The sequence below is a fragment of the Eucalyptus grandis genome, chromosome 4 (assembly GCF_016545825.1).
Source record: "Eucalyptus grandis isolate ANBG69807.140 chromosome 4, ASM1654582v1, whole genome shotgun sequence".
NCBI classification, from domain to species: Eukaryota; Viridiplantae; Streptophyta; class Magnoliopsida; order Myrtales; family Myrtaceae; genus Eucalyptus; species Eucalyptus grandis.
Window position 1 is genome coordinate 10,161,996 of NC_052615.1, and position 72,089 is coordinate 10,234,084.

A 72,089-nucleotide genomic window follows, 5' to 3' on the forward strand; every position below is an offset into this window, starting at 1 on the left:
TATCATCAATAGAGTCTTCTTAAGACCTATTTTAGAGAAAACCCCTTATGAGATATTCAAAGATAAGAAGCCTATTGTTTCATATTTTCATGTATTCGATTGCAAATGTTTTATATTGAAAAATGCAAAAGATCGAGTTGGTAAGTTTGAAGAAAGATCGATGAAGGTATCTTCCTTGGATATTCTACATCAAGCAAAGCTTACGAGTCTATAACAAGAAGAGCCGATCTGTGGAGGAGTCAATGAATGTCAAATTTCAAGACTCAACGCAAGATGAATCAAGTCGACTCATCAAAAAGAGTCTGAACTGTTCCAGAACCTTTCAAAGCTTACAACTCAAGAAGCATCTCGGACTACGGAAAACCAGCATCGGGTTGTTCGTGAAGATCTAAACAAAGAGAGAGATCATCAACCAGACACAAGTAACTAACCGGAAGCATAAGTCCAGTCATCCCAAAGATCTTATTATTGGCGAAATTAATGAAGGAATTCGCACTAGATCCAAAAGGCAAGAAGAGTCTAGTCTTTGTGGCTCGTTTATGAAATTGAACCAAAGAGCATAGAAGAAGCTTTATCGATGAAAGCTGGATTGAAGCTATGCAAGAAGAGCTCGAGACAGTTTAACGTTAATGATGTCAAATTGACATCCAAACCAAAAGGTAAAACGGTTATTGGAGCTAAATGGGTGTTCGAAACAAGATGAATGAGAAAGGAAAAGTCGTACGAAACAAAGCAAGACTCGTGGCCAAGGGATATACGCAAGAAGAAGGAATAGACTATGATGAGACTTACGCTCCAAAGTAGCAAGGTTAGAAGCTATTCGACTATTACTTGTGTTTGCTTGTTATAAGAATTTCAGGTTATTCCAAATGGACGTCAAAAGCGCTTTCCTAAATGGATTTATCCATGAGGAAGTTTATGTGGATCAACCACCAGGGTTTGAAGACTCAAAGACTCAAAGAAGCCAGACTCAGTCTTCAGACTGAAAAAGGCTTTGTATGGTTTAAAGCAAGCACCTCGGGCTTGGTACGACAGATTAAGTAAGTTCTTAATACAAAATGGTTTTCTCAAAGGTAAAGTAGATACAACTTTATTTATCAAAAATGAAAACAAAAGCTTCTTACTTGTTCAAATATATGTGGATGACATTATTTTTGGTTCCTCTAATGAAAATCTGTGCAAGAAATTTTCTAAGTCTATGCAGGATGAGTTTGAAATGAGTATGATGGGAGAGTTAACATTCTTTCTTGATCTTCAAGTAAAACAATTGAAGGAAGGAACTTTTATTTATCAAGAAAAATATGTTAATGATCTTGTCAAAAGGTTTCGATTGGAAAAGTGCAAAAAGACCGACATACCAATGTCAAGTTCTTTAAAGATAAACAAAGATGAAGAAGGGAAGAAAGTTGATCAAAAGCTATACAGGGAGCATCATTGGATCACTTCTTTATCTTACGCTTCTAGACCTGACATTTTGTTGAGTGTTTGCATCTATGCTAGGTTTCAATCAGATCCTAGAGAATCTCATCTCGGTGCTGCGAAACGCATCATTAAATACGTTGCTTCATCATCAAGCATCGGTCTTTGGTATCCTAAGAAGGGAGACTTTAATCTTAAGGATATTCGAGACGCGAGATCTGGCCGGTTGCGAGTTGATAGAAAGAGCACTTCGGGAACTTGCCGGTTGCTTGGAAACGGGGATGGTGTCTTGGTTTTCAAGGAAACAAAGCACCGTGTCTCTTTCAACAACGAAGCGAGTATGTAGCTCTTGGAAGCTGCTGTTCGCAAATTCTATGGATAAAACAACAGCTAAGAGACTTTGAAATTGAAGACTCATGCACGAAGATTAATTGCGACAACACCAGCGCTATCAACCTCACCAAAAATCCAATTCTCCATTCAAGAGCAAAGCATATAGAGATTCGACATCACTTTATTAGAGACCATGTTCAAAATGGAGATGTTTCAATTCAATTTGTTGACTCAAAGAATCAATTGGCGGATATATTCACAAAGCCTTTGGAGAAAAATCAATTTGAATCTATACGTTCCAGACTCAACATTTTGAGGTATGAGGATATCAAAGTCTAAAGACTTTCAGACTCGGACTTACAAGACTTTATCTGAAAGATAGTCTTGGCACGACTGTCAGACTGTAAGTCTTTCTCTCTCTAATCTTATCTTGAAAAGGTACGATCGTCAGACTGTGTTTAAATTATTGCTATATTTAATTGACGAAAATATTGCATCATTTCATTTTCAAAAAGGAAGTTATTTTTGAAATGGTTATTTTTGCGGAAAAAGACAGTTATTTTGAAAAGGCATCTTTTTATTTCCTTTGAGACGGTTCGTTTATCTCTCTTTTAATCGATCGTGCACTGTCGATTCCTCTTCACTTTACTCTCAAAACCCTAAAAAGCATCGATCCTCCATTCCCGTTTGTCTTCTTTGTTTAATCTTCAAAAAGTTGCCATCTTTCCTGGGAAAGTCAAGCAAGGAATCTTCCAAAAACTGAGAAAGATGTCATCTTCAAGAAAGTCTTCGAGAATCACAAGCAGGGGACCACGGCGAATGAGTGAGAGGCCTACACACTTTGATCTTACTGAAGAAGAAGTGACTCTAGAATAGCAAGCGAGCCCACAACATTCTCGGCAGCGTCATTCTCCACCATCTAGTCCTCAAGGCGTTGATCATCAACAACGGGAAGAAATTATCGAGGATGCGGACCAGTAAGAGTTCAAAAGCCCGCTTTTATTTACAAGCTATATCGTGCCTTAAAAGGAATTCGTACTCCTTTGAACTATGTTGATGATTTTCTTAAAGACAAAGGATATAGGAACGAATATATCTTTCTGCGAAAAATGGAAAGTTTGGGAATTGCTCGTAAAGGGGTGGCTGAGGAAACCCTTGCGAATATCCCAAGTGATCCTCGTGATTGGGGCCGAATCACGTAGATGGAAATGATGATGACAATGCAGACAGCCTATTTCAACCGAAAATGGGTATTGCGGCTGAAATTCAAGGAAAAATGGGAGATTTGTTTAGATCAAAGGAACAAAAGGATCTGTACTCGAAATTGCTGAAGCGTGGGGTAATAAACCCTAGGAGTGTAAATTTTGATTTTCTGGATCTTTGTGAATGTGAACTTGAGGGAAAAGTTCAATCACCTTCAACTTGAAAAGTTACATTTTCGACAATACGAGGCTTATGCTTGAATTAACTGCATATTTCTATTCAAATCTTAGCTTTTTGCATGCAAATAGATTCTCCTTCAACATTAAAGACCAAGATTATGTTGTGGATATGAACATGCTGGCAGATGTGTTAGGAGTTGAAAGAGGAAGATATCAACCAATTAAAGTTTCCATTCTTTGGAGCCACACTTGAACCGGTAAGGACGGGAGAACAGATGAGAAGATCACCTATTTAAGGATGAGAGCATTCAACATCTTGCTTCACAAGATTGTGATTAATTGCCTCCGACCGAAATCAACTTCCAAGACTGATGTGTCAAGTTCAGAGGCCAAGCTGATGTATGCCATTCTCCTTGGGAAAAGGTTTTCTCTCCCTCACACTGTCATGTTTCATATGTATAGAGCAATAATGAAGGACAGAGGTCAACTCCTTACCCAAGCCTTGTTACGAAGTTATTCGGACATCTGAATATTCAGCCTCCACAAATCTTTCGTGTTCGACCATGCGATCATATGGTGGTAGGACTGAAAATGGTGACCAAAATGCGTCCGAAGGAACCGAGCAAGGAGTTGGAGAAATTCAAGGAGAAGACTCCTGCCAAATCTCATCAAATCCCTTCTGTAGCTAAGAGAAAAGGGAAGGAGCCCATGGTTGCTCCATCTAAGAGAAGAAGAGCTCTCCTCGTTGAGGATGAAGATGATGAGGATGATATCACCATCTCTGCATTGGCTTTGAAGAATTTAAGTCATCCAGTCCTGTTCCACTGAAAGAATCGGAACAAATGACGAAAGAAGCAGAGGAGAAGGAAGAAGAAGAAAGAGAAGCTGAAAAAGAAGCGAGAGGAGGAAAGACCAAGAAGAAAGAAGAGAAGAAGGAGAACCCGAGGAAATCTCTTCTCCACTGTAGGCATGGAAACGGGGGAGATCAAGAGAAAGGAGTGAAGTCTTCATATCTGATGCAAGTGAAGGAGTCGATCGCTCACCTACGGACCCGGAGGATGTTTATGCATCTCAATTTCCGAGAGGAAGGTCATGAAGTTTCATCGCCAAACCTGCGAGATTATGCTGATCTACCATCGTCGCATTTACTCCATCGAGATCGAGCCGAAGCAAGTACTCGGACCGATAATGGAGCAGATTTTCGCAGAATCATGGATATTCTCTTGGAAATGCGAGGTCAAATTTATGCCTTGGGATGTGAGGTTCAAAGCTTGAAGAATGAAGGTCAAGCTTCTTCCTGTTCATTGAATGATAAGATGCAAGCCCTCTCTATTCCGAGAATCGAGGCCAATGCCAAGAGTGAGGAGATTGCACGGCTAAAAGAAGATTTTAAAAGGCTGGAAGGCATCGTTCGATCTATGGAAGATTTCCAGGCTTGTCCGCGTTCCCAAGCAATCTTGACTTCATCTCATCCTTTTTAATGATGACAAAAAGGGGGAGAGATGCAAGATTTGAGCAAACTTTCAAACCTTCAATCATTAAACTTTTAACTGTTTGTTGGATTGTTTTGTTTAAACTCTGTTTGACTTTGACTTTGTTTTGTGTCTGGATGAGAACTAAACTAGACTTGGACTTGACTACTTCTATTAAACTAGTATTGATATCTTATGGATGGCTTTATCATTTACTAGACTAACCTATTTTCTGTGGTTGCAGATTCTAGTGTTATTCTTTTAACCATTTATCTCTATAAGATATGCATATGTGTTCGAGAAATGTTTTGCGGGTCAAAGTTATCCAAATCTGCAGAAAAGTTTTGTCACCATCAAAAAGGGGAGATTGTTGGAGAAATCTTCTTGAAGTGTTTTGAAGTTGACAAAACGTTTCTATCGTCTAGTCGAAGGCTTGCGGACTCATTATTTAAAGTCGAAGACCTCCCGGACAGCCGGACTCAAGACTCAAAGTCTATCCTCATTGACAGACTCTAATCCGTTGAAGAAAGGCTATCCAGAACTGAATGTTTCGTTAAGGATTTAACCTTATCATCTGAAGAAGACCTCGTGGCTGGAGAAGACGTAACAGAATCCTTTGATTGATCGAGATTGATTCGATGATTGTCTAAATATTATTGGAAGGTTCTACTTATGGAAACCGAGATCCTGATTGTATGGGCGAACGGGATTGATGGGCTATCAACACGTTCCTTTAATAGCTCGAACAATCTTCCTAATTGATTCCGTCCAACGGGTAGATTGGAGGAATTCCTTTGGTAAGTGCCAACGGGTATGATGGCATAAAGGAGTATATAAGGAAGACGTTCTTAGTTGTTCGAGGTGTGCGCGATAGAAGAATTCCAAAGTCTGAAGCTCTTTTGTTTAGACAATTCCTTTGAGCAAATACTTGTATACAAAAGAGAGTCTATATTTGTGAGAAACCTTGAGGAGGTGTGAAAGAACATCTACACCTTGGAATCAAGGCAAAGCTGTGCTGTAACTTCTCTTTTGATCATAGTGAAATCCAGCCGATGGGCTGTCGGTGCGAAGAGTGGACGTAGGCTTGGAATAAGCTGAACCACTATAAATCATGTGTTCATTTTTCTCTTCCTCACTCTCTTTACCTCGATCGTATTTCATTTTGTTAATCAAGAGAGAATTTCCTTTCTATCGTTTGCCAAGAATAGCTTCCGTATCTCGATAAATTGTTTGTGCACCTATTCACCCCCCTCTAGGTGTTTATACTGGCTATCTCAGAAACCCATTTCGTGGGTCGCTAGTCGGGGCTGGTCGGGGCTGGCCGGGGCTGCTCCGGTGGCCAAAACGGCAAGGGAAGGCCGGCGGAGGGTGAGGGGGACGTCGGAGAGGTCCGGCGGTGCTGGGCGGTGGCCGGAGCTGGCCGGACAAGGTGGAACGGGGGCTGGGTCGCGGCTGGATCGCGCGGGGGAGCACGCCTGGGCGCGAGGGACGAGTGGCGGGATGCGAGGGCAGCGTGTGGGCGTGCGGTGCGGCGGCAGGACGAGCGGCGACGGTTGGCGGCGATGATCCTCGGCGAGCTGCTGTCTCTGATTTATGCTTCTGGTTTCGCTTGTTCAAACGCACGGGGAGGAAGAAGGAGAAGAAGAAAGAGAGAGAGAGAGAGGATAGGTATTGACCGGTCAAAAGGGAAGAGAGAGATAGGAATCGGTGGGGGGGGGCGCTGTCCGCACAGGAGAAAAGGGAGAGGGAAGAGAAGAGAGAGAGAGAGAAAAGAGAGAAAAGAAGAGAGAGGGAGAGAGAGAAAAATCAAATAAAAATAACACTTATTCTTATTTTCTTTTCTTTTCTCTTTCCCTTTTCATTTCCTTTCGGGTTTCAATTTTTCTTCCGATAATTTCTTTATTGAAATTTCGGACTCGTCAACAATTTGACGGACAATGAGACAGGATCCTAAAAATAAGAATTATGACGCGCTTAAAATTCGATTCCCGAAATCGAGTTCAATTTCGTGGTTAAAAATCGATCAGACGTGATTTTAGCCCAATTCAACCAATTAGGTAACTTTTAGGGATTTTACAGCTGATACATCCCTTAACGGCTTTACCCAATAGGTTAGTTAACTCGTGAGTGATCAGCTCAGAGAAAAAGGGCTATAGGCACGTCGACGAAATGCCCATTTCACTTTATCGAAACGGGGTCGAATTTCAGGATGTCACAACTCTTCCCCTCTTATAAAAATTTCGTCCTCGAAATTTAAACCATTACACTTTGATCAAAAAGGCGGGGTACAACTGTCTCATCGACTCTTCAGTCTCCCAAGTCGTTCATTCAATATCGTGGTGTTACCAGACCACTTTGACCAACGGAATGGTCTTTGTACGCAGAACTTGCTCTTTATGATCGACAATCTGAACCAGGCTTTCCACGTATGACACACGGTCATCCACGTCCAATTCCTCGAAATTGAGCACGTGGGTCGGGTCAGGCTTGTACTTCCTTAACATCGACACGTGAAAGACGTTATGCACTTGCGCCAACCTTGGCGGCAACGCAAGACGATACGCTAGGTTTCCGATTCTTTCAAGAATCTCAAACGGACCTACGTACCTTGGACTTAGCTTGCCTTTCTTACTAAAGCGCAAAGTTCCCCTCATTGGTGACACTTTCAGAAAAACGTGATCACCAACTTGGAATTCCAAAGACCTTCGACGCTTATCTGCATAACTTTTATGCCTGCTCTGCGCTGTCTTTAATCTGTCTATGATCACTCCCACGGCATCTACTGATTGCTAAACCAACTCTGGGCATGTTATCTTCCTTTCTCCAACTTCATCCCAACATACTGGAGTTCTGCATGCTTTGTCATACAACGCTTCAAATGGAGCCATCTTGATGCTCTGCTGATAACTGTTATTGTAGGCGAATTCCACCAGATGAAGTTGATCCTCCCAACTTCCTTTGAAGTCTATTACACACTCTCTCAGCATGTCTTCAAGAGTCTAAATTGTCCTTTCCGACTGGCCATCCGTCTAAGGATGATATGCCGTATTGTATTGAAGCTTTGTACCTAAAGCACTCTGTAAACTCTTCCAAAAAGCAGCCGTAAATCTCGGGTCTCTATCGGATGTTATCGTAACCGGCACTCCATGCATACGAACCACCTGACGCATATACAGGTATGCGTGTCTATCCAGACTTAGGTTCTTTCGAACTGCAATGAAGTGAGCCGACTTTGTCAACCTGTCGACTACTACCCAAATCGAATCATTTCCTCTTTGACTCCTTGGTAGTCCAGTCATGAAATCCATCGTGATATGTTCCCATTTCCATTCTGGGATCGCGAGAGGTTGCAGAAATCCTCCCGGCTTGCAATGCTGGGCTTTTACTTGCTGACAAGTCAAACACTTGGCCACATATTTGGCGATGTCCGCCGTCATACCTGACCACCAGAAGTGTTGACGCAAGTTTTGATATATCTTGGTACTTCCAAGATGAATGTTGTAGCTGCTACGATGTACTTTGGATAAAATTTCTTCTCTAAGCTCGACATCGTCAGGTACAACCAAACGTCCTTGAAACTTAGAGTCCCGTCATCAGCAATCTGAAAATCAGCCTTCATTTTATTTGCGTCTTCCTGAAGAATTCTCTGTACATCTGGGTCTGTCGGTTGGAGTTGCTTGATTCTGACTTGAACATCCGGTTCAATTCTAATGGTGGCCATAAGACTCGAGAGGTGGCCTACCTCAAATTTGAATTCCGAATCTCGAGCTCTCTCGATTAAATTCCACTCATTAACTAAGATTTGCGCTATTGAAGACTTCTGACTCAATGCATCGGTGACCTTGTTCGCCTTTCCCGGGTGATATAGAATGTCGCAGTCATAGTCTTTTAGTAATTCCATCCATCGGCGCTGTCTCATGTTCAACTCCTTCTGAGAGAACAAATACTTGAGACTCTGATGGTCTGTGAAGATCTGAAACATTTCTCCGCACAAGTAGTGCCTCCAAATCTTCAACACAATATGATGGCTACAAGTTCTAAGTCATGCGTCTGATAATTCAATTCATGAGGTCTCAATTGCCGGGAATCGTATGCAACAACTCTACCATGTTGCATTAGCACGCAACCCAATCCCCTGAATGACGCATCACTATAGATCTCGAATCCTCCAGGACCAGATGGAATCGTCAGCACAGGTGCGGTAGTCAGCTTTTCTTTCAGCTCTTGGAAACTACGCTCGCACTTGTCTGACCATACAAATTTCTCTTCTTTCTTCAAGAGCTTTGTTAGAGGCGACGCTATCGATGAGAACCCTTCCACAAACTGTCTGTAATAACCTGCTAACCCCAGAAAACTTCTGATTTCTGTCATTGTTGTCGGTCTCGGCCACTTGATCACGGCTTCTATCTTGCTTGGGTCGATGGAGATTCCTTCTCCGGAAATCACATGACCTAAGAACGCAACACGAGTCAACCAAAACTCGCATTTGCTAAACTTAGCATACAGCTAATGAGTTCTTAAGGTCTGAAGCACTACTCTCAGATGATTCTCGTGCTCTTCATTACTTCTCGAATAGACCAAGATATCATCAATGAACACAATCACAAACTGATCTAGATATTCCTTGAACATTCTGTTTGTCAAATCCATGACAGGAACTGGAGTGTTTACCAGGCCAAACGATCTTACAATACTCTCGTAAAGACCATATCAAGTACGAACAGCTGTCTTTCGTACAACCTCCTTCCTGGTTCGTAACTAACGACTTCATAATCTCAAGTCGACCTTTAAAATATCGATACTCTTTATAACTAGTCACACCATTCATTGATCTTTGGCAAAGAACACTTGTCCTTGATCTTCACCTAATTGAGTTGACGATGGTCGATACACACTCGCAACAAACCATCTTTCTTCTTCTCACAAACAAAACTGATGTTTCCTCAAAGTGATGCACTGATATACACAAATTCCTCATTCATCAATCTTCACATCTGCATCTTCAATTCTACCAATTCAGACAATAATAGCTGGTAAGAAGCCTTCGAGAGTGGCTCTATCCTGGTGCTATCTCAATTGCAATTTCAATCTCTCTTTATGGCGGTAACCCTAGCAATTCCTTTGGAACCATCTTAGAAATTTTCTGTATCACGGCCATCTTCTTCTCATTCTATTTCTCAACTGACACATCCACTACAGCTGTCAAATCAATCTTGGCAATCTCCGTCTAACAAACGGATTGTCTTTAGCCATCGAGATTAATGAAATCGAAGATTCTTTTCGACTCTTAATAATCTCGACATTTTCGCAACTAATAGATTAAACTGGATAATTCCATGACCATGGTTCCTTATCACCAGAAACTTTATGAACTCACACTATTCATGTGGCGTCAAACTCACACCTCAACAACTAGTCAAGCATAACTATTGCCAGTGATTCTCCTTTCTTTCACTTATTTCAACCATTTAAGTTCTACCAATTCAGCACAAAACTATGCTGCGCTGCTCTGATAAAATCACTTTCAACACATTCTTTCTCTGATCGGTGCAAGATCCATTCTACTCTCATTCCTTTCGCCATCCTAGTTGCGTTCTAGCCGCAGTAGTGAGGTCTATGCTACCTTAGACTTCCACTGACAGTCCTTCACTTGATGGCCATGCTGGTCATCATCACAACAGGTTCTAGTCATACTCGGACACTGGATTTATCCATGCTTCCTTCTACAATTCTGACACCCATCAGGTGAGTCTTCTATCTCCTGCCAAGTGACAGCACACATCAGTCTACTAAGACCACTCCTAACCAGATATCACTACTGGCTATACTCCAAACAATTTCGCGTCCTAGGAAGGACATAAGACCAGTCTCCATTATCACGTCCGAAACAACCTGATCTATTAGACTCGGTGCTGACTTGACTATTCCACCCTTCCTCATGAGTGGAATAGAATACTTTTCTCTCAACCTCGGTCCTTTCCCTGATCGATTTCCATTTATGCCTGAACTGGATCTATACCTCGGCTCGAATGCAATGACTCGCTCCCGGATCACATCTCCACTCTGGATCTCAGCAAGTGAGGCGACAACGATGGTTGCGATACTAACGGCATCTCGATCTTAAGCCTACTAGATCTTCCAGTTCCCAAGGAACACTAGCATCAGAACGATCCTGTCGAACTTAGGATCATTCGATGCTGCTACACTAGTACCAACCGGCAGTGGTACTCTTACGCTTAAGTTGGCTAGAGTTGACACTCTGCCACAACCACCTCGGGTACCAACCTTTGTCAGTACATTATCCCGAGTCACAGAGGACATTGCCCTCTTACTAGAAGTTCTCAGCTCTTGCTGGCTCATGGTTCAGTCTTTACATTGCAACCCGTCTTCCAAACCCACACTGGATTAGAAGGTGAGCGATCCACACACAACAAATAATTCTAGCATTCAGCTAACACAGACATGCACCATCATGAATTTAAAGGCCTTTCCTACTAACTATCCCATGGTTAACGCTCCTTATCACTCCAATCTTCAACTTCGCTCTGATACCACAAAAGGGGATGTCACGTCCCGATCCTCGGGCACGCACACATCCTTCACACTTGGTCGATTTTATAATGCGATATCCTAGGACTATGTATCGCCGACCCTTTCATTTTATTAAGCACATGCCGAAGCAGTTAAAATCCCCAGACAAAAAAATGATGGGATAGAAAAGCAGAGCCATATTTTTCATATTGAAATTTATAACCAAACTTTTATACAAAACACAAACCATTTCATAACTATTCACATCAAAATGGAAATCTCAAAAGAAGATAGGATCTCAATCCATCCAGGCCGTACTCAAGACCCCTCTCGGGACTATCTTCTTCTTCCAAAATTCTTCTCCTCAGGTTTTACCTCCGAGTTCTCCTTCCTAGACTCCTCCTCCTCAGCTCCTCATCGGGGTCCTGAAATGTTTTCCCCAAACTGGGATGAGACTACGTCTCAGCGAGTTCTACCCCACTAAGCCCGATTAGTAAACCATTATACTATAAGCTGCCTAAACACACACATGTCAGAAGACGTACCTTGGCATCAGATTCCACATGCATATTAGTACATATCAAATAGGCACCCAAGCAATCACATCACAGATCGAAGCATCGATATCGACCTAGTCGATTACACGCCAACAAGACCAATCACGGTCATTCTCATTCAATTAATCAATTCACAACATCCAATCAAGGCAAAGATCAATCGACTTAGTTGATTACATCTCAGTCGGACCATTTCTAGGTCATTAACTCCATCCCATAAAACCTCCAATAATACACTTAGTCACAGAGCTCCATTAATTCTCTCGGGTGTCGCTTTCGCCAAGGTGACATAAGTAACAAACAGTCTACGTGCGTTCTTTAAGACGCCGTTTTCGCACAGTGATATTCCTCATCACCGAACCACGCCCGTCATAGGTCACAAATCACTGACAGTCTACGTGCGTTCTTTAAGGCGCCGTTTTCGCACAATGATGTCCTTCATCACCGAACCACGCCTGTCACGATTCATAGGTAGTCTACGTGCATCCTTTAAGGCACCGTTTTCGCACAGTGATATCCTTAATCACCGAACCACGCCTACCATAAGTCATAGACAGTCTACATGCGTTCTTTAAGGCGCCGTTTTCGCACAATGATGTACTTTATCACCGAACCACGCCTGTCTATACTTCGTACTTGATCGGTCTTAGCCAATAGAATTCTCAGTTAGCTCTCATCGCTCTCTCCACTTACAGCTCAACAAGGCATTACAATAGCTAACTAGCCATACTCGGCCATCTACCAATCAATAATTCAATTTCACTCAATTTCAATCAATTTAGGGTAAATCCCTAAAATATCACAATTTATTTAATTTCATACAACGTAGAGCTCAAATAAATAAACGGACTGTGCCACGACAATCAGCACGAGATTTCGGTCGTTGGCCATCAAAATCTTAATTTCCGAAAAATAATTAATTAATTAATTAATTTCGAAAATTAATTAATAATTATTAAAAATTCAATTTAGCACAAAATAAACCCAATTAAATAAACGGACTTCACCACAGTCATCATCAGCATAATATTCCGGTCATTTACCATCTCAATTGAATTTTCGGAAAATAAATAATTAATTAATTAATTTCGAAAATTAAATAATTAATATTAAAACTTCGATTCAGCTCAAAATAAATCCCGATTAAATAAACGGACTTCACCACGGTCATCAGCATAATATTCTGGTCTCGGGCCATCCCAGTTGAATTTTCGAAAAATAATTAATTAATTAATTAATTAATTAATTTAATTCCGAAAATTAATATTTAAATACCAAAAATTCCACTTAGGCCGGAAAAGCCTAATTGGAGCCCACTAAGGGTCGGGAAAAATCCCGAGACACTTCCAATAAATAGTAGACCACGTCTACTTGCTAATTACACAATCAATTTGGCTAATTCGCATCACAATTGACTAATAAATGCTAATCCATACTAATCTAACCACCTAAACCTAATTAATTAAAACTAAACCAACCTTAAGCATAATTAGCCAACTAATCAGAGATTAGTGAGATTACTCTCCAAATCGCGCGCAAATCGGATCAATCCGACGGGGATGGCGCGAGGAACGATTCTTCCCAAAGCACGGCTCGGGTTCGGTGCCCGAAAACGGCTCAAAAGTGGGCCTAAAGCCGCTAGAAACCCATTTTGTGGGTTGCTGGTCGGGGCTGGTCGGGGCTGCTCCGGCGGCCAAAACGGCGAGGGAAGGCCAGCGGAGGGTGAGGGGGACGCCGAAGAGGTCCAGCGGTGCTGGGCGGTGGCCGGAGCTGGCCGGACAGGTGGAACGGGGCGGGTCGCGGCTGGATCGCGGGGGAGCACGCCCGGCGCGAGGGACGAGTGGTGGGATGCGAGGGTAGCGTGTGGGCGTGCGGTGCGGCGGCGGGACGGGCGGCGACGGTTGGCGGCGATGATCCTCGACGAGCTGCTGTCTCTGATTTCTGCTTCTGGTTTTGGTTTCGCTTGTTCAAACGCACGGGGAGGAAGAAGGAGAAGAAGAAAGAGAGAGAGAGAGAGAGAGAGAGGATAGGTATTGACCGGTCAAAAGGGAAGAGAGAGATAGGAATCGGTAGGGGGGGCTGTCCACACAGGAGAAAAGGGAGAGGGAAGAGATGATAGAGAGAGAAAAGAGAGAAAAGAAGAGAGAGGGAGAGAGAGAGAAAATCAAATAAAAATAACACTTATTCTTATTTTCTTTTCTTTTCTCTTTCCCTTTTCATTTCCTTTCGGGCTTCAATTTTTCTTCCGATAATTTCTTTATTGAAATTTCGGACTTGTCAACAATTTGACGGACAATGAGATAGGATCCTAAAAATAAGAATTATGACGCGCTTAAAATTCGATTTCCGAAATCGAGTTCAATTTCGTGGTTAAAAATCGATCAAACGTGATTTTAGCCCAATTCAACCAATTAGGTAACTTTTAGGGATTTTACAGCTGATACATCCCTTAACGGCTTTACCCAATAGGTTAGTTAACTTGTGAGTGATCAGCTCAGAGAAAAAGGGCCATAGGCACGTCGATGAAATGCCCATTTCACTTTATCGAAACGGGGTTGAATTTCAGGATGTCACATAAATGGTGGACAATGATGCCAAAGCGATAGTGATTGGAGATGGGACGATGAAAAATCGAGAGCTATGCCGAAGGAAAAATGCAAGGGCCAAGTATGAGCAAAGGCGAGAAGAAGAAGAAAGTTAATGTGGGTAGATAATTCGTGAAATTGTTGAATCGAGGGAAGATGTCAATGGCTTGAAGAAAGAGCTAGCAAACTTTGCTGATTTACTACAAACCACTAGAAATAATTTTGGGTTTCAATAAATTAGAAACGCTTATGAGAAAGTTAATGTGGGTAGATAATTCGTGAAATTATTTTCTTTTTTTTTTGTCGAAAATAGGACTTTCATTTCATTCTGGAAAACGAGAATTACATGGAAATGACAAGTTGAAATCGGAGTATAAAATATTCCAAAGGAGTTGCGGGGGTTCACACTTCCAAGTTGAGGGGAGGGTTTTTAGGCGGAAAGCTTTTGCTATCCAATCTACAGCGTAATTTGCATTTCTCGAACAATAAACTACCCTTACATGAGGCATTTGGGCCAATATATGTCGGCATTCTTGGACCAAATCTTTCACAGTCCATGGGTCATCTATCTGTCCCAATAGTGTATCCACAACCGTGCGGCAGTCAGTTTCACGAAGTAAAGTCTTCTTCGGTTCGTGTACTTTCCCCTCGTGCGTCTCCTCCCTCTGTTTCAGCAGTCGCAAGCCATGGAGCATCGCTAGGGTTTCTACCTGCACTGGTGAAGCAGCATGGACGTCTTTGGCGAAGCCCTCGACAATTACGCCCATGGAATCGCACAAAATACCAGCAATCGAGCTCAGAGGTTCTCCTTCTGCCCACGAACAGTCAACATTCAGCTTCAAATCTCTGCCTTCCGGTGTTGTCCAGTTCGTAGGTGAGTTCGGTGTTGTTTCTTTTTTGTTTCTGTTGCACTGATTCCACCTTTTGAAGCTTCGATTTTGTGCTAGGGCAATCTCGATGATGGCCTTTGGTTGTGGCATTTTGGCTCGGAAGATGTAGTTGTTTCGGTGCTTCCAGATATGCCAGAGCACCTCCGCCACTAACCCTATGTTCGGTGAGTGTTTCTTTGCTTCAAAAAATTCCGCCAACCACTTGTCCATTCTAGTTACCGAGTGTATACTGGTGCTGAGATTTAAGTTTGATCTGACCATACACTAGCGATTTTTTTGCAGAAGAAAAATACATGCTCGACTGTCTCAGAGCATTTAGAGCAGAGCAAACATAGTGGATTAGGTAAGATACTTCTATGATAGAGTTTCTCTTTAGTTGGGGTAGCATCCTGACATAGACTCCACAAAAATACCTTTAATTTGGGGGGAATTGATAGGCGCCATAGTCTTGTCCATAGGGTTCGGGGTGGCTGGTATGATGTTGATGCTCTGTTTCTGGCTTACTGAATGGTGTTGTCATACACACTATTATAGCCACTTTTGACTGTGTAACTCCCTTTGTTGTTTCCTGTCCAAATCAACTGATCTGTTTCAGACTACACGGTGATAGGTATTGACAGGATATTATTAATAATTCTTCTTTCGAAAAGTTGTTGCAATAACGGTTCCTTTCACTCCCTTTTTTCCTCATCAATTAATTCCGTCACCATTTTAGGATCTTCTTTATTCACGGGGCCTCCTAGCACACCCTGTCATAACCAGGGATCTTGTTGGATATTAATGGATTTCTCATCGCCTACGATCCATCGTATTCCTGGTTCAATGGCATCCCGTCCCATGAGGATACTTTGCCATCCCCAAGATGGTCTTTGGCCTCTTTTTGCTTTCCATAAGTTTCCATTAGGGAAGTAGATACCTCTCCGGATATGTCCTTATAATGCTAAGGGTGATTGAGATAGTCGCTACGCTTGCTTTCCCAACAATGCTTTGTTTAAGGTGATTAAATCTTCAAAACCTAAACATCCCCTGTCTTTTCTGGACTTTAAAACCTCCCATTTCTTCCAATGCATGCTTTTCTTAACTTCGTTTTACTTCCACTAGAATGCTGCAATTCTTTGTTCAATAGCTTGACAGATCGAGATAGGTATCTTGAAGATGGACATTGCATATTGTGGCAATGCTTGCACAACAGTTTTAATCAAGATTTCTTTCCTAGCTTTAGACAGAAATTTCTCTTTCCATCCCTCTAGCTTCATGTTTACTCTTGCTAGAACCCATGCAAACATTAGTTTGACCCCAATCGGATGGTATCCTTAGGTATTTCCCAATCTTTTCAATGCTTGGCACTCACATTTCTTGGGCCATGTTCTCCTTCAAAGCTAGTGGACAGCCATTACTAAAGAAAATGTTTGACTTGTTTAGATTAATTGCTTGCCCCGTTGCATAGCAATATTGATTTAAGACAGCCGCCAAACTTTGACATTCTCTAATCATCCCATCCATGAAAAAGATGGCATCATCGGTGAATAGCAAGTGAGAAAGAGTTGGGCAATTTATGTTCAGCTTGATCCCTTAAATACTTCCATCCTCTATTGCTTTGTGCATCATCCAAGAAAGAACATTGGCTGTCAATATAAATAGATAGAATGATGATGGGTCTCCTTGTCTAATCCCCATGTTGGTGAGAAATACTCCATTAACTCTTCATTAACTTTCACATTAAACGCGACCGTTCACACATTGCATGATTAAATGTACCCACTAGTCTCAAAATCCCATCTGCAACATACTCATTTGAAGAAAGTCACATTCCACTCTATCATATGCCTTCTGCATGTCTAGTTTCAATATTGCTTGGAATTTCTTTTTCCTCTTCTTTATCCTCAGTTGATGTAACACTTCTTGAACAATTAGGATATTGTCTTGTATTTGTCGACCTTGAACAAAGGCACTTTGTTCATGTTCTATAATATGTGGAAGCCACGGCTTTAATCTGTTTGCTAAAACTTTTAATATGATTTTGTAGCTGGAGTTGCATAAACCGATTGGTCTGAATTGGCTTATGCTTTCTAGATTTTTAACTTTCGGTATAAGTGCAATGTGTGTTCTGTTGAGGATGGGGTCAAGGCTCCCTGAATCAAAAAAATTATGGACTAATAGCATCACATCCCTTTGTATATCTTCCCAGAAATGCTGGTAAAATTGTCCAATTAGGCCATTTGATCTTGGAGCCTTTAGTGTGCCTAACTGGAATACCGCTTCTTTCACTTCCTCCATTGAAATGGCAGCCATTAAACTTTCATTCATCTCCGCCGTCACTACTTTTTTGCATTGATTTAGTATGGGTTGGAAATTTCTGGAGCCCACCGAGTCATAGAGAGTTCGGTAATAGCCTACATTGTGTTGTTTGAGTACCTTGGGGTCCTTGCTCCAATTCTGGTCATCAATCTTTAGCACTATAATTTTGTTTCGTTGCCTCCTTTGGACATTTGTGGCATGGAAATATTTAGTATTTTTATCCCCCCATTGAAGCCAATTAATTCGAGATCTTAATCCCCAATACATTTCTTCCTGTCGCCATAGTTGATCGATGCTTTCTTTTATCTGCTGCATTTCTTCTTTGCTGGATTCTCTGTTTTTGCTATTTGTGATGTCCGTTAGTCACCTTTTGAGTCCCTTAATCTAATATGCTACATTAGAGAACTTCTGTTTACTCAAACTTGCTAAATCCTCCCTGACTTGGTGAATTTTCTGTGAAAAGCTACTATGGTCTGCAGCCCAATTGTCCATAATGACAATCATGCACTCTTTTTCTTTTAGCCAATATGCTTCGAATCTAAATTCTCTCTTCCTTTTGCCATGAACATGATGTAATGAGAGTAGAATGGGGCTATGATCCGATCCCACCGCTGGTAACGCCATAACTTCAACATTTGGAAAGGTAACTCACTATTCCATGTACATACAGCTCTATCTAAGCACTTTTTCACATGTTCTTCTCATTCTCTATTGTTGGTCCACGTGCACATGCATCCTTTACTATCCATGTCCATTAAAGAGCAATCATTTAGCATGTCCCGAAAGGCTGCAATGTGGTGGTAGTCTGCTTCCCTTTTGCCTTCTTTCTCCCAATTATATTGTATGTCATTAAAGTCCCCTATACATATCCATGGAAATGAATTAGATGCATGAAAGCAGCGAAGTTGTTGCCATAATTGTAATCTCTCATGGAAATTTGTTGGTGCATGTAGGAACGTTATCCTTATAAGCTGTTCACTTGCAGGATCCTCACATTCCGTATCAATAAAATGATGTGAGCTGCATTTAACTTTCATTTGAAACTCATCTCTCCACATTTGTGCTAATCCACCAACAATTCCTATTGGTTGTACCAAGAAAGAATTGTGGTAATTAAGTCTCATTCTCGCCCTTTCCATCATTGTTTCCTTGTTTTTTGTTTCCATCAAGAACACCACGCTAGGCCTTTCAAGAGCCACCAAGGCTCTAAGCTCTGGAATGTCAAGGGGTTGCCCAACCCTTGACAGTTCCAACTCAAAATCTTCATTATGTCCCCGGTGGCTTATTAGGGCTAGCCACCAAAACCCATTCTTTCCATTCTTTCACCAGCTGAACAGGTGTCTCTAGTAACTCCATCTCATAGATTAATAACATACTCATCTTCAACCTTCTTCTGTTTTTTTGCTTTTAGAAGTTTGGAACCCTTCTTGTTACTTCCTTGCATTTCAAGTAGCCTGCATCAGTAGAATCTAGCAAGTATAGTGGTTGTTTCCCTTTCCCTGTTTTAACTGATAATTCCCCTCTATCTTCTTCTCTGTGCTCAGTTGATGATGGGTTTTCTGCCCTTGTTTTACTTTGAGTAGGGCCAGCAACTGTCTCAGGTTCTCTGCTACCAACAATCTAAAGAGTAGTTAATTGGATGGGGGTTTCAGGTACATACTCCTCTTCCTCTTGAGTAGAGATAATTTTTCCATAGAAAGCTTCCCAATGAGAACTCATTTCCCGTATCTCCGCTTTGAGCCAAGGCCCATATTTCCCTACCTTGTTTTCTGTCCATTTTGTTTTCTCATAAAGAATTTCTTCACAAAATGAGGCGTTGTGCCCTAGTCTTCCATAGGAATAGCAATAATGAGGGAGGCATTCATATTTAAACTACACCCATATCTGTTTTTCTCTGATCTTCACTAGAGCCCCTGTTTTTAGGGGTATCGATAATGGAAGTTCAACTTTTGCTTTCCTTGTTTTGTTTAGCATATTTCCTCTAGCTTCTAACTGAATTTCCTTCACTTTTCCCACTTTTCTAGCACCATCAGCATATACTTCTTTTAAAATCCATCCAGGAGGCAATCCAATAATATGGACCCAAAAATCATAGTGCAAGAAGTCATAATGGTGTTCCTGTATATCAGGTGAGCATTGCTTGAGGACCAGCAAGTTGCTTGCAAAAGACCATGTGCCAAATTTTATTACCCGTTCTTTGTTCGCTTCAGTTTCAAATACAAAAGAGAAGAAGCCAGGTTCTTTTTGGGAAATTTCCATTAATTCTACTTTCCATGCCTTTTTCATTGTGTTGCAAAAAGCATGAAAGTTGACATTCGGTTTCAATAGTAATTTACCAAAGAGAGTATGTTTGCATTCAATAATTTTATTCATTGGGGCTTCCTCCCTAACGGCAACCACGTCATCATCAGACCATAAATGCCCTAAACTCTTGCATAGAGCAGCAATACGAAGCTGGTTTTCCTCCTTACTGTCCATTCTACCTTGCTATTGCAGAATCAGAACTTGGTGGGGACATACCTGCTTTGTCTGTTTTCCTGGGTTTTGGTTAGAGGGAGCTCCGAGCAACAAGATGGAGGGGAGATCAGTCGCTTTGAAGGATGGAGCATTACGATTCTCCATTTATTAGTCTGTGACTGGGATTTCTGAAGAAACGAAGATGGAGTAGGAGCATCAAGTAGCTCTCCAGCAATCATGGGCTCTTTAGGGAAATTTTCGTGCTTTAGGGTTTGTATATGGGGTTTTGGGTGTTGTGTTTGTAATGGGTATTCTATTTTTGAGGGAGTGGACGGGGTGGGTTCTTCATTTTGGGAGAGATGGAGACTAGAATCATGGGTTTTTAGGGTTTGGTTTGGCTATCACCTTAGGGGATAGGGAAGAAACTCCATTGAAGGAGAGAAACCTCTACTAAACAAGAGAAATCATGTCGATTGGTGGTGACTTGGAGCGTGAAATTGTTGAATTGAGGGAAGATGTCAATGGCTTGAAGAAAGAGCTGGCAAACTTTGCTGATTTACTACAAACCACTAGAAATGATTTTGGGTTTTAATAAATTAGAAACGAGCAAAGACTATAAGCACTGAAATGTTATGACCCTCTCCAAGCCAACCTTGATCCCTCGTTTTTGTCCAAATCTCTGTCGACAACACAAGAGAGAAAGATCGGCTGAATGTTGTCTATTTTGGTATGTTTTGTTTTAGTGGTTAAAATGTTTAGGAGGTGTCCAGAAGTTTTCTTTTTTCTTTTGATCTTTGATGGCGTATGTTTTTTATGTTGAGTTGCTAGTTTTTTTTTTTTTTTTTTTTTTTTTTTTTTTTTTTGGTCAAAAAAACAGAGTATATTATTCAAGGTAGCAAAATAGAACAACCCTTGTCTAGGGCTTTAGAGCATACAAGGTCCAGAAATGATTGAGGGGGAAAAATAGCCCAATTTGGTGGAAGGCTTCGGTGCCCATGGGCTTTAGCGGCCCAATCAACTATGTGATTGGCCTCTCTTCTGCAATGCTGAATTCAAAGATTAGGGAAATAGGGGAGCAGCGCCACGCATTCAACAAACAAGGCTCAGCTTTCCCACAGCATCGAGCTAGGTTGATGCAAAGCATCCACAAGGATCAGACAGTCGGATTCTAGTAGTAGGTGTTCTTGTTACTTCCCTTTTTGCATCAAATATTTGAGAGTGAGGTTAAGCGCTGTACCTCTATCTGTAGTGCTGAAGAAGCTGTGATGCTACTGGTGGAACTGTCGATTAGCTTTTCAAAGTGATCATGACACACACATGCCACTGCACCTTCATTGCTTGCTATTGGATAAGCCCCATCGATGTTGATTTTCACAACTCCAGGCTCTGGTGGGCGCCACACCTGCTCGGGATTTGCTGGTTGCGACCTAGAACTCAACTGCATCCTGTCACAACAACGTGTGATCCTTGCATTTGCAAGGGCGACTTCCACCACCTGTGTTGGATCCGGGTGCAGCTGCCTGAAAACAAACTGATTTTGGGCCTTCCAAATCTACCACAAGATGGATGCAAGCATCTCCAAATCAAGTAAGAGATCTCTACTCTCGATCAGATCTGCAAGCCAGGCATCTATTTGATTTACACTATATGATGGAATCTTGATCTTAACATGTGGGTGTGACCAACTGCCTTTTTTTATCCATAGGCATAATAGAAAAATATGTTCTGTTATTTCTGGTAGTTGGGCTTGGCATAGTTGACATATTGGATCTGGAATGATTCGTCTGTGATATAGATTATCCTTTGTGGACAATGCATTGTGGCATAAGGACCACATGAATATCCGTAGTTTAAGGGCTGTCTTCATGGTCCAGAGCTTGTTCCACAATTTCTTTAGGGTTTGAAAGGATGAAGAGGCGTGGTTGTGAGTGGCATTGTTTTCTGTAGATCTAATATAGTGGTATCCATTCTCTACTGTATACATGCCATTTTGCATCCCTTTCCAAAAGAGTTGGTCAACCGTGGAGTGGGTTCGTAGCTAAAAGGTTAGAATTTTCTCAATGGTCTGATCATCAAAACTTTTGCAAAGTAGAGGAACATTCCATATATTTTGTTCCGGAGTAATAAAGTCCGCCACCTTCACAGGTTCTCCTCTAGGTGCAGGCCCGCCTATGATACCTTTGGATAGCCATTTATCTTCTTGAATTCTAATCTTTTGCCCATCACCGATTGACCATTGGAGTTGATTCAATATTGAATCCCTGCCAATCAGTATACTTTGTTAACCCTAGGATGGTCTAGCTCCTTTTTCAGCATGCCAAAATTCCTTAGAAAGGAAATATAAACCTTTGAAAATTCTGCTCCATAAGGAGGATGGGTGTTGGATTAGTCACCACGCCTATTTTCCCAGTAAAGCTTTGTTGAAAGTAAGGAGATCTCGAAAGCCAAGTCCCCCGGTGTCCTTTCTGCTTTTGAGTATGTCCCATTTCTTCCAATAAATGCTAGATTTGCTGCAATGATTTTGCCACTAGAATCTTGCAATTTTCTGCTCGAGGGACTTATAAATAGACACTGAAATTTTAAAAATAGACATGGCATACTGCAGAAGTGCTTGTACGACTGTCTTTATCAGTGTTTCCTTACCACCCTTAGAAATTATATGCTCTTTCCACCCTTCTAACTTGAATTTACTCTACCCAAAATCTAGGCAAACATCTCCTTTTTAGAGCCCCCTTAATCAGATGGTATACCTAAGTATTTTCCAGTTTTTGCAATCACAGGAACTTTGAATTATCTCGCTAAGTTTTCCTATAACTTAACAAGACAAGCTTTACTAAAGAAAATCTCTTATTTATTCCGGTTCACAGCTTGTCCCGTTGCGAAACAGTATTGATTTAGTACATTTGCTAAATTCTGGCATTCCTGGAGTTTCCCATCTAAGAAAAAGATAGCATCGTTTGAGAGAAACCGATGAGATAGGGTAGGACACCACCTATTTAATTTGATTCCTTTGATGTTTCCCATGTCCACAGCTTGTTTGATCAATGTAGATAAGACATTCGCCGCCAGAATGAATAAGTATGGAGATAGAGGATCCCCCTATTTGAGCCCTCTTGTTGGATAGGAGTAGTTAAGGGTTCACCATTAAATTTGACGCTAAGGGAGACCGTTGTAATGCATTGCATCACCCATTGTACCCAAATAGCATGGAATCCCATTTGGAGAAGGTAGTCTTCTAGGAAATCTGGTTCCACCCTATCATAGGCCTTTTGCATATCTAACTTCAGTACGGCCGGAAATGTCTTCTTTCTTTTCCTAATCTTGAGTTGATGGAGTACCTCTTGGACCACTAATATGTTGTCTTGGATTTTTCGGCCACTCACAAAAGCACATTGCTCCATTGATATCAACTCAGGTAACCATGGTTTCATAAGGTTGGCTAGCACCTTGGATATAATTTTGTAGACAAAGTTACATAGATTGATTGGACGATATTGATCAAGACTTTATGGGTGCGGTACTTTGGGAATCAGGGAAATAATTGTCTTGTTAAAATCTGATTACATCACTCCTAAGGTAAAGAACTCTTGCACTAAAAGGAATATGTCTTCCTGTAGACTATCCCAATGATGTTGGTAAAAAAGTTTGTTCAATCCATCAGACCCAGGAGCTTCAGTGGCCCCCAATTGGAAAGCTGCTCGTTGTACTTCCTCTCAAGTGATCGTGGCTATTAGGATAGTATTCATCTCCTCTGTTACCACTTGAGGACATTGTGCCAAGATAGGCCCATAGTCGTGATGTCCCACTGACTTATACAAATTTTTTAAGAATTCCATCGTCATCTTCTTCAGTCTCTTTTGGTCTAGTGGTGGCATGGAAAAACTTGGTGTTTTTGTCCCCCCATCGAAAATAGTTAATCCTTGATTGCATTGCATAATATTGTTCCTCCTATTGCCATAACTGTTGTATTTCCTCTTTTAGTCAAGTAACCTGCACTTTGTCATAAGGGCCATTAGGTTGATTCATATGACTTTGAATTTGCTATTTCACCTCATGAATTTGATGATGGCCCTGAGAGAATTTCGATCAACTCCAGCTAGCGAAAGTCGCAGAGACAGCCTTTAACTTTTTGGGTAGTGCTGAGGCAATCGCTTGTAAGGATGCCCAAGAAGCTGTAATGACCATGCAACACTCTTTATCTTGTAGCCAAAAAGCTTCTATGGTAAATGCTTTCTTTGTTCAAACTAGGATTACTTCAATGTTTAACAGTAGCAGGCTGTGGTCAAAACCCAGAGCAGGTAAGGCAAAAACTTCAGCTTCTGGGAAATTTAGGCGCTAATCCATAGTCCATAGCACCCGATCCAGCCTTTCTTTGATGAAATCATCTCCATCTCCATTATTGACCCACGTGAATGCACAACCCTTACTTTCCACATCCATCAGAGAGCAATCATTTAAAAATTCACAAAATGAGTGCATTCGATGTGGTTCTGCTAGCCGCTTACCAACTTTCTCCCAATGATAGATTATCTCATTAAAATCTTTAGTGCACACCCACGGTAAGGTGTTATAATGGCTAATTTGTCGCAGGTCTGCCCATAAGGTTTGTCTCTATTGATACACCGCTGGTGCATGAAGGCATGTGAGACGCATTGGTATGTCAAACTCCACATCTGTGCATATCATATCAATAAAACCCAAAATCTAACGGTCCACACTCAAAGAAACTCGATCATTCCATAACACCGCCAAGCCACCAGACAAGCCAATAGGGTTTTTAACATGACAACTTGGAAATTTCAACCTCTTCTGGAGCCGTTGAAGCATTGCTTCCCAATTTTTGGTTTCCATAAAAATATAAAAAAAAAAAAAAACTATGCCGGGCTTTTCTTGAGCCACGAAGGCCCTTAGTGCTTGAACTATTAGAGGATTGCCTAGACCCTGACAGTTGCAACTTACTAGCTTCATTTATCTATTGGTGACTTATTAGGGCTAGCCACCACAGCCCAACTTCCAGACTCCTCTACCTCAAGAATCGGTGTGTTCATAAGGTGAGTTTCATTTATCCCCTCTTGCATATGAGTGCGCAGTTCATAAGGGTTATACCTTTTAGCTTTCTTGATAGGCCTAGCCTTAGTATTCAGACATGTGCTCTTCAGTTTCTTTGTTTTTGTTAAACCTTTTGCTAAGTCCCTATTAGCTCAGTGGTTTGATGGTGTTTAAATGATATGCTAACTAAGTATAACCTCTAACTAGTTGGATTGTCAATGGAGCTTGGACCTTTTCTTTCATACTTCTTTTCAATTATAACAAAAAAATGGGAGAATGTTTGATTTGCAATTTTGATATGCAATGCAGAGAAATAACAACTTGATATAGTTTGATATTTGATACAATTCAACTCACATTTTAGATAGTTGGGATATTTAAGACTTGTATACTTGGAATATGACCATCAAATCAGCGGAACATTCAATTGGCAGAAAATACTATTCATCTTGGTTAGTGCCTTCTACACTCTACTTCTATCCATGACTTAACCTGTTCAAAGAGTTATTCTTCTACAGAAGCCCATGTTTAGCGCTAATAACATTGCTTCCATTTGTCTCTTACTTTAAATGGCTATATCAAATTATGGAGACAATCTCAATTGTTTATCGTATTAAATTTCTTATTAATTAAGCGAGGAATGGAATATCTACCTTATTTGCAATATCCACCTTTTCAATCAATCCAATTACTTTTTGTAGCCAAAAATACAGAGCAAATGCTAAAACTTGACACGAGAGACACTTCAGTATCAAAAGTTACAAAAAGTATATATAAGTGTCACTTTCTTTGAAAAATGAGATATTTAAGTGACAATTCTGGCAAAGGGTGCTAGAAATCCTACGCGACATTTTTTTAATAATATAACTTGTTTACGTGGCTTGCCAAAGAGCTGAGTCAGCAAAAAGACCCAAAACAACACTGTTTTGGGTTGTATTTAAATTTAATATAAATATTAATTAAATCAAATTTAAAACTTAAAAAAAAAAAAGTTGCAGAAAGCGTTAGGCGAGGATTGTGCAAGCCCTCGCCGCCACCTCCCCACCATTGCTAGCCCTTCCCGATGACAGTGGAGATAGCCCTCACCCAATGCCTTTTGCAACTTCTTTTTTTTTTTTAATTTAATTTAGTTAATATTTATATTAAAATTCAAATCCAAGGCAAAACAATATCATTTAGCTATATCAGCATGCAAAACGACAACGTTTTCGCTTTACTAGCCACATCAATGTGCAAAACAATGTCGTTTGTACTTCTTATCGAAAAAATGCCACATCAGTATTTTGGCTGGATTTTCTAGCCACTAGCACTTAACTGATTTATTTTGCTCTGATTTTGATACTTAAGTATATCTTTCTGAACTTTTGGCATTTAAGTGTCCCATCATACCAAGTTTTGGCACTCCAGGTGTCCGCGCCTCTTTTTTTGCATAGTTATAGATAGTTTTTTCATTGTAAAAAATGGGAAGATTGTTAATAAAAACCTCCTATGACTTTTTTAGGTTGACAAAACCATCTTGTTATACCAATTATTGGAAAAGTACAAATGTTGCCTTATCTTAGGATTGAACAAATACAAGGAAAACTCTATCGCCGCTAATTGAACATGAAGAACATCAATTTGGTTTGCTGGGGTCAAGATGCTTAGTTGGCAAAAATGGTGCTGCCAAAAGGTGCGGTTGGCATAAAATGCCACACTTGCCAAAAAAAGTGCAAGCGACCGAGAATGGCCCGAACAATTGAGATCAAAAGAGGCTCCCAATGGAGCAAAACCTGTTTTGTTGGGCGAGTGTGACCATTTGATGTGAAATCCCGAAAGTGGCACATCGATGATTAAGGGACGCAAGGAAGCGACAAAATAGATCACAATGAGGGCATTGCAAAATTGAGTGGGGGAGAATTTCACGGTCCGTGAATTCTCCTGTACTCGTGACACTTGTGAGTGGTGCTTAGAGTTATCAAGTGAAAAGTGAGGAGGCAGAGGGGACAAACACAACTGGTCCATGGAAGTGGCGTCAGGACGGTTAGTGCTAAGAGTTCTAAGATGGAAGGATTATATCACTTAGGAGCTCTAAAAGTAGGATTGGCCTCCCATGCACAAACTAGTTGGGAGCTGATGCCACTCTCTTGACGAGGCCATGGTAAGCCGAAACCAGTTGTTGAGGCTAAAGAAATCTACTATCTCATTCGATGGACTAGATGTCCAAGCAAAGCTAGGCGTGGTACGATCTCATACAGAGAAGCTATTCACCGTATTGTTCGCTAGAACAGCTATAGAAGGAAGGTTGGCCTGGCAAATTCCACTTGTCAAGCGCCACATGAGTTGTTCCGTGGCCAAGGAAACTGTCAACCCATGACACTTGACTGCTCTTTCCAATTACGTACACAAAGGGCTCTCAAATTTGGCAACACTCTCGGTCACTCTTCAATTCACAGGCACACACTTGAAGGCCAAGGTATTGGATGTCCATTGAAGTTTCCTATCACTGGCAAGGGCTTGTAGGCCCTTGCCCAGATTTAATTGAGGGCCCTGACCCTCGAAGGCAAACCTAAGTGAGGATCATCAACCATTGTCAAGGCCCTGATGACCCCAACAACTCTTCCCATGAAGTTGAATAGTGAGGAAAAGGAAAAGGCAAAATAGTAACGAAATTTTGCAAAACAATGTTGTTTTGAGATGGATTGAACATGTCAAATCACAAATGTGTCATGTAGGATGGTCAGTTGAATAGTCAATTTAGTGTTTTCCAACCTAATTTAGTTGGATGGATTACATTGGAAAATCATCAAAAAACTTAAAATTATATTGGTCAAATTGAAAAGTTTTTGACTGAATTGCTAGCCTCATGATTTTTGCGTCAATTTTCCCTACACTATTGCCATTTTGATATACGATATATGCCATTATATGTTTGTGTTCGTATTATCCTTCCATTTTAATTGGCAATATTTGTTTTGGTGTTTGGATAAGCTGGTGTCAAGGTCAATTTTTGCGTATCTCAACTAACCCAACTCGGCGTGATCTTAGAGCGCACTCCCCCATATCAGCTTGATGCTTTCAGAATTTTACTTTTAAACTATTTCCATCAATTTTTGGATCCAGAACAACACAACCACGAAAGAAGCAAATCTTTTTGTTATCTAAATCAGTACCTTATTGGCGAAAACACGTGTGAGATATTGAATTCAAGACATTTTGCTCACATGCAATTCTAGAAACGTGAGTGAAGTATGAATATGCATGGCATTCACGTAGTAAATGGATAAACTAATGTATATAGACGTATTAAAAAAACCTAGGCTAGTGAAAGACTACGTATATAACCATAACCAAATAAGGGAAAATATTGCAAACAACGAAAAGATTCCGTGCATTTCTAATGGATTACTCTAATAGGTCCTTCAAAAAGCATTTAATGCTGCATTTGGTCATTCGGATTTAATTTGAATAGAATAGGATAAGATTGGATTAAAAATCCTCCAAATATCCTTGGATTTGTAGAAAATTTCATCAAATGTTTGGTGCAATTCAAGATAAAATAAAAATCTTCAAAAATCTCATTTGTCCAACACAATCTCCCCTGATATCTAGATCACACCACCTGAGCTCACTAGAGTATCAAGCCCACTCTTTCTAGCTCTCTTTGGTTTGTCTCCTTCATCGCCAGATCCACTACTATTTCCACCTCCAAACTACTCTTCACTCAACTTCACCGTCTGGCTTGAAGGATCTCATCCACGGAGAGAGTTAGCATCATACAATCCATAAAACAATAAAAAAAATTTAGAGAGTTACAATCTCTTATGCACTTAAGTGTTTCCCAACCCTAAATTATACAAAAAATCACAGTATCTAACCTCACGTAATTACTCGAACATCATAGCCACTTTTCTTGAAGTCACGACACACGCACAAGACAATCAACACTCAGTTCACATCAACTAAAGCCCCAAACTAACGAGTTTTCTATATAATTGGTTTGACTGGTTGCGTTAGGAAGCTTATGACCAAAAAAAATAAGGAAACACACAAACTCATCATAAAGAAAGTAAGCCCAAATCAGCAAGTTTGGCCTAACGTGACGGAAACTTCCTTTTCCATACTTCTCTAACTATTTGGTTTGATTTGCTGCAATAGGAAGGTTATGTCCTGTTTTATATTTATCAAGCAACAAAAATAACAACAATCCGTCCTGTTTTATATTTATCAAGCAACAAAAATAACAACAATCCTCCAAATCTCTAATTAACATCAAATCAGGTTTTTGTTCAATGCTCAAATTTGAAACATAATTTGACAATACACAATATATAGTTGAGTTTATCTTTCAAACTACTTTACAATTTCGTACCACTTATCCATGTGTACTCATTTTTAAAAATGTCATTTTCTTTACAAAAAACTCCAAATCCAAACCCTAAATTCTTGTGCTCACCCAAAACTCTCAAAGTAACTAAAGATCTAACCACCCACCTTAGAAAGAGGCTAAAATAAGTTTGCAAGGAGAGGCCATTTGGGGTTATGCTTAGAGGCATGTAATTGGTATATGCGAAAGTAGAGACATGTAAGTTGTCATTAGAAAGAAAACTAAGGTATGTCTTCTATATTTTTCATTATCTCGATTTGTTTAGTTTTTCCTAGCTCGATTTCTACTTCTTAAGTTGTTCATTTGACTTGTTTTACTTGCACCAGTCCAAATCTGGGTACTCTGAATAGGATATAGAAATGTATAAGGTTGTCCGATGGTCTTCCAAAGGAAAGATTGAATATAAGGAATCTGATCAGATTTATTATGCTGTTCTGCCCTATCCAATTTATTGATTGTGACCAAACTCAGTCTTGGAGTTATAAGAGAATAATAGCCGACAAAACAAACCAAAAGTAAATTAGTTCACCATTTCCTCTTTTATTTTATTTTTTTCCCAAACAAACTGCTGAAGAGATTACTTGTGTCTTTCTCTGCCTACATTATTGACTTCGAAGCCCACCTTTCTGGACCAAGTGACTCAAACTTCATTGGTGTTTGGCCAGCCATCTTCTATCTAACCACCCAACCTCCATTACTAAAAAGGTTTACTCCTTCACCATTAGCAAAGGTCCTTTAGCACGTTTATGTCACTCCACTTTCACAAAATGATACACATGATTGGAAAAATATGGCCTTACACATGCTAGTGGAAGAAAATTTTGGTAAGAATATATAAATTTCGCATCAGGCCGACAATTTTAAATTTTAAATTAGGTGGTCTCAATTTTATCGTAGATATATATATATATATATATATATATATATATATATATTTTAAGGAAGATCAATATTTATTTCGACTAGACAATGTACACGTGTCACTGGGTTCTTATTGTTTTGTGAAAATTAAAAACTTCAATTTAACGTTTAGTATGACACATCCTTTACAATATTTATATACTTTTCAATTGTCTGATCTTCTCTTAAAATATAAGATAAGAGCAATCTCCAATCTCTTGATAAATAATGTCGGCTGAGAAGTTATCAGTAATAATATAAATTAGCTTAATGAAATAAATTACATGACGATGGGGTGGGACAGGTTCATTGATAGGAAACATCCATGACTCTACCTCCTAGAAGCCACCCTTTCACATAATAATATTTTTCTCTATAACTCCCCCATTGAGATAATGCCACGTGGGAGTAATTTTTCCTATGAATTGATAATTCTCTATTTTTTAATCATTATCCAGGTTAATTGTGAAATGAAAAAAAAAACCACTAATTTACAAAAAAAAAAAAAAATCACTTTAAAAAGCGCAAATTTCATTATCCAATAGTCGATTCAATCCAGCGGCAATCCTAATCGAACGAGTACACCTACCGTAACAACGGTGCAATGAATTCTAAGCTTAAACTACTAAATTTAAAGGCAATTACTAATCTCTATAGGTCACATCATACTTATATCATTGAATAATTAACGCCTAGTACTATATACCAGTCACTAATCACTAAATTAATAAATTATACACTATGATATTGGATTCCAGCAACTACGAAGCTTCCAGGAAGTTTCTTGTCTTACATTTTTTTATTAGGTCAATTTGTAGAGAGATTATTTAGATTCTTTGATGGTACCGCATTGTTTAGTTCCACCCGAATTTATTATTATATTGTCAAAAAAATATAAGAAAACTTATAAAACTTAATACGTAGTGATCGACTTTAGTAGACGGGAATGTAATCTTTAAAATGTGTCTATGACTTTCTCATGATTTGCTGAGTAATTGGCAAGCTCATACTACGACGGTACTTAGACTTTGCAAGATAGTGACTCAACAACAAGGATGGATCTAGTGCGAACTTTATATGTGAAAAACTCAAGAGAGAAATAACCATTTTGAAATCATAGGCAAAATTTCTCATGTTGGCCTCCCAAAGGATACGATCTTGCTCCCGTCCTTATATGAGAAGATAGTATTTTAGCATGGTAGAAGTATCTACGGCATCATGTATCTTAACGATGCATAAAATGCTCTAGGTCACAGCTACCTACACAAGCAAAAGCTCTGGATTTAATTGGTTCATGATCTTGGAGGGTGTTTGAAATATCTCTAGATAGTCGGATTTCCCTTATCACGTCCTTAGATTATAAAAAGGAAAAAAAAATTACAATTTGATGAATTTCGACAGGTTAATGTTTATAAGAAGTGCTTTCAAAAAGTAAAGTGAGATAAGAGAGGACAAAAGCGTAAGCAAGTTTATTGGCGATGTGGCCAACTTGATATAGTTCTCCAATCACGACTCATCTGCTCCCACACAGCTTAAAATGCATCGTGCTAGTTTTAAGTTGTACAAGAGTTATCTACTAGTATAACATTTCATAAATACATGGGCAATGGGAAACTAGAAATATATTTTATAGCTAATAAGCAGCACCTCTTCCGTGACTAACTTATCAAAACCAATATAAACGGCTCACATGAGCCCATCGTGCCAACGCATAATACTCTAGCTTGGTTGTAGCTCACTCACGCCGGCACGGGTTCAGAACTACCATGCTAGTTTGAGAATGTGTGAGACTTATCTACTAACACATTAAATCATACTTGGCGATGTAAGATCAAAGAGACATCTGACACCCAACACACCTAAATGAAAACTCATTACCTTATTAGGTCATCACTTAATAGTATAGAAAATTTGAATCTTCAAGCGTATAATTCACGATACACATTCAGGGGCACATGCATCTACGCCTATAAGCGTATATCCATGGGCTAAATTTAACAAGTGGAGGAGTGGTAATTGGACTAGTGTTTGACAAAACATGCCTCTTTTAAAAAAGAAGATTATTATCCTCATTTTCCATTAATAGTTGAATATGGACATTGATGATCCGATTAAAAAGGAACCCCAATGGTCCACATCCCCAACATTGCTTTATGTAGAAAGATAGGACCACTTCAAAAATAAGGAAGATGACAGTGCAAGACTTTCTTTTGGCACCTCAAAGTAACTCTTATCTGTTCTTTATTGGGCGTCCCATTGTCCAACTAAACTTTGCTTTTTATGTTTGGCTATATATGGTCTTTAAATAATATGCTTTCAGGAGTATTAAACATCGTATAAAATTATCACGTAACTAATATTATGATTCGGGTTAATTTTGATGTAGTGTTGAACGTGATCCAAATCTAAATTGACCGTTTGTTAGGACTATTATATCTAATGGGGATTAAATGGGTACTAAAGTTTTTCATGAATACCGCATTATTAAAAAGTACTTTGGGCCATTTGTTTAATACATAGTTGGAATCTTAGTCGAAACTCTCATAAATTGATCAATGAAATCGATTGGCACTCGTAAAAGAGAAGTGATGGGGACGTAGCGTTGTCCTCAACTATTTCTTGTCCTGTAGTTGATCAACTCAGAAGAATTTGTCAATAGCAAAACTAAGTGAAGGTGGCTGAGACTTCTAATTCAGATAGTGAAGGTCATCCTTTTAAAAGCTCTATACTAAAGTAACTTGTGCCTGTACATAATTGGAACATGATATGGATCTTCAAATAATCGGATCTCCACGCCCGTACTTCAAGATTATCAAGAAGAAAAGACTTCCACTTCAATGAAGAGGTTCCAATTTAAAAGTTTTTTCTGGGCGAAAAAGGGCTTCCTTTGGTCTTGTCTGTTATGGAAAATACCTTTGGAGTTTGAAGCATCTTGTATTCCTCAACCAAGAAAAAAAAAATGTCACTTAGTTGAGTGATCTAAATCAATGAATAAATCTGTTTATTTTAATAGAGATGTTTTTCAACAAGTAATTAAAGGATTTTTATGTAGTACACACAGCGGTATTGTTAAGTTATCAAATATGATTAACATCATACTCCACCGGCTTAATTTCTCCACGCAGCAGATAGTGATTCCACAAATTTTTTACTTTAATATTTCTTGTCGAAAAGAGGGTTGTGGTGAAAATCGAGGTGGCAATAATGGCGGCGAAGGTGCTAAGTGGTAGTAGGTGGATGAGATAGACCGGCGGCGACGGACTGTTGTTACATTTGAAATAGTAGTGGGATGGTGGAGAATGGAGGCGGGCGGTGGTGAACAGCGATGGCGACGGTGGTTATGGTAGAAATTCGTAGATACTGCCCTCGTAATTTGTAACAATGGGTATACTAATGGATTATACCGGTAAAGGGATAGGCTAATAATCACCAGTTGGACTGACTATAAACAAAGCACTATTTTGCAATTACTTCTAAGTTGACCAAAGATAGCTGCCTCTTCTGCAAAAGACTAGACTATGACAAATCATAACGATAGTGTATGATGTTATCTAGATCCTAAAACAGGAGCAAATTGACCCAAGCTATAAAAAAAGGTCCTTTCAGTTTTCAAAAGATATGAGGGGATTGCTTGGATCAATATCCCCAATCAAGAGGAGATCATCTGGCGTGTTTTCCAAGCTCAAAGTACATGTACCTTGGCTTCATGATCACTTCCTCAGACACTATCCTGCTCCCGTCCTGTGTTAGGTGATTAAAATCCCAGCATTTTTATTTTTCAAAAATTACATTGAAAAAGAAGGATTATTGTTGATATGCACGCAGGAGTAACGTTAGAAATAACATATTAAGAGAATTGGTGTGGCGATGGGGCAATTTTTTTAAATCATAATTAGTCTATAGTTTATTGGCTTAAGTTTTTTAAGTGAAGATTAGTCTAGTTAGAGATTTTGACAGATTCATATTTGATCTCTTCCTTGACGATCTCCCAAAAAAAATGTATCGAACCTCTATTCCGTGCTTCCAACAAGTGATATAAGAGTGAATGTTTGATTGGTGAGCTCCCAATTTGTTTCAATGTTTGGTAAATATCTCGAGAGAGGAATCTCACCAATGTGGTCCCGATGACAACACCCATTGTTAGACCAAGGTGAAATAGACCAGGGATGAAGGTGGGCATTATTGTTATTGTGGTCTTCACATCCAACATTGTGGAGATTCAAGTTGAGACATCTTGATGTAGATGGATACTCAGATTAAAAGGGAGCAAACATCACATTAAGCTAACACATGAGAGGAATTTATTAAGATATGTGTGTGAATTGAGTCATAAAAGCCTCATATTGGATAATTAGTGTGTGGGTGAAAGAGTTGATAATTTTAGTTGACTCATGACTCATTGATTTAACCTTTCAAGTGAAGCCATTCCAACTAGTTATATGGGCAAGCTTGGCTTGAACTTGGGTTCTCTCTTGGTGACCTCCCCTAGTAAATGTATCGGCTCTTTGCTAGGCATTCCCACAAGTTAATCAATATATACATAGATGGTGAAAAACACTTTCTACACAGTCTGGTAATGGATTTATAACACATATGAGGAGCAATCACTTGAACTCTATTGATTGTGCACTAAATAATAATGCAAAATGCTATATTTTGAAACAATTTATCCCATCAACCATTATGATAAATGCTCACTTGTGATCCATGTGAGCTCTAAAAGGACAAAAGTGTTTGATTCTTGATCTCGCCTTCATATAGCAATTTGAGTTTTTAAAATAGTTAGCTGGAGTCCAACAAAAAATCATATGGTATCAAAGTTGGAAGTCTTGAGTTTAAATTTTAATAGGCCCTATTTGCCTTCCCAATTAATTTTCCATGATTAGTACTAGACAAAACACAGCATCAAATGAAGAAGAGAGGATAGATCATTTTACTTTTAAGAAAATTCTACACAAATAACCCAATCGCCTGTTATGCGTAAGTAGATGGGGGCAATAGGTGAAAATTCCAACAATCAGAGGAGAACTATAGAGAGAGAGGAATTTACACCTTTTACTTTCACTTTTCACCTTTATTTTAGGTACTCCAAATATTGCATGCATTTATATTATGATTTCGTAAATATCGGAATTTTATGTCTCGTGTTTTCTTTTAATTGGAGGATTAAGTTACAAGGTTGATGTGACTATATTTTGTTTAATTTTTTTCACATATTATTTGTGTTGCAAAAATTCAGGTCAACAGTAGCATTTAGAATGACAAAACAAATACAATCTTAAACCAATGCAACACACTGTCATCTTGCCGGTTTGAAATACAATGGGCCCGTCCTATAAGGCCTATCAAAATATACAAGTTGTTCTATAATTCATGTTTTATAATAGCACCTCCACTATATCACCTAAAAGGTGAACTTACAAAATATAATGATTCTTTACATCACATGTATTTCGTTTCCTACGAGGCAAAGAAAACAAGGGATATCACAAAGGGTTACAATATAAGAAGATCCTACCCCAGAAAAGGCCTAAGCTGCCAGCTAAAGACCTTTTCAAAAAATTTTGAACTCTTTAGGTCGCAATGGATACCTTCTCGCAAAGGCTCCCATAAAAAAGCCAAGTTCAACCCTTGCTCTCTCTCTCTCTCTATAAATGAAACTTCAGGTCCTCTCATCTCGCAAACTCCTTTTTGCAAAGAAGAAAAAAAGCTCTCAACGTTGTTTGTCCACTTTTTGTGCTTTGAAACCCGCATCGGAATCCCAAGGAAACAGCCAAGAGTTTCAAAGAAATCAAGAAGACGACTTCGCACCTTTCTAAACGCCATACCCACTTCCCAAGAACCACCACTTTGAACCTCCTCGATCGAGACGATGGAATTCAAGACCATAAAGAAGAAAATGTGGATCTTTTCTCCCTGAAAATCTCTCTCTCTCTCTCTCTCTCTCTCTCTCTCTGTGTCTCTCAAAATCATTTCTCGATCCTTGTCTTGTCTCGTGATGGAAGTTATGACCATAATTGCAATATCACTGACCAGCACCAACCGGAAAGCTAGCAACCAGCACAATTTCCCCCTCCAAACACTCTCCTTTTGGTTCGCCCCCACCACCCGCCCGCCTGGCGCTTCCCTGTTTGGCCTTTGAAAAAGTTCCCGAGTTTTTCTGCTGTCATTAGTTTCATTTAGGAGATCGAAGAGTTTCTATATGGCTCTCTACAGTAACTATTGCGATGGCTTACATGGATCGGACCCGCATCAAATGTTCGACCCGCTCTTGCTGGCTAATGGGTCGGCACCTGCGATGGACACGCCACAGTCGTTGGTGTTGGATGGCGAGAAGAGCGAGCTTGTGATCAAGGCTCCGAATAGAGCGGCGAAGAAGAATGTTCCGGAGGAGAAGGCGTTGGCTGCATTGAGGAATCATAGTGAGGCCGAGAGGCGGAGGCGAGAGCGGATCAACTCACATCTCGCCACTCTCCGCGGCTTAGTTCCCGGCGAAGACAAGGTAATTGATTTCATTCTCTTTTCGCTTACGTTCGTGTTACAATCGAGAAGTTCTTGCATAGTGGAGTTTGGGAGAGGGTCTTACCTTCTGTTCGATTTCTTTTCTAAATTTAGGAGGGTCAAAGTAACGATCTTCAACATTATCACATATCATCCCGAAATGACATTGGCTAAGGAGATAATTTTACATATAATAGTCGTTTGAAGAGCTTACGATGGTACCAACTATTGAAAAAGTGTCCTCACTTTTACAAGGTGTGTAACGAGCACTCACAGTTATAACTATTTACATCACTTAAATATTAAGTTCTATTTGTTTCTCAGAAAATGAATAATGTGGAAAAAAATTTCTTTAAGTTCTATATGTATATGTCACACACACAAATTACAGTACAATACAACCGCAGTGCAACTATAGTTATATATCATACGAACTATATGAGTCATAATATAGATTGACAATAGACTGAACATTCTAATTAATTTAAACTATATCTCAATCTGGTCGATGCTGTGTATGCAAAGGCCGTGATGTTCTCCTCAACTTGCATTCTTACATCCCAACACCGCCCCGCAATCATTTTGTGGTTGTACTCCACCGGTTAAGAGATGATTCTTTTGTTTTCATCCATTTATTTTACATGCATGGACAATCTTCTAGACAAAAAAGATGAAATTTTGACAGAGATTTTGGGTAGAGGTTTGCGATGCTTAAGTAGGTATATTGATGCCCCAAGCGGAATATATTTGGATCAAGCCCTTATTTTCATACTCCTCGTTCCTTAACTTAAATCCGACTATATCTAGTAGAACCAAGAAAATTTTCTTGAGATTCGGAATACGAATGGTGTTAGATATCATTATGTTCAAATGAAAGGTTGGGACGACCCTAGAAAGGACTAGGATGCATAAAATGATTGTCATTTATCATACGTAATCTGGGGAAACCCAGGCAAGAAAGCTAAGCATCTGGTGCCTTCCTTGACATATGGGCAGTTTCCCCACCTAAGCTGAGGTTTGACTTTCTTAAACTGATCGAACGAAATAATAGTTCGTGCCATGGCACGGTGGCACCAACTGACGAAATCAAAAGGGTTCGTCTTCTCCACCTTGAACAGTTGACCCTTCTCTTCGATTTCAATAATTCATTTCTTAAAAGAATTTGCGAGTCGCGTCCCCGAAAGTCTACCCTCTTGATGCGTCGTGGAGCTCCAAATAGTCAAACGTTTGTTCCATCCGAATCTCCAATTTCCCTTTCTTCTGAAATTGGGAAAGATTGCAAGTCTCCCAATTTTGGTGTACATCTAGGGGAAGGCGCACTCAGCACATCCTAGAATTAGGTGCGTCTATGTCCGATCTAGGCTGCTCGATCACGATTTCCTGCACAAATTGTCACATGGTGATGAGAATATACATTGATTCTTGCGTACAAAAGTCAATGAATGAATATAAAAGTCGGTCACGGAGGCCAAGTTGTTCTCCAGACCACGATGTTATTGGAACGGTACCAGGGAGGGCATGGGTTGGGGAGGCCTAAACCAAGGAGCCCTAGAAGCAGAGAAAACTGGCCAGGAGTCCATGGATTAGCTGTCACAGAAGCATGGTTAGTATTTAGATGTTTGAAAAGTCAAATGCGGATCCGGTGACATATCTTGCGCAGACATCTCGCCCGTGACATAGACATTCAGGAAAGAGACTAATTTTCGTCGCCCCTTTCGTAAATAGTTTCGCAAAAGTCGAGGGAAGGCATGTGAATGTTAGGCTATTGAGTGATGCTAGAGACATTGAAATCGATCGAAAAATTGGTAGACGTGCAAATCATATGTGACTGGATTTTCATTTATAGAAGGTGGGGCCCCTAGATCATTAGGTGAGTTTTACAAGGATGGAGATTCTCTAGAGCTATAAGTTATGGTGTAATAGGACACAGCCCAATTATTTTTTAAAGGCGGGAGTTTACCTAGAAAACCTAAACATAGGATTTCTGCGTATGTGTGTGTGAAAGATAACATTGTGATCGGAGAGGTTGTGGCCACCGCGCAAATGGCTGCGCAATCTCAATTGACCCTGGATCGGAGTCGTCCGAGGCCAAAACCTCGGATCGGAGGCAGCAAGGAGCTGAACAGGCCAGGCAATGCACGCGGTGATGTCAGGTGGGCTCAAGCCAGGGTTCGGCGGTGATGGCGGGGCAGTGACAAAACAAAGGAGAGCAGTGTGCAGTGCCAAGTTTCTGCAGGGTGCCCCGGCCATTGATAACTATCGCCGCAACCCTCATTTGTCTCCGGAATTGAACGGAGACAATGTTCAAGAAGCATGAACACTTTCACGATTAGGTAGTCCACATGTAGCAAACATTAGAAAAAAAAAAATGTTGCATCAAAGGAAGATCCCCTGACCAAAAATATTAAACACAGAAATGAACTTTCTTCATGCTAGCTCATATTTCTCTATAATCTTTCATCAGGTTTTAGGAGATTGGTAATCAAAATGAGATCTGTGTTAATTTTAGACATGTATATATTGCTAGATGGACAAAGCCACATTGCTTGCTCATGTCATCGAGGAGGTGAAAGAGCTGAAGAAGACAGCACTGGAGGCAAGCAAAGGCCTTCTCGTGCCGCTGGATGCCGACGAAGTCAAAGTTGAGCCGCTTGATGACGCCACAGGAAATGGTACGTTCTCTTTCAAGGCATCTATCTGTTGCCAATATCGACCCGAGCTGCTTTCTGATCTCCGGCAGGCTATTAATGCCCTCCACCTGAAGATTGTGAAGGCTGAGATATCGACTCTCGAAAGCCGCTTGAGGAATGAGTTCATCTTCTTGAGCGGCAAAGAGCAGTTTAGTTACAACTGGAGTTTGCAACGGCAGCTCCTCGCGAGCTCGATTCGCCAGGCCCTCTGTAGTGTCCTTGCTAAGACTTCTATATCGTCTGAGTACTCGCCAAGAACAACGCTCCCAAGTAAAAGGCGAAGAGTCTCTTTCCTCAATTCCTCGAGCCCATCGTTGTGAGGGATTGGATTATGAAATCGGCAGACAGAGAGTAATGTAGATAGTCGGTCACAACATACTCATATACATCCTAATAAATGTCTGTGTACGTAGTTAAGATTAATACTTTCAGAAATGTTGAACGTTTGATATGCGAAAGCTGACGAGAAGTTTGTATGAGACTTGTGCTAGGAGTTTGTGTACACTGCGATGTACAATAGTAAGTGTGCTGTATAACCGTTTCTGGACTCGGTTCATGCTGAAATAAAAGGAAGAAACTAAGTTCTACTGTGAATTTGTCGTGCACTGCATTGTTAATTGTCGTACAGGGCAAAGAATTTTGAGAAATCGTTGTTCAACTGGAAACTGGAAAGAGCATATCGAGTACTTATTATGTTCCAAGAACTGCACATTCATCTAACAATCCAATCTAAAAGTTTAACCTTATAAATGAAGAGAGACCATGTGTATATAAAGAGCATATATACCCTCTCACATGCAATCTGAACTAGGAACAAAATCTGAAATTCGAGGAACGAGAGGCTGTGCGCGCGAAATAAATTGGGCAGAACATAACTATGATACTCATGTAAAATTTTGTAAAATCACTGTTAATTGTTTAAAAAAATTTAAGCTGTTAGATGTCCTAGTAAAATCATTGTCCGCACTAATTATTTTTGTCTTGAAATTCAGTGCCATTGTTGGGTAACTCGCATTTGTTTAGCTTAGATTTTTTTTAGAAAGAATGATGAATGAGTCGGTATATCCACAAGCAATTGATACATTTAATAGGATAATGTTGAAATACTCCACTAGCATTTGATAGAAACAAAAACGTAATTTTCTTCTTAAGAGTGCATGATGATATGTTGCATCCTGTTGACGCAGAAACAGTTTCCGCCGCATAATCAAGTTCAAAAGGCAATGAAGGCTGCTCAGTGTATAACGAGAAAACATTGTCATGGCACATTTTTACTACTAGTCTTTCCTTTGTAGATTTGATGGCAACAACTCAGAAAATTTGTACGGCCGTTATACCAACTTTTTGAATCCACTTCTGGAGTTCTTTTCCAGTGATAGCTCCTCTTTGGATCATAACCCTAGACATAATCCTTGACACTGCAGTGCCACACAGGTAAAATGTTAGTAAAGGTAACGATTCATGTACTTTAACCCTCTTTCACGTGGAAATCGAAATGAACGAATGGCAAGACAATTGGCTTTTGGAGAGGTAAAAGAATAAGGTACAAGATAATGAGAATCCACTAATAGTGTGACGACAACGCAAATGCATCAGGCGCATAGATTGTTGAGGAAAAGGTTTTTGTACTTTAGGCGCACGACAGGCATTCAATTCAATATAAACCATCAAGGGCAAACGACAACAAGCGAAGCTTATCCACCCAGATTTTCAGGTAAAATATCTTTACACAATCTCTTCTTGTTGTTTACTTGTAGTAAAAGTTGATACCGATCATGAAATCTTATTATTTTATACCATAACAATCCGTCGTTGTCAACTGCAACAACTATAATCGTAGTTAAACTACCCCGTGATGACACATCAAACCCAAGACGCTAGAAAATACTCAATAACACCAAACTTCAACCATGGTCTCTTTCGTTAGGTCAAACAGTGATGGTAATTTTCATCTAACATCCATGGTTATAGCGAAGATTCCTTTGTTGAGATATTTATCAAACAATGATACAAATGGAAACCATCAATAAAAAATTTCATCCTAATATTCCTTTTTGAGGATGCGCAATAAAAATCCAACACCCTATTCTAAGAAGAGAGCACAGGGAGTCTAACCTCAAACTTCATAACCTTCTTAGTTAGTATCAACTCACTAAAAAGTTAAGCCATTAAATTAGGAGCCAACTAATTATATCAACTACTTGATCCATCTTCAATTGATGATTTGCTTTTTTGTTCCTAGCATGCTCACATGAGCACCTCTCAGCATTTCTTTATTAAATCAATGCAAGTTTTCATATTTTTTCAATCCATGGTTATGACTAAAATTCATTTCTTGAGATATCCATAAAACAGTCATACACATGGAAACAACCAATAAAAAAGCCCACTAATATTCCTTTTTGAGGAGGCCCAATAAAAATCTAATACCCCATTCTAGGGACAGAGCACAAGGAGTCTAACATCAAACTTGATAACCTTTTCAGTTAGCCCCACCTCACTAAATAATTAAGCCATTAAGTTATGATCCAAGTAATTATATCAACTGCTTGATTTATCTTCTATTGCTGATCTGATTTATTTTAATCACATGAAATAAACTAGGAAGAACACAACTCTTATACCTTGTAAAATTTGGTAAGGTTACTGTTAACTGTTTTAAAATTTTAAGTTATTAGATGAATGTGTGATTTAATATTTAGATATTCTAACAAAATCATTATTCATACTTATTATTTTTATGTCTTGAAATTCAGTGTTACTGTAAGGTAAATGGCATTGTTTAGCTTTTTTTTTTTTGTGGAAGAATAAAAATTGATAAATGAGTCGGTATCTACGGTTGCGGAAGCATCCTCTATTTAATGGAATGTGATCAATAATACAGTTAATAATCTTAGACTTAAAAAGGAAAATCCATAAGCAATTGACACATCTTAAATGGATAATGTCAAAACATTCCACTAGCATTTGATAGAAACAAAAACATAATTTTTTTCTTAAAAGTGCACGATATGTGTTGTCCAAGTTGACGCATGAATGGTCGTGCCGCATAATCAAGGTCAAAGGACAATGAAGGCTGCTCCGTATATAATGAGGAAACGTATTCATTGGCACATGTTTACTATTAGACTTTCCTCTGTAGATTTGATGGGAACAACTCAGAAAATTTGTACTCTTATAATACCGCCTCTTTGAAACAACTTTAGGAGTTCATTATGAAAAAATCGTCCAAAAAGTCCTAAGCATATTGTACAAAAGCCAATTCAGTCTTAAGCTTTTTAATTATGCCAATTTAGTCTTAAATTATTTGACGATTTATCAATTTAGTCCTAAATAATTCAATTTTACCAATTTAGTCCTAAATTTTTTGATGATTTGCTAATTTAATCTAAACATTTTGATAATTTGTCAATGTAGTCCTTCTGACCAAATATCCAAATCATCATTCTACTAGAAACTAAAAAGAACATATGGAGTACTTATTATGTTCAAAGATTTATGTTAGAATATTTATATTAAACCATGCTTTCATCTAATAGTTCAATCCAAAAGTCTAAACTTATAGATAGAGGGAATTATGTGTGTGTGTGTGTGTGTGTATAAAGAACATATAAACCATCTTATATATTGAATTAGGAAAAAAAAGGTTGAATTTGAGAAACGAGGGACTGCACACATGAAATAAACTAGATAGAACTTGGCTATGATACCATGTAAAATTTTGTAGAATCATTATCAACTATTCTAAAAATTTAAGTTATTATATGAATACATAATTTAAATATTTAGATGTTTTAGCAAAATCATTGTTCACGCTAATTATCTTCTTCTTGAAATTTAATGCCACCGTTGGCTAATTTGCATTTGTTAGCTAATTATTTTTTTAAGAAAGAATGATGAATAAGTAGGTCTATCCACAAGCAATTGATACATTTAATAGGATAATGTCAGAATATTCCACTGGCATTTGATAGGAACAAAAACGTAATTTTCTTCTTAAGAGTGCATGATGATATGTTGTCCCAAGTTGACGCAGGAACAGTTTAGCCGTATAATCAAGGTTAAAGGACAATGAAGGCTGCTCCGTATATAACGGGGAAACATATTCGTGGCACATGTGCACATGTTTACTACTAGTCTCTCCTTTGTAGATTTGATGGCAACAACTCAGAAAACTTTTACTGCTGTAATGCCTCCTCCTTAACCTTTTGACAATTTATCAATTTAGTCTTAACTATTTCAATTATGCCATTTTAATTATAAATCTTTTGATAATTTGTCAATTTAGTCATATTACGATTTGCTAATATAGTCATTTTGGCCAAATATCAAATAATAAGTTTATGATTAGATTGACAAATTTTCAAAAGATTCAGGACTAAATTAGCACAATTGAAAATTTTAGGACTAAATTGGCACAATTTAAAATTTTAGGACTATATTAGCACAACTGAAATATTTAAAACTGAATTGATTCTATCGTATGATAGGTTTATGATTTTTTGGACAATTATATCAGTTCATTCTATATACCACTTTCTTTTGCAATAATACCTCCTCTTAGAATCACAATTCTAGACAAAACTCATGACATTGCAATGCAACACGGGTAAAATCATAGTAAATGTATAGTCTATTCATGTACTTTAATCCTCTTTCATGTGGAAATCAAAATGAAAGATGGTGAAACAATCGACCTTTGTAGAGACAAAAGTATAAGGTACAAGATAGTGACAATCCACTAATAGTGCGATAACAAGACAAATCCATCAGGTGCATAGATCGTAAAGGAAAAGGATTTTGTGTTTTAGGCGCATGATAGGCATTCAATTTAGTGGAAGTCATTAAGGACAACCAACATCATGTAAAGGTTATCCACTTGGGTTTTCAAATTGTGTCTTTAGACAACATCCATTGTTGTCGATTACCACACGAGATAACAAATCCAAGTAAAGATCTCTCACTATCACGTGAGATGGCAGTTGTTGCGAAAATCAAGCGATTGAAAAATAGAATAAGAAAATAACTGTATTTACGTGATTTGGTAGATGTGATCAACTTTAGAGGAAGAACAGCATATGATTTAACTATAGATCAGCCCATGTAGAAATTAAAACTATACTCGAATTACTCAAATACAATCAATGTTTTACAATCCCCAATTACATCAAATAACTCACAATGTTAAGCTATTAGACTTTCTCGCGAAACAATATATCAATCTCACCAAAAAAAAAAAAGTATGCAAATATTCCACAAGTTTCACTGCTACAACAATGATTCTTCGTTGGATGTAATTCACGAGTAAGCCGACTGTGGATATCGCACCAATAGCATCTGCTCGTGAAACTTTAAGTCAACTTCAGTGGCAAGTCAAGGCATTAAAAGCCAATCCCACACACATTATTTATAAATTTAGAAAAATTGCAGGTGTGAAATTCCTTGACCGACTCAAATATTTGGTTCCTCCTCCAAGGAAGAAACTTTGGCCTTTAGGGGTCTGTTTGGCTGACCAGTGTTTCTGTTCCCAGGAACAGAAATTTCTATTTTTTTGTTCTTTTGTTCCCAGGAACAAAAAAGGAACAGAAACAAGAAACACAAATTTTGTGTTTCTTGTTTCAAACACAAAACAAAACACTTTTTTTTTTTTTTCTCTTATTTTTTGTTCTTCTTTCTTTTGGCCGGTCGCCGGCCTCGGCCATGGCCGGCGGCCAAACCGACGAGGGCCGGCCTCGGGCCGGCGGCCGGCCGACGAGGGCCGGCGGCTCGCCCAGCCACGGCGAGGCTCGCCGGCCCCGGCGAGGCCGACGCTCGCCGTCCCCGGCGAGGCCGAGGCTCGCCGTAGCTGGGAGCGAGGTCGGCCTCGCCGGATCCGGGCGAGCTCGAGCTCGCCCGGCCATGGCGAGGCCGACCTCGCGCCGGCTGGGCGAGCTCGATCTCGCCCGGATCCGGCGAGGCCGAGCTCGCCCGGCCGAGCCTCGGCCTCGCCTCGCCTGGCCCGGCGAGCCGCGCCTCGCCCGCCGGCTGGCGAGCTCGGCCTCGCCGGATCAAGGCGAGGCCGACCTCGCGCCGGCCCAGGCGAGCTCGATCTCGCCCGGATCCGGCCTCGAGCTCGCCCGGGCCGGCGGGCCGAGCTCGCCCGGCGGCCGGCGAGCCTCGGCCTCGCCCCCGCGGTGGCCCGGCGAGGCCGCGCCTCGCGCCCGGCCGGGCGAGCTCGGCCCTCGCCGGCCGGTCGCCGGCCAAGGCCTTGGCCGGCGACCGGCCAAAAGAAAAAAAAAAATGAAAAGGAAAAAAGAAAAAAAGGAAAAAAAGAAAAAAATAGAAAAAATAAAAGAAATAAAAAAATTATCCAAATTTACCAAACATATTTCTGTTTATTTTTTATTCCCGAACAAGTTTACCAAACGCGTATTTTTGTTCAAAAATTGTTCCCCGGAGAAAATACTTTTTTTTTCATTTTGCTCGGAACAATTTTTAAACAAACACAACCAAACGAGCCCTAGCTTTCTAAGATAGGACACCAAAAAAGCTTCAATGTTTTCTGACTTCTACACAATTCAATCTAAGCCAGACTTTTTTAAATGGACTCAAATTTGAAACATAATTTCAATAACAACCATAATTATTTTAGCAGTGTTGGCTTCACTTACTAATCTGTTTCATTTCCCCCTCGTTAATTTTTGTTGCTTGTAGAAGTCAAGTCTACCACTTAAATCCTCTGGTGACCTTTTTCCAAAGTAGGATGATGACGCTTTGCCCTATCTTATTTAGAGCCCACCAAGGCAAACATGTGATCGCTAAGCACACCCCGGTTGACGTCCCAAAGCGCCTTTTTCCTTCATTCTTCACCAATCACATGAAGGCAAAGTGCTCTTGATAAAACATCACGAGGCCTCTTTGGATGCATCACGAGAATGTACAATTTGGTTCCGCGACTAGCAACAGTCTCGAAAATTATCATTGTGGGCGTGTTGTGGGAGTCTTTGGATCACTTTTTCTTCAAAATCTTGCACAAAATGGCATTATATGGCCACTAATTAGACGATTGGATCCTACTAAGATTGATTTTCCCTTTCCCTACATAGGTACAAACACAGAGGCCAAGGACAAGAACCAATTATTTCGTTGTTTAAGTAATTGGGACTTTGATACAAATTATCGATGCTAACTGGATCGACTTGGCTTTGTCTTCATACATTTTGGTTCGGTTTGATCATTCGATGGTGTCGTGATCGTGAAGATAAAAAAGACAAGTTATAAGTTTAAGACAAGGAAAGAAACATCCCAAGTACCATAACTTTTCAATAAAACACTTGAATGCCATAAATTGAGAAACATTGACCATAAGTGCCAGAAATTTTACAAGGTGTGGCATTTGTGATAAACGTTTGTTAAAAGTGATAGCACTTAAGTGATATATTGAAAAGTCATAGCACTCAAGTAAACGTTTTTTAAAAGTCATGCCATTCATTTAATCGATTGAAAATAGAAAATTTGCTAAATAAGTTATAAACTTTTCAATTTTACCAATTGAGTCATAAACTTTTCATTTTTTGCCAATTAAGTCTATCTAACCAATTTTGGTTGAAAAGTACATGGCACGGTTTGCATTGACGATGAAATTTTTTTAATAATATTTAATAATATTTTCTAATTTTTTTATTAATTTTTCCTTTTCTTTGTCCCCTCCTTCCTCCTCTAACTAGACGCTTGGCCTCAACGTCTGGCCAAAAAGCCAAGGGCTGGCAAGCTGCCTTTGGTGAAGCTCACCCACCCCTAGCGAGGTTGGCCTCGCAAGGAACAAGTGGGGCTAGCAAGGTTAGCCTCACAAATGGATAGGGGAGGTTGATCTTGCTGACCTTCACCTCCAGTTGGACCCAAAGGCTAGTGACTGGTTAGAGGAGGAAGAAGCGAAGAAAAAAAGCTTAAAGAAAGGAAAATTTTAATAATTCAAAAATAAAATAAAATATCATTAAAATTTGTCCACGTTAGCATTGAGCGTACCATGTAGAACGGTTGACATCCACGTCAGCAATTTCTAGCTAAAATTGGTTAGACGAACTTAATCGGCAAAACGTGAAAATGTTTAGAACTTAATTGGCAAAATTAAAAAATTTAGAATTGAATTAACAAAAGTGCAATAAATTTGGACTATTTGAATAATTTTCCCGATTCAAAAGTAACAAAATTCAAGTGAGTGTAATACAGAAATTATTATATTTGTGGTGTTCTTATCCTGTTCAAGACCTAAATTAGGTTAACTATAGGGATTGTGGGATTGTAATAGTTGTAGACATTTAACTTGAAAAGCGACTCGTGGCAAGCAAATTCAATCGTGCAATCCTGGAACCCCAACGAAAGCAACTTATGGTCAATTGACCCCATTTGAGATGGCAGGATCAAGATCATTATGCAAGCACATTCGACGTTCCGTGCGCGAGCCGAATGGAAGGCCCGTGACTAAAATTCTCTTGTGGTACACCTCACGGGAGCACCAAGAGAACCCCGTTTCCGGATTGAACACTTCTCCGTTTCTTCCACCAAATACCAGATTGGCCAATCCGAACAGTTGCTTCTTTTTGCCAAACTATTCACACGTGGAGGAATTGTCGCCAAGTGGGTTCGAAGGAGGGACCAATATGGGTAGTGGAATTCGACATGGCTTTCGCTAGTAGCCGCCAAATGACACCACCAAAAGCGAACCCACCAATATTTCTCGAGTCGAAATGAGATATTGATGGGGAAATGGGTCAACTCGGGTGATTAATTCTCTCTCCCGTGGTGCACCAGTATCCGCCGAATTTACGGATGTAACTTGATCGTACACGGTCCAATCGGCTGTTGTACCGATAGATAAGTATGGCAAATCCTCAAATTATCGGGACACGTTTTAGAACTTCGAGAATGTGTGTAATAGAGCAGCGACCATAACCGATGATAAAGGTGTGTTGATTACACCTGCTCTGCACAGATGGAGATGCTTGTAGGTCGGATCTTGACAATAAACTTTATACGTATCATCGTCACAATCTTTTCAGCTGGAACTTACTTTTTCCATATTGACCGTGTTGCAGCTAAAGAATCGTGCAATCTATTCTGATGGTGAGATAAATGGAGAAGTAAACTAGAAACAGAAACAAGACATAATGATTTATCTGTTTTGTTCAAAAAAGACGGTATTTATATCTACGGGAAGAACAGCGGAATTTGGAAAAATGAATATTACAATCTCAAATAAAAAAAAATCTCGTACCTAAACCTAGAAATAGCACGAGACGTGAGGAATCTGTGCTTGAAGGGCACTGGCCTGAGCGGGCCAAATTATACCCGTAAAAAGTCCGCGGGCCACCTTGGGTTTTTTTTTTTTTTTTTTTTTTTTTTTGGGGGGGGGACGGGGGGACGGTGTGGAGCAAGAAACGTCCGCCCTTTTTGTATAATTTCCAAAATTAATTTGATTTTTTTCTACTTATTTATATATGGATTTGAGATAAAATTAATAAAGATATGAAAAACTTTAAGAATAACCTCTTCTCCTGACAAGCCTTGCCTTTGTGGGGGATACAAGCTTCCAAGTTCTCTACATAAGCAATGTGGGGCAATTGTTTTCCAATTTTTCCATCCTCACATTGTCCCGCATCGACTATTTGTTGAAATTTATGCTTGTTTGACTCTACACATCAGTTCACTCTTTTCAAAGGTCCCACCCGTGAGGTCATTTATCGTTTTATATATTCCACATTATAGTACTATTAAAAATACCACATTTTGTCCCTATAGCATAAGACAGTGTTCTGCGAGCCCTATCACTTCGAAAGAAATCACTGAAGCCCCCCGCCACACCTTTACATGTTAGTGGCGGGACAATCTTCGGCCTATGGGGATCCTCGTCCGTCCCCCACCTCCTGCCCAATTCTACCCAACTCTTGGATTACATCTAATCGATTCTCACCGAGTATTTCATTTAGGGGTGAACATTTCCAGATTTCATATAGATTCCATTTGAAACCTACAACCTACCTATTAGAATCGGCTCTTCATTTTTTGAAACCTGAAACCTACTTTGCATCAATTTTTAGATCAGATCCAAGCTCCACAAATACTATTAATTGAACAATTATAGTTAATTATCATCTTTAATGACTACCACTTACTATTACAATTCACTGATTGTAACTTATATTTAAACACACCAAAAATATAGAACATTAACAAAGTAAAAGACTCAATCATAAAATGGAAACTCAGACTAGTAGTTTCAAATTATACACTCATTATCGAATGCCATGGAATAACATAGGATCACGTGAAGACATAAACCAAGAAAAATACAAAAACTTATTCTAAGTTCTAGGTTTTAAGTTCCAAATTTCACCAATCTAGAATCTAGAACTTAGCCGTCGAAATAAGTTTTCTAATTTTTGAAACTTGAAACCTATTTTGCATATCTTGAAACCTCGAACTACACAGATTCCCACTAGTCCGGTTCTCAAAGTCTAGGTTCTACTCTAGAACTATGTTTATCCCTAATTTTATTCAATCTTTCAGTTGTTTTCCTCTCAAAACCTTAGAGAGAAAATCCTAGATACACCCTCAAGAGATTTTAAATGTGTAATACACTGAAAATAGGTTTGCATTGTATTTTAGAGCATAAATTTGGGAAACAACATGACGCCACCCGACCCAAGTTAACAAGCGCCGAGAACATGCAAACTTGGTCTGGCATTTCTAGCTAGGGATGACAATTTTACATACCATTCGATAGTTGTAACATGCCCCAATGGGTGCGGATAAAATCCATAAACAATGAGTCTTAAGGCGGGATGAGGCGAATTTCTTGCATTGCATGTGGGTGTCATCGGCCGAGACCCATGAACCTACCTTACCCCTATTTCTAGATTTAAGTTGTTTCTTTACATGAGTTGCATTCATTTTTCAAGGTGAGCACCAGTCTAGGGTAAATCCTAGAACCGGACCATACCAACACTACCCGGTGAGTTCTAGTTCAGAATATGGGGTCTACAGAGTAGGTTCCAAGTTCTAAAAATTTAGAATCGATTCTAACAAAGTAGGTTCCAGATTTCAAGATTGAAACCATATAAAACTAGTATGAACACCTAGAAAGGGGTGAATAGATGTTTAAAAGAAATCTTGACAAATAGCTGCGGAATAAAATAAGTTACGAACAAATTTTGAATAAGGATTGAAGTTTGATAAACGAGCCACCGGACTTCTAGTAGATGTTCAGAATCTATTATGCAATGGAATAAATTTCCAAAATAATCTGTAAGTGTGCAACAGACTTAAATAATGAGAGTTAAGGGAAGAGAATATTGCACACAAAATTTATAGTAGTTTGATTTGTATCAAGCCTACATCCACTTTGCTAAGTTGACAACCTAGGGGGTGCATGACAACCAATAATTTCTATTCTAGAAACAATTTTTCTATTCCAGACTTGTTTATGGAATAAAAATCCGTTTGATAAACTTATTCCGTTTTTTTTTTTTCTAGAATAGATTTCTATTCCAGAAATAGGTTTGGAATAGATTTCAGAAGTAGAAATTTTATACTTCTCTATTTCTGGAATAGAAATGAGAAATAATTTTTTTTTTCATCGTTTGTCAACTGATCCTTCATCGGTTGCCGCCGACCACCATCCATCGGTTGCCCGCCGCCCGTTGGTCCCCGCCGCCATCAATTAGATTCAATCAATCAAATCTATCTTGGTATGAAATCTAAACTAGATCACTAGCCGTTATACGTTTTGGGCCCGTGTCACGTTCTGTTAAATTGTTTCATTTTGAACTTCATTTTGAATCTGCTACATTCTTAACTTATTTCATTCTGAACTTGTCACGTTCTGGATCATGTTTTGTACTTGTGTCATTCTGGACATATCATTTTATGGACCCGGCACATTCTGGATGTGTATCATGTTGGCATGTTTCGGTCCTCTTCCCCATTACTTAGAAAAAGTGAGCCACCGGTTCAGGTACAAGATACTATCATTACTGCCTGGACAATTAGACATCCAGCCCGTAATCGCAACGACCCAATTGCAAGAGCGGAGCTCTACCTATACACGTGCTTAGGCCACTTCAATTGGTCGGAGAAGGGTTGCCGCAGGTGAGACCGGGGATGGCGATTCTATAGAAAGATGCTTTTCCTTTCCCGAAAAGCTCCATGCTGGTCAGCTGGACAAATTCGGGCGGTCGAGAACTGGTTCAAAAGTAGAAGGTGGTTCAAAACGCCTTGAAGCGAACTTCCACCTCTAACCCGATGCCTGAATGCTACTTTCGCCTAGTCGGTGAAGCTGCGTACGCCGGTTCAAAGAAGGCAATAAGAGAGGACTGACGCGTCAGCTCTTTCCTATCTTCGATTTAAGATGGTTAGGAAACAGCATCTGATGAGGCCAAAGAAAGTTTGATCAGATACTGACTTTGTATGTAAAGTCTGAGTGTGTTCTATCTGAAAAGACTTTACAATCCAGACTTAAGTCTGAATATATTCATCCTTAGAGTCTGTTTCTGAACATATTTAACCTTAAGATCTAAACATAGTATGAATATATTCATGCAGTCTTTTGATTTTTTTTATTTATGTATAATCTTTGATAATATCATTTACATATTCAATCATCTGCATGGTCTGTTACTCAATTATTAAACACGTTAGTAGCATTTGTTTATTTTGTTATCTTCAAAACATCAAAAGGGATTTCCCTAACAATCACTCCTTTTTTGATGATGACAAAATAATCTCTGAATATGTAGATGTGTAAACATACTTTTAAGGATATTAATAAATCAAGGCAATCTTAGAAAATGTAATTCAAATCAAAAGATAACAAATAGATTGGGCATAACAATATATGGAAATATAATCGCAAGATAATTGCGACTTAAAAAATATCAACACATATGCACATTTATATTCTCTTCCCTCTTTTTGTCATAATAAAAAAAAAAAATGATAACAATGGAAAGGGTATCACATAGAGAATATAAAATTCAGCTCAAATTCACATAACATCTTCAAAGTATATTTTATATGAAACACAATTTCCATAAAGTATCTTCTACAAAGTAAGTTGAACATCAAAGATATGTAATATAGCTTATGTTCATCATATTTATTAGCAAATATCTAATAAGAATTATGATGCATTATAAATTTTTTTTTTTTTGGTCAGTCCTACTCTATTCCTACTCGACACTCACTTGCAGACTTGTGCCCTGCCTCTTGCAGGGCGTGGGAGTCGATGCATTATAAATTGACTTACCATTTTTGTCATGATAAAACGATAATGTAAATAACAAATTTGTTAAGGACAAAAATTAAGGGAAATAAAAGATGCATTGACCAGATTTTGTAGAATTTAACAATTTTTAACACATTTACCTTTTCCTTTCTTTCATAATAATCAAGATCATAATCAATTCAAAAGGTTTTCTCATACTTGATCAATGCTCCCTCTCAATTTGTTGCATTTTTTAGGTGATCACGATTCTCCCCCTTTCTTTTGGATTCACTTTCTCTCCCTGTCATCATGACAATATTTGCGAATGGCACTTGTTGCAGCTTGTCCACATTAAACAAAATGTCATTCCTTTATTTCCTTCAAACAACAACATCCACAACGATCGTTTAATTTTTGAAATTCGAGGTAGATTTTTATTTTTTTCAATAAGACTCGTCTTAAATTCAATCTGCATAAACTCAACAAACTTTTTGCACAATTTCACTATTATAATATCCACGTAATATATAATGCTCTTTCTTCAAATAAATAAATTGAATAGTATATATAAGATTATCAAATATTTAAATTAAGAGTCACTCAACCTTTCGTATGACACATTAGTGACTTGCTCAATAATTTGCAAGAACTTTGTGCAAGAAGAAGAATTTTTCGAGCTCCAAAAAATATGACAAAATCTCCATAATTTTTTAATCAAGCTTTTCAAATTTATTCTTTTGCCACTTGCAAATTCTTATATAATTGATAACAATCTTTGCAAAAAATCATATGATACCTTCCTCCGATTTGCGGATCAAACTTGCTAGATATAAGATATCTTCTAACAATATAGCAAGAATATCAAAGAACATGTAATAATATCTTTCACGATTAAAGGGATTTTCTTGAGTATAAATTTCAAAAGCATATTATTGATGCATTTCGTAAAAGGAAAGCGGATATTTCTATCACGTGCCAAATCAAGTAATAAAAAAAAAATTGCAATGCCTTATATTTATGACAAGCTATATTTGCAATGAAAAGCAACCATCCAAAATCATAATAAATGCATGAAAGAACTTACAAAATGGGATGATAAAAAAAAAATTATTCTCTTACCCAAAATATATGTTTGAAATATACCATTGATTTAAAGATGATCATTGCCAATCTTTGCATGAGATACTTTTCTGATTGCACCATAATTTGTGTAGATTTACAATTATTCTTCCTTCATAGAGTTTCCTGCAATAAACTTATTTTCTTTCTGGTATCCTTGTATTTGGATTCTTCCTTGACATTAGAGCAAAATATAAAATCTCCATTGAAAACTCAGTAGAGTATTTAGGGAAAACATAATGCATAATAATATCTCCTAAAAAGAAAAAAATTCTCACTAAGCAAAGCATCATAAGATCAAAGAGAATAATATCCTTAAGCGTTTAGCCAATCAACCGAATTATTTGAAGGCAAGATATCGATCAATTATATTTATCCAATCTCATTACCCATAAAATGCATCAAACATTTACTTCAAAATCAGCACAATTAATTTGGAATTATATCACATGTCGCATAAAGTCTAAGCCGAGCAAATCATTTCACGGAGATATAAAATATCAAGTACAAAGATAATCTGGAGAAAAATGTACCCAAAACAAATTGAGAATTCAAAGAATATGCCTTTCATACCAAATTATCTTTCTTCTTCTCCTTTATTCCTTGCAAACTTTCTTTGGTACCGAAATATACTTGGGTCAATGAGAGTTAATAAAATATGCTATTTTTATTAAGTCTCTCTTAATTGGTCTCCAAACTTTAGGACATGCATTCTCAAAGTATTTTGGATCTCCACAGTTGGAGCACTTGAGAGCACTTCGGCCAATAGGTTTCACAAAGACCTTTTGAAAATGTTGTTTATAAATAAGTCTATGAGGTTTTTGTTTGAGTCTCTCATTGACCTTAAGAAAGTCTATCAAAGAATCACTTTCCTTATTAAAACCAACTTCCGACTTAGACACCCGAACCCCTGGAGAGCCAAAAGTTGGCACAAAGGAACACTTAAGTGCCAAAAATTACGAAAGTGACACTTAAGTGCCAAAATTGGAGCAAAATGGATCACTTAAGTGCCATCGACGAGAACATCCGGCCAAAATGCTGACGTGGGAATTTTCCGATGAGCTGCATGCACAACAACGTCGTTTTGTGTGCTGATGTGGCTATACAAAGTGTCAAAACAATGTCGTTTTAGTATAATTCAAATTTTAATATAATAATAAATTAAATTAAAATTTTAAAAATTAATTAATTAATTAAAAGGAGGGGGAAGGGGAGGAGGAGGGAGGCGGTTGGCGGGCGGCGCCGCCACCTCCCCTTCATCGTTGGGGAGGTGGGGGAGAGCCTAGGTTGGCGACCAGCGACCCCAACCGGCCCGGCTGCGAGGGCATGCGTGCCCTCGCCTAGATCTGGGCAAGGATCACAGCCCTCACCCAAATCTAGCTAGTGTCGCCCTAGCGGTGGTGGCCCCCTAGCCGGTGGTGGCCCTTAGGTTGGCCGGGCGAGGGCCAGCAACCCTTGCCCAGATCTGGAGCGAGGGCACGCAGCCCTCACCACCGGTCGGGGGGGCCATCGGCCCTGGCTAGGGCTCGACGGCCTTAACCAACCCTCCCCACCTTCCAGCGATGGCGGGGGAGGCGACGGCGGCAAGGGCTTAGCCCGCAACCACCGGCTACCTTCCTCTTCCTCCTCCGTTTTTTTCTTAAAATATAAATTATTATTATTATTATTATTATTATTATTATTATTATTATTATTATTATTATTATTATTATTATTATTATTATTATTATTATTATTATTATTATTATTATGTTTTAAACTTATTTAATTAATTTTTATATTATATTAAAATTTAAATTATGTCGAAATTATTTTACCAAAAAAAAAAAAAAGTATGCCAAAATGACGTCGTTTTTGTGTGTGTTTTGCCGATTCAGCATTCCGAGTGAGTCACGTAAGCAAGGAAATTAATAAAAAAAAATATCACGTAGGATTTCTGGTGAGGCTTGTCGAATGTGGCACTTAAGTGTCCTATTTTTCATTTAAAAAAAAATGGCACTTAAGTGTCACTTTCATAAGTTTTGGCACTTAAGTGTCTCTTTGTGTCAACTTTTGGTACTTGAAGTGTTCTTTTGCCCTCGACTTGTTATAGTAAAGTACTTGTATGAAAAGAATATGCTATAATGTTTTTTAACCCTTTAAAAATTTTGTTGAATTATTCATAATTTATTTCTTTAAAGAATCATTTTCTTTGACAAGTAAATATCGACTTTCTTTAGTTTATAGAAAACTTTGTTGCAAAATTTGAAACTATCCTTTGAGAGTCCTCACGGAAGTTTGTTGACCTTCATTGGGGCAGAAATTGACTGACTTTAATGAGCTAGACCGTTTGCAATTTTTGTAAAACTATTGAATATATCTCCAATAGATTCACCATGCTGCATCTTAAAGGATTCATATTAGCTAGGCAAGATGTTCACTTTTGTCTCATTTACACGATTTGTTTCTTCATAAGTGACATGAAGTCTATCACAAACTTCTTTAGCTATTTCATATGAAGAGACCTATTATACCACCATTGCACTAAGTGGCGCTGTTGGCTTCAGGCTTTCTCCCCCTCACGAAGGGGAGAAATTCGAATCCCCAGCACATCACAGGTGGACTTACCCACTTCACGGGGGGTGATGGGTTCCTCTGTGGGCCTCAGGGTTTACCTGCCGGCTGTCGGCTTACGAGTTTCCTTGCGTCATAAAAAAAAGAAGAAGACCTATTATACCTAGTTGGAGACAATGTATAATATGAAGAATAAATGACTTTTGCATCAAGAGTTTCTCTTTTGCATATCTCCATCTGATATAGAGAAGCAGGGGTTCAATTCCTCTATCTTTGCCATTCTTTTTTGATGTAGATGTGGTACTAGAATTGATTCCTTTGTCCACAACATCTCATCCAAAGGGATCTATGGATTTTAGGAATGCCTTTATTTTGTTATTCCAAACATTGTATTCATTTCCATCGAAATATAATAGCCTAGTACTACTTCACCTTTCAACAAGCCCTAGTGCCAAGATATCAGCCATAAAAAATCTTTAGCTCAAAAGTAAGAACATTTCAATAAAATGAGTACTTGGCTCTAATACCAATTGATAAAACTAGTATGAAGACCTAGATGGGGTAAATAGGTGTTTAAAAGAAATCTTGTCATATAAATGCAAAATAAATAAGTTGGTAGATATTCAGAATATGTTATATGATGAAACAGATTACTAAAATAACTTGTAAGTGTAAAACATACTTAAATAAAGAGAGTTAAGAGAAGAGAATGTTGCATGTGAAATTTATAGTGGTTTGGCTTATATCAGGCCCACGTTCACTTGCCCACGCAAATACTTAGTGATAGATCACACTATCACACTAAGTTACTCTTTCGATATTTCTCTTACAATCATAAACATTTAAGCTCATGAAAGACAATGGAATAATCGAAGTTTGCTCAGACTTTGGAATTTTAGATTCTATGTTTTGTCTCTTACTTGCTCCTCGGTCTTTGATCTCCTTAAATACTCTTTCACTTCCAAACTAGTCGTTGGATAGTATATAAAAGATTGTCTTCCAATCTACCCATTGGACATATCTATATTAAAAGGATTAAATAGTTATTAAGTGACAGAAGCAGAATCCTCAGTTGATTATGATTGCCTATACAAATAAAATCTTGGTTTCCATAAGTAGAGTTTCTTTGTTTAAAAAGTTCATATCTTCAGGATCCAATTGTCAATCAATTAGATTGAGTCAATCAAATTTATCTTGGTATGAAATCCAAATCAGATCACTAGTCATTATACGTTTTGGGCTTATGTCATGTTTTGTCAAGTTGTCTCATTTTGAAATTCCTTCGTTATGAATCTACTAGGCTCTAAACTTGCTTCGCTTTGAATTTGTCACATTCTGGATCAGGTTCTGTACTTATGTCTTTTGGACATATCACGTTCTAGACCCATTACATTTTGGATCTTATCACATTCTAGACTTGTGTCCCATTCTGTATGTAAAGTCTGGGTGTGTTCCATCTGAAGAGACTTTATAATTTGGACTTAAGTCTAAACATATTCATCCTTAGAGTTTACTTCTGAATATATTTAGCCTTAAGATCTTAATACAATTTGAATATATTTATCCAATCTTTTGACTTTTTCATGTATAATATTTGATAATATCATTTACATATTCTATCATCTACATGATTTGTTACTAAATTATTAAACATGTTAGTAGTTTTTGATTTATTGTGTCATTTTCAAAACATCATAAGGGATTTCCGTAACAAAACACACCCATCCTATAAGCGCTCACCCTATTAAGTGAATTGCGGTCCTAACAGGATAGGTTTCAACTTTTAATAGAGTCTGATATGTTTCCAACTTGGTGAATGTCGGCACATCAACAAACTTTCCTAGGACATGCATTGTTTGATCTCCACCTCCTTCAAAGAGTTTGATTCTTTCAAATTATCAACGACTCTCCACACTTCAATATAACTTAGTTGAAGATGTGGTAATTTTTTCATCTCTTATGGATTGTAACTTTTGGTAGATAGGAATTTCTATCTTTACTTTAATTGTCATTTTACTTGACTAAGGGAAGAGTTGGACACTTCCCAATTGCTTTTATATTTTTGTTTGTTTTGTACCACACTTCTCACAGTTTTTAAACTCTTCTATTTTGCTATAACTACTATTTGTCTTAATTGTAAACTATATGATGTTTTATAAAAGTTTGTCCTGTCAAGAAATAAGATAAAGTTAGAACCAAAAAAAAAAAAGAAAAAAGAAAAAGAAAAAGGAATCAGGCAGTTCTTGACTAGACCATGGAACTAGATTGGACCAATGGGATTGGTTCCAAGGTTTATACAGTAGGTTCCAAATTCTAAAAATTGAAATTCGATCTTGACAGAGTAGGTTTTAAGTTTTTGTTTTAGAACCTACCAACCCTGAAACCATTCACTCCTAATTATTTTAGTAATATAAAACTTCTCATTAACTGCATTAATTCTAATGGCTAACATCATTACTTTAATTAAGTTATTCCCTTTTTTTCCCATAAATTAGTCATATAAGTTTTCTCAACTAATCTTCATGTTCATAGATCAAAGAATTTCGAATTCATACTCTTTGGCCTCTCTCTCTTCCCTTTGATGGAAGTTTTTCTCTCGCTATGTAGAGTTCTCATATCTCGCTATGTAGAGTACTTCTCTACCTTTGGATAGTCTAGTTTCACCGAAAACCTTTCCGCCATTACACCGATGCATTCCTTCCCTTCCTCAATTACTCGTCCCAACCCTTGTTGTTGACAATTTCCTCTCTAATTCCCACGATTGAGTGATTGTCCACCTTCGTCAGCTCTAAATCTCAATGGCGGGACCAGACTTTAGGTGAAAGACTTCCTCCGGCTGGTTCGTTCTTTGCATGTCCCCTTTACTCAGTGAATCTATTTCTCGGTGAGGTTATCTCGTATTTAGTCTATTTTGTGGTGCAAGTGGATTGTTCCTATTCTTTTTCTGGTCTTTCCTTGCTTTCTATTATGGGTTGGTGCTCCTGTTCTGGGATGGAATTCAATGAGCACGACAAATCTGCTCATTTGGCTGCTCTGTGTGCTATATTGGGTCGCCTTAATACTGAGCAATAGGTTGAAGTCTGGACTGACGATCCTTCCCATAAAAAATTGGAATAGTGTAAACTAACATTAGCAGGGAAGATCTTGTTCCTTTCGGTGGTTAGCCCTCAACAGCCACCTCCTCACCAATGAAGCCAATCTGCTGGAACTGTCAAGGACTGGGCTACTCCCTAACAGTTCAAGCTCTAAAGGCCATGACGGCCAAGGAAAAGCCCAACATGGTTTTTTTTTTTTTTTATGGAAACAAAAAATTCTGAGAAACTTCGAAGTCTACATTGTAGCCTACATTTCACTAATTCCTATATGATCAATCCTACTATTATGGCGGGGGGAATGGCGATATTTTGGAACAATCAGGTAGATTTAACCGTGCTTACCTCAACTCAGGCATACTTTGATATGCTCTACAAAGAATACTAGGATGATCGAACTATGCATCTTACTTGCATTCATGCTTCCTTCACGTACCACAATCAACAAAACCTATGGAATGAACTTCAAGAGATCAACATGGCTAACACATTTCCATGGCTATGCCTTGGGGATTTCAATGAAATATTGTACCCATGGGAGAAAATAGGCAAGTGCCAAGCAGAACACTATAGAACGTTATCGTTTTGAGTTGTTCTCAATTACTGTTCCCTTATGGAATTACCGAGTAAATGATGTAAGTTTACTTGGATGAACAACCGTGAGGGAGATGAGCTGGTGAAGGATCATCTTGATCGGGTGATGTGCACAATGAACTAGCGTTTATTATTCCCTGCAGCTGAGGTCTTTGTGCTGCCGGTTGTTGGGTCGAATCACAATCCATTAATTGTCAACTTTTCAGCATCTTATAAGGCACGAAGGAAATCTTTCACTTTTGAGGCTTTCTAGAATGAAGATGAAGAATGCTCAGACATTATATCAGCAGCATGGAACTCAGTAAGCGGTTGAAGAGCTGGATTCACCACCAAGTCGCAACATGTTTCTGATGCCCTGATGAAGTGGAGGCAATCCAAATTCTCCAGAGGTGATCTTAAAACAACTTCTTTACAGCAACAGCTCCAACAGATAACAAACCAGCAGCATGGCTCCTATAACAGAGAAGAAGTTCTTCAAATCCAAGAGGAATTAACACGCACTTGGCAGTGTGAAGAGCAATTTTGGGCTATGTGGTCTAGAATCCAATGGTTAAAATGGGGTGATAAAAACACAATTCTTTCATGCAACCACCCTTTAGAGATGACAAAGAAACAGCATGCTTCAAAACGAGCAAAATGAATGGATTCATGACCCTCATGCTTTATAGGTTATGGCTTGCAATTTTTTTTTTTTTTTCAGATTTATATACAACGGTTGCCCATCGGGATTACACTCCTATAATTCAACAATGCCCACATGTGGTTACCAATGAAATAAACAACCATCTGCTGGAAGTGGTCACTTTAGAGGAGGTTTGCTGGGCTATCTTTCAGCTGGGATCTACAAAGGCTCCTAGCCCTGATGGTTTCAATGGGATTTTTTTATCACTCTCACTGGGATATTATAAAAGACGATCTTCTTCTTATTGTGCAGACTTTTTTTCAAACAGGATGGATGCTAGCCAATCTGAATCGCACTATAATCGTCTTGATTCCCAAAAATCCTCAACCAGAGCGACTGGACCAATACAGACTAATCAGCCTCTGTAATTTTGCTTATAAAGTCATTTCCAAGGTACTTGCCAATCGCTTAAAACCTTGGTTACCTAATTTAATTTCTATGGAGCAAACTGCTTTTGTTAGTGGAATACATATCCAAGACAATATTGTAATCTTTCAAGAGGTACTCCACCATTTTAAAACCCGAAAGCGGACCACCAAATCCAATGGGATTCTCAAGACTGACATGAAAAAAAACATATGACAGAGTTGAATGGGATTTCCTTAGGGACTATCTACTCAAATTGGGCTTTCATTAGTTGTGGGTACAATGGGTTATGCAATGCATTACCACTACATCTTACAGCATCCGTTTTAATGGAGAACTGCTTCCATTTATCTATCCAACTCGTGGCCTCAAACAAGGTGACCCTCTATCCCCTTATATATTTATTCTTTTAGCGAATATACTGTCAACTTTGATCAGCCAGGCGGTTGCTATAGGACATTTAAAGGGTATTAGATTGAATAGATGGTGTCCCACTCTTTCACACCTCTTTTTCGCCGATGATGCAATTTTTTTCCTAGAAGGCAGCATTTGGGAAAGTCAAAATATTGCTAATATCTTAAATCAGTATTGTCTAGCTACAGGGCAAGCTTTGAATAGGAACAAATCAGGACTTATTTTCAGTAAAAGCTGCCTTATTAGACTTTAGGAAAATATGTCTTCAGAGCTTAGAATACCTGTGATTTAGCGATATGGAAATTATCTAGGAATCCCATCGGACTTGGGGCAATCTAAACGGGACATGTTTTCTTGGATTCTGGCGAAAGTTCACTCTAAATTAGTGTCGCGACCTCTTTTTTCGGCACCCGCAATCGGGTACGAGCGCCTAAGGAGGCTAATGGCTCGGCTGAATTTATTAAGCCCGGACTCTCCCAAGTCCACCAATTCACGACTTTAATAGTTTGAGTTTTTAACTCATAAATCAATTTTTAAAATGGAGTCGCCATTAATCGATTTGGAGTGGGTCGATTAGAAACCCAAGCGAAGTATCGGGAGAAGTACTCGCTCCTGTGCAACCAGAGAAATTAGGATCGGGGACTTGATTACACTAGTTAATCACTAATGCCCTTTCGGTACCTAATCTTGTTTAAACCCTAAGGCTTTTTGGATGTTTGAGAGATTTTCCATGCATTTTTGGGAGGAAAAACATTTTTTTGAGTCATTTTCTAATTGTTTGGACACAAAAGGGATTTTTTGGGGTTTTTGGTATTTTTTGGAAAAATACAAGTCTTTTTGGCTTTTTCTGAATTTTTGGCTTTTTTGGAAAATATGAAATATTTTTGATTTTTTTTATTTTTCGAAAAATAAAATATTTTTTAATATTTTTTGATATTTTTGGGAAATAAATTATTTTTTGATTTTTCTCGATTTTTTAGAAAATAAAACATTTTTAACAATTTTTAATATTTTTCGATTTTTCTGGAAATTAAAACATTTTTTATTTTTTTTGAAAATAAATTATTTATTTATTATTTATTAGAATATTATTTTATATTAAAATAATAAAACAAAACCGGCCCGGTTGGATCCACGGGTTAGGTCCGACCGGGCCGGCGACCCAAACGCGGACGGGCCCGCGTTGCGGGCCCGACTCGGATTTTTCGGCTTTTTCTTTTTTTTTTTTTTTTTTTTTTCAAACGGCGTCGTGGCCCGTTGTTTTGGGAGGATCCAGCCCGGCCCGACTCCCGCAAACCCTACCCGATCCGACCCGAATCGCGACCCGACTCCCGCCGCCCCGAATCTCGTGAAACCCTACCCGCTCGAGACCGGATCCGACTCGGCGACCGGAAAATCGCAAACCCTAGGGTTTGCGAATCCGTGGCGCCGAGGGGGGAAACCGAGGTGTTTGTCGGCGACGGTGACTACGGCGGCGACGACGAAGGCGACAACGGCGACGGCAACGGTGACCAGACTACGGAGAGGGAGATGGCGACGGTGACATCACGATACCTGTTCGTGGCAACGGCGCGACGGGGGCGGCGCGACAGCGAGACCCACGCGAATCTCCTCTTCTCCGGCGTCCCTCTCTCTCTCTCTCCGGCGAAGCCCGGATCCGGCCGCGAGCCCTCGGCCCCCGAAGTCTCTCGGTGGGGTGTCCAAGGGTCGCGACCTCGATCCCTCTCCGGCCGACCTTGGATCTCGGCGTGCTCGTCCTCGGCCCCCGTTCGAAGTCTCTCGGTGGGAGGTTTCGAGGATCTGCGGCCTTCGATCCTTCTCGGCGTGCCCTTCGGCGTCGGAAACGGGGGCCTATTTATAGGCGAGAGGGCAACCGGTTGACGGAGCTTCGACCACCGGTCCCAGCGCGCCAAGCGGTCCCCGCGGCCGAATCGGCGTCCCATCCGACGCCCGGCTGCCCTCCCACGTTCTTATCCGATGCCAACCGCCCTCTACTCCATGTGCGTCATTGCTGCTCCTCCCCTCCGCTCCGGCTCGCGCCCTCTGCGCGTGCGCTGCAATCGCGAGGAAGAAGAAGACCAGGCTGGGCTGGGCTGACACGGAAATGGGCCTCGCGGGCCCATGCGAGGGCTTTCCTGCCTTCTTTCTGCTTTTGTTTTGTTTTTGATTTTTGTTTGCTTTTATTTGTTTATTATTCCGAAAAAAAGACAAGATAAATAAAAACTTAATTAATAAGATAGACTTAATTAAAATTGAGGTGTCAACAATTAGAAGGTTGGAAAGAAAAGTTTATCTCAAAAGGGGGAAAGGAAATTCTAATCAACTTTGTTATTTAGGCGATTCCACATTATGCAATGTCGGTCTTCAAGCTTCCTTTGTCGCTTTGTCGAAATATAGAAAAGAGTATCGCAAGATTTTGGTGGAAAAATGATCTAAATAGAGTAGGCATACATTGGAAGAAATGGGATATTATCAAGTGCAATATGGAGAAAGGCGGGCTCGGATTTTGTGATCTTATTGAATTCAATAGGGCCATGCTTGGAAAGCAAGCATGGCGTTTATTACAACATCCTCAAGCTCTATAGAGTCAGCTAGTGAAGGGTTTGCATTATCAATCAACAAATTTTCAGTCAGCACAAAAATCAGAACTCGTTCGTCTTGGGTTTGGCAGAGTATTCTCATTGGTAGATATGCTATTCTCCCATATCTTAGATGGTCTGTTGGTAATGGGACTAAAATCAGAATCCGAGAGGATCCATGGCTACCAAGAGGAATTCTTGGTGGACCGGCGACTCAAGAAGAACCCCAGTTGGTGGCTGATCTAATGGACCCAATCCACAACAATTAGAATACATCTCTGCTCCAAACTTTTTTGGATGAGCATATTATACAAGAGATTCTAACCATCCCAGTTAGACCTCATTTTATTGAAGACAAACTACTTTGTCCTGCAACAAAGGATGGCCATCACTCGGTGAAGAGTAATTATCATTTATTAACACCAATCTCCAGCAACAACAACAATCAGGTGCCATCATCTTATTATCAGGTTCCTACATTACTATGGAAAAAAATCTGGTCTATGCGAACAACACCAAAAGTAAGAACCTTTTTTTGGTCGATATGTCAAAATGCAGTAGATATAAGCTATGTAGCACGGACACAGCGACACAGATACGCAACATAACACGACACGACACGTGATACGTCATTTCTCAAAATGTAGAGAATTTCGATACGTTTCGACACGTTAAATATTAAATAAATATGTTTATCTTTAATTAATTTGATTCAAATTCACAAATAAATAAATAAATAAAAAGTTTACAATGAATTTATACTAATAATATTAATAAATCTTACACTTTTTTTTTTTTTTCATTATCCCAAATTTACATTTATTTTTCGAAATCCCCCTCCCCCAAATTTACTTTTATTTTTCGAAACCAACCCCCCCCACCTGCGCCCAAACTTCCTCGTCTCTTTTCCCCCAAAAAAATTTTTCACTTTTTTTTTCCTCCCCATGTCATCCATTCCCCCCCCCCCACTTTATTCATTGACAGACAGGCTGTCCTATTACTTCCCCTCCCCCAAAATACGTGATGGCCATCCTATCAAAAACCCTAGCTTTACTTTACCTCATTCTCCTTTGCCGCCCGCCACACGACCCTTCCACTTCTCCTCCTCTAGATCTGTCTCCTTCCTCGCTGCTTGCCGCACAACCCACTTCTTCTTCTTGATCTCCACATTCTCCCGGTACATGCCTTTTTTCACGTAGATCATGAACTGGCGTGTCCCGTGATTGGGCACGGCCGTGATCGCGTCCTCCACCTTGGTGAAATTGTTGCTCTGCCGCCATCGGAGTTGGAGTCAGAAGATGGGTGGACCATGGTGAGGAGTTGTGTGACTAGTGAAATGATTTGGTTGAGACTTCCGGAGACGACGCTCTTGACAATGCCGCTAGTGCCCTCAAACCCATCTCTGCATGTCTCCTGGTTTGCAAGTGCAGCACTTAGCCATGTCCTCACCGCTCGCCGCACACGACCCCCTTCCTCGCCACTCTTTCTCTGGCCGTCTCTTGCCGTCGCGGGCTCGCCGTCGGTCCGTCTCTATTCCCTTGCCGTCACTTCCACCCTCCATCGTCTGCCAGACACGCGTGTCCAAACGTGTTGGGCAAAGGTTGACCATGTGTCGGATTTCCGACACGCGTTGACCACGTTTCCAAGCGTGTTCGATGCGTGTCGACATGTTCAACACACTCTGACACGTGTCGGACACGACATGGAAGCACATAGGCTATAAGGGAGAATTTGTTTCGCAAGAAAATTATTGATAATCCTTATTGTCAGCTCTGTAACCAGAGAACCCCTGAAACTTTAGAGCATATATTCCTACTGTGTTTTTGGACGCAACCAATCTGGGCACACCCACAGCTTACCATGGACATACAACCACGATCTATCCACCGATTTGAAACATGGTTGGCTACAAAAATTACATCAACTAAAACTCACCTTCTCTAGAACTGGTAGCCAATGTCTATTAGCATATCTGGAAGATGCGGAATGGCTTCATCTTCTGCAATCAACGGCTTGATCCACTCTTCACAGTAACGGTAGCTTTGACAGAGACGTGACTTTCCCAAGTCTCATCTCCTTCCTCTTCGAGGTGCGCACCATTGCAACCCTGATCCCGGCACATCTTTGGCAACCGCCCGAGCCAAGTACCTTAAAATGTAATATTGATGCAGCCTATCAATTAGGGAGTACAAAAGGAGCAATGGTTGCAATATTAAGAGATTATCAAGGTAGGCTTACCGAAATCTACACCGGCAAATTTCCAGCCGCCTCAGCTCTGGTTGCGGAGTTCCAAGCTTTCTCTCTAATGATCAAGCATCTGCTGCGGCAAGGGCTAAATCAAGCACATCTTGTGATTGAATCCGACTGTAGTACCGTCGTCGACGCCGTCACAGATGGTAGATCGCCGCCATGGGAGATCCGATCCTTGCTTGCGGAAACTGACGATTCATTGCCCCTTTTTCCCTAACTTGATGGTACAGCTGTGTCGAAGAGAAGCGAATGCCATTGCTGACTGGGCCGCTAAGGCCCAATGTGTACAGCCTTTGGCCAAAAACTGGAATGTCTTCCCTCCCTATCTTTTGATAGATTTAGTGTATGCCGATGCCCTTGCGGCTGGCTATAAAACTACGCTTATCTGAATATAATGTTTCTTCTTGTTTCAAAAAAAAGAAAAAAGAACCGACCAAAAAATAAAGGCTAGAAGCTTGACAAGAGAGCTTTCTAGAGAGATTTCTTCTGCTCCAAAATTAGAAACTAGCGAGAGTCCTCGTTTATTGAAGAGAGAATGCTCTAGGAACGAATGCTTATTCACAAAAGAAGAAATGGGGAGCTGTTAATAGAAAATGATATGCGCATTATCTCAAGACATGGCTGCCTTGACTCCGGGGCATGGTCCTATAACTTTCACGTTCATAGACTGATGTGGTGCTGGAACAATCATGTTGAGGGGCGCAGGAATGCTCAAGTTGAGGCTTTCCAGCGAGCTCAATATTGATCGATTGAATTGCAAAGTCACTTACCAGCAGTTTTGGCCTGTATCGGGGTCTAAGACTCGGGTCTATAAGCCGAACGTTGTTTCAGTGGCTCAAACTTTTAAAAATCATTATTCACAATAACCTAGAGATCTGGAAATTTTTGTTTCATTTGCAAAACATTTAAGTATGGTTTTGGGTTTCGATGCCTTTTTTTTTTGGATATTGAAAAAATCGACTGAAAATTAACCAGCAATAACTTCCTCATCTGACAAATGATCAAGCTGATTTTTGTTGCGTTGGACTCCCTGCGATCTCTACTTTCATGATGTGCAATTGAAATACGTGAATTGAAAACTTCCGAACATTGCAAAAAACGAGTGATCGACCTCGAAGTGTCTAAAACTGACTGTTGATTTGAGTGGTGATGTGGATGCCAAAGGACCATTTTGACGAGCAGCACTCAAGTTACATGTCTAAAGGTGATTTGTGCCTTGTGTATCAACGGTGAAACCCTGTCTAATTTCCTATCAACCTAGGTCAAACTTATGATTTGTTGAAAATGAGGGCCAAATTTGAGGTGTTAAAGAAAATTATTTTTTAGAGATTATTAATGCACACATTAAATCATGTTTGTAAATATTTTCAAACTTAAAATTTTTGTGGTGGCAAGGCTAGTGGGGCAGGGAAATCTGCATACTTACTAGGGTTGTGGATAGGGCACACAGATATGAACCCTGTGGGTCATGAGGCGGGGACGGGGTATCTTTAATAATAGTGAAGCGGGGATGCCCCATTGCTGTATTTATCTTTTATGGTGCTTTACCAAGCTTATGGCAGGTGTGGCAGGCGCTCGCCAGGTCGGATCGGCCAACCTATTGGCCTTTGTTGGTCGACTTATCCCTACATTGTATCAAACTCTGTACTGCTTATAGCAGTCGGTTGTCCAGACGTCCAGCCCTGTTCCTCCCGCACACGAACGTTTCAGAAACTGTCTTTAGATGCATCCTTGACTTCAGGTTATGATCCTTGCTCGAGCTTTTGGCCCAAATTCGAGACATAGCCAATAATCGATATGACATGTTAGTTCATGTACACCAATTATCATTATTGTGCTGATCGAATTCTATTTCTAATGTTGTTATTATTACTTGCTGTTTAATGACTTCCTACGAATAGAGGTAGCTTTTTTCTTTCTTGGAAACATTACCCAATCAGTCCTAAACTTATTTTACAGATGCCAAGGCAATCCTAAACTTTTCAATTTCATCAATTTAGTCCTAAACCTTTGTGCCAAAATTCTAATGTAGTATTTTCAACCAATTTTCATCCAAAATTGTTGACGTGACAGTCCAATCATGCGAGCCGACTAATATGGCATACTACCAGATAAAAAATTTCCGGCAAAAATCGATCAGAAAGAGTACATTAGGATTTCGTGTATAAGTTTATGTATGTTGATCTCTATCCAATGCTATACAAGGTAGTCCCACATCAATTGGAGAAACCCTTTGACCTGCTTTATAACCGTTGTGGCTCCCTCACCTCACAAGATGTCTTTTGAGTTGAGTTCCCCTAGAGTGATATCAGAGCCAAGTTAAGGTGGATCTAGATGTATGTCGATCCCTTCCTTGCTATGCAAGAAAGTCCTAGATTTACTTTATTATTGTTGCGGCTCTCCTCACCTCACAAGACCTCTTTTGAGATTGAGTCCCCCAGAAAATTGACAAATTGACAAGTTCAAGTCCGTACAATAAATTTTATAACTAATTGTGTAATTTTTCCTTTTCTTTTTCTTTGCAAAACGTATATAGATGTAGTGAATGGAAAATATGGGCAACTACAGGTCTTGGGGGCTCGAGGCATTGACTTCTTAAAAGAGCAACGAGGTCGGCTGCTCACGGATCAACTCCAATTCTGCCATCGTGCGTTATCATCAGAAATTTGGCACAGAAAACCTAAACCCTGGTATAAGACAAGAATCTACATTACTCTTTTGGGGTCCAGCAACAAGCGCCAACGTTGAAACTCACGTTTTCTTTCTTTTGAGTGCTCGCAATGTTCGAAACGAGAAGAGTGCGCTACTTCATTCGACCTCTCGCAAAAGCGAAATTTCCTATTGGTTCTCTTTTTAGGGCAACCGGAACATTTACTTCAACCATCGAAAAGTTTGACTCTTCATGGTCAATTCCGATGAGCTAGATTTTAGAGCCTTATTAAATGCATCGTGGTCCTCTTTCAGTTATTGATCCCGCAAGCGAAAAGCAACGCTTGTCGAAGCCATCACAAGACTTTGTTTAAGGCACAAGTGCCATGTCGCCAAGAAAACATGGCTCTTCCTGGGAATTTGTAGGCCCGGGATCGATATACATCCAAACTAGAAATGGCCGAAAATAGATTTATTAGAGAAGGGGGACTTGCACTGAAATAGGTCGTGTTAGGTACCACCCTATGGCGGGGAAGGATAGTGGAGCGCTAACCAATTAGGACCGGTCTAGATTTCCGGCACTTTCCTCAAGCTTACGACAGCCATCTTTGTGTCACACTTTTCCTGTCAAATGGTGTCCAAATTGCATGAGGATGATGCATCATACATTCATATGTAATATTCACGACTTTACGTAAGGCAATAGCTTCGAAAAGGTATAAGATTCAAATCCTGCTGTATAGATATGTTCAATGTAATTATGTCCATTTGGATCTCAAAGAAATATGCTCTAGTAGTCAAATAGAAAGGCGTACAGTTGTAAATGCGCTCGCATTTTCACTAATTCATATTCTCAAAATTAGAATGTTCGACATCAAATGTATTATGACCAAGCATCTCACGATGTTTTTTTAACAAAACCCTAGTGTTTATAGTTAAATGCACTGACAAGGGAAGTGGGTATGCTTAAAAAACAAGGTCGGGCCATTGATACACACATGTCAATCAAATAACACCATAAATTCAAAAGATCTTTTATTTTTTTGCTTTTAATTTCACCTTTGTCTCCAAATGGAAGTGAATGATCATAAAATTATTGTGCTGTGTTGAATGATTGGTGACAGCCCAGTGAGGTTAGGGGGGACATCACTGTTCTGTTGCATGTGCTCTCCCTGCTCCCTCTCTTTTATTCATTTTGCTCTCTAATTCTTTTGCTCCATTCTTCTCTCTCCCCCTCTCTCTGTAGAAGAAAGTTTCATACACAGCAACAGACTCAGCAACAGTTTCCATCTCTCTCTCTCTCTCCATATGTCTTTCTCTGTTTCTTTACCTCCACAAACACCAAAACCTGTTCCAGATCATCCTCGTCCTCCTTCTTCTTCATGGCTTCGGTTATTTGCTCTCCTGAGGCGGTTCCTGCGTGCCAAAACGGCCCGGAAGCGGCCAAAGCAATCCAGCCTTGCCGGCCGCTCAGCGAGTCGTCGTGGAATCGATGACAAAGGCCATGTTGATCGCAGAGGGACCACTGAGACTGAAGACGGTTCGGCCACGTTGCAGAGAGCAGTGAAGAGAATCCACTTCGGGAGCATGGAGGAGCGGCGGGCCGCGGCGGCGGAGATCGAGAGGTTGGCGAGGGAGGACACGAGGGCGAAGAAGCTGATGGCAGAGCTCGGGGTCGTACAGTCTCTGGTGGCCATGGTTGGAATCAATGGAGATTGTGCGCGACGAGGAGCGATTCGAGCTCTGATTGAGCTTGCCAATGGAAATCACATGTAAGTATTTTCGCTTATCATATGCATATTTTTCTTTTTTCTTTTTTTTTTCCCTTTTTATTAATTTTTTTTATATTTCTTGAGCAATAAAATAAGGATAAACGAGTAATAACGATAATCAGAATAAACCCAAATTTTACAAATGTTGCCCGACTTTTTGTTGCGATAAAGTCATTATTTGACGCATGAGATTTTGTGCACTACTTTTTGTAAATAAATTCTTTGTAAATTTTTTCTGCTCTTTTTGTTTTCTTTCTGTTTTTTTAGATGACATTAGAATGGCGATGGAAATTTGTGGTAATAATCATTTATTGACGAACGAGCGAGGTGATAGAATATCATATAGGTTCGTTCTACTAATGATGGGTAAATAGACTCGCTCACGTGTAAGATGGGTCCAATGTAAAGTCTCCGCACGAGTGATTAGCTTGGACTATCAAACTTCAGTTTACAAAAATATCTACTTAAGTTTTAGTACGTAATACCTCGATCCGTTTCATGTAACCTAAGTTTTCAAAATGAGTATTCTGAATAATTACACGAAGTAGCGATTATTTTTTGGTGAGTACTAATTTATGAATCGCCCAAAACAGCCTTTTTCCAATCAGTGTGCGATTTTAGATGTCAATAAATAATAATGCAAAAAAAATATTAAAAAAAAAAGATGGAGGGGATATTCTTTTTATTAGTGGCACTAATGAAAGAAAGTTCTGTTATGGCATGATCTCATATTTCACTCAACAACTATGGTTAGGCACTAATGTCAAAGGGGCAACAGGCTTGCTGAGTGTGGTTGATCTAACTCCTAATATTACTTAAAAAATCAGGATCATTAGTTGGAACCCATTTAAAAATTAACTGCTGATTAGGCTCTATCATAATAAAACTACATCCATAATCCTTATAATATGAGCAATTTTTTTCTTAATTTGCTTCCTTAATTTAGGGAAAATGAAAAATTTTGTAGCCTAAACACTGAAATGATTGGGGGTTTGAATGGAGCCACATCGGAACCGTCAATCTTTTGACTTTAGAGGATGAATTATGATGTCGATTTCACGTGGTGGTCGTTGGTTTTCTCAGGATAGGGTCCGCGAATTTGGACTTTTGAGCCAATATATACATCACCTAATTGCCTATTTGCCCAATTGATTTAGGAAATATTATCGAAAATCTTAGGTTACGAGGTAAAAAAGACAGCAAAGTAAGTCCGAGTCGGGTCGGTGGCGAATTTTAAATTTTCGAGGGATTTGCCCTTCGATTGAGAAGGCCGCAGGATCCGCCGACCCGCCACTAACGTGGTTCGCTAGGTTTTGCGAGGGCAGGTATAACAGAAGGTGTACGGTGGT

General features: G+C 39.4%; 2 protein-coding genes across 2 annotated transcripts in view; both read left to right on the forward strand.

The window, feature by feature from the left end:
* Positions 1 to 35,849: 35,849 nt before the first annotated feature.
* Positions 35,850 to 40,024, forward strand: LOC104440911 (transcription factor bHLH30). The gene is made up of 2 exons (XM_010053902.3): positions 35,850 to 36,741; positions 39,268 to 40,024. The coding sequence occupies exons 1-2, from the start codon at positions 36,442 to 36,444 to the stop codon at positions 39,748 to 39,750; spliced, it is 783 nt and encodes a 260-aa protein (XP_010052204.2). The 5' UTR covers positions 35,850 to 36,441; the 3' UTR covers positions 39,751 to 40,024.
* Positions 40,025 to 70,165: 30,141 nt separating this feature from the next.
* The window catches only part of LOC104440912 (U-box domain-containing protein 7), a 3,738-nt gene continuing 1,814 nt past the window's right edge, over positions 70,166 to 72,089 (forward strand). Inside the window, exon 1 of the mRNA XM_010053903.3 lies at positions 70,166 to 70,740. Within this exon, the coding sequence (XP_010052205.2) occupies positions 70,277 to 70,740 (464 nt within the window). The 5' untranslated portion in view covers positions 70,166 to 70,276. The remainder of the gene's footprint in view (positions 70,741 to 72,089) is intronic.

Excerpts from the sequence above, each read along its gene's own strand:
- LOC104440911 (XM_010053902.3), top strand. The coding sequence starts at position 36,442 with ATGGCTCTCTACAGTAACTATTGCGATGGCTTACATGGATCGGACCCG. Across the intron at positions 36,742-39,267 it reads TAGTTCCCGGCGAAGACAAG|ATGGACAAAGCCACATTGCT; the intron begins GTAATTGATTTC and ends ATATATTGCTAG.